Source organism: Impatiens glandulifera, chromosome 5, assembly GCF_907164915.1.
Source record: "Impatiens glandulifera chromosome 5, dImpGla2.1, whole genome shotgun sequence".
NCBI lineage: Eukaryota > Viridiplantae > Streptophyta > Magnoliopsida > Ericales > Balsaminaceae > Impatiens > Impatiens glandulifera.
This window is the reverse complement of record NC_061866.1, coordinates 14,126,310-14,187,257: the sequence shown is the minus strand read 5'-3', so window position 1 is coordinate 14,187,257 and position 60,948 is coordinate 14,126,310. Positions and strand designations below refer to the sequence as shown.

General features: G+C 31.9%; 4 protein-coding genes across 4 annotated transcripts; 1 reads left to right on the top strand and 3 right to left on the bottom strand.

The window, feature by feature from the left end:
• The first annotated feature begins 17,956 nt into the window (after positions 1 to 17,956).
• Positions 17,957 to 20,303, top strand: LOC124940104 (ribonuclease 3-like protein 2). The gene is made up of 4 exons (XM_047480588.1): positions 17,957 to 18,310; positions 18,393 to 18,545; positions 18,640 to 19,016; positions 19,957 to 20,303. Exons 1-4 carry the CDS (start codon positions 17,999 to 18,001, stop codon positions 20,129 to 20,131), a joined length of 1,017 nt encoding a protein of 338 aa, XP_047336544.1. The 5' UTR covers positions 17,957 to 17,998; the 3' UTR covers positions 20,132 to 20,303.
• Positions 20,304 to 24,072: 3,769 nt separating this feature from the next.
• LOC124939042 (benzyl alcohol O-benzoyltransferase-like) lies at positions 24,073 to 25,472 on the bottom strand. The gene is made up of 2 exons (XM_047479558.1): positions 24,512 to 25,472; positions 24,073 to 24,440 (listed from the first exon to the last, which is right to left on the bottom strand). Exons 1-2 carry the CDS (start codon positions 25,470 to 25,472, stop codon positions 24,073 to 24,075), a joined length of 1,329 nt encoding a protein of 442 aa, XP_047335514.1.
• A 10,769-nt stretch (positions 25,473 to 36,241) lies between these two features.
• LOC124939041 (stigma-specific STIG1-like protein 3) lies at positions 36,242 to 36,715 on the bottom strand. Its single transcript, XM_047479557.1, has one exon. The coding sequence runs from the start codon at positions 36,713 to 36,715 to the stop codon at positions 36,242 to 36,244; it is 474 nt and encodes a 157-aa protein (XP_047335513.1).
• Positions 36,716 to 55,241: 18,526 nt separating this feature from the next.
• Positions 55,242 to 55,910, bottom strand: LOC124939040 (RNA-binding protein cabeza-like). The gene has a single exon (XM_047479556.1). It carries the CDS (start codon positions 55,908 to 55,910, stop codon positions 55,242 to 55,244), a length of 669 nt encoding a protein of 222 aa, XP_047335512.1.
• Positions 55,911 to 60,948: the final 5,038 nt, after the last annotated feature.

The following is a 60,948-nucleotide window of genomic DNA, read 5'->3' as shown; positions in this document are numbered from 1 at the left end:
TTCATGGGCTATGGAGATGGAGTCAAGGGATATAGAATCTGGTCATCTTCTGAAGGTAGAGTAATCCTCAGCAGGGATGTCACCTTTAATGAGAAGTTTATACTTAACTCTTCTATCAAGCCATCACTTTCTGGAGAAAATAATAATACTGAGAAACAGGTGGAGCTTGAGGTGGCTCCAGTTCAAGGGACAACTGACATGACACACGATACTGATAAGCCATCTAAGGAAGTTTATCAATTTGGAGCACCTGAAAGTCAATCTGACATTGCAACACGACCTAGAAGGCAAATTAAAGCTCCTGACAGGTTAATTCATTCAATCGAGGGAAGAAAGATCTCAACTGGTCCTGGAAGTAGGACAACCAATCCCTCTATAAATGATACTGAAGAAATGGTAAGTTATGCACTTCAGGTAGCTGAAGATGTCATACATAACGAGCCATCTTCTTCCAATGAAGCTGTTAATGGTGCTGATTCTACGCAATGAATTGCTTTCATGTGTGAGGAGATGGAATCACTTCACAAGAATAATACATGGGAGCTGGTTACTTTACCTAAGGGAAGAAGAGTCATTGGGTGTAAATGGATTTTCAAAAGGAAAGATGGAACCTCTAGTGCTGAAGGGACCAAATATAAAGCACGATTAGTTGCAAAGAGATTCAGTCAAAAGGAAGGCATAGACTACAATGTGATATTCTCACTTGTAGTCCGACACACTTCTATCAGGGTACTACTAGCTATAGTAGCACATCAGGATCTGGAACTCGAGCAATTAGACGTGAAGACGACTTTCTTACACGGTGAGATTGAGGAGGATATACTATTGAGTCAGCCTGAAGGATTTCTTGTTCCTGGTAAGGAAACACATGTTTGTAGTCTGAAGAAGTCTTTATATGGACTTAAACAGTCTCCTCGACAGTGGTATAAGCGGTTTGACAATTTCATGATTGAACATGGTTTCAATAGGAGTGCATATGATTGTTGTGTCTATCACAACAAAATCAGTGATGGTTCTTTGATTTATTTACTCCTGTATGTAGACGACATGTTAATCGCAGCCAAGAAGATGTCGGAGATTCAAAAGCTGAAAGACCTTCTCAGTTCCGAGTTTGATATGAAAGACCTAGGTGGAGCACGAAAAATTTTGGGCATGGAAATAGTAAGAGATCGAGTTCAAAAGAAGCTATTTCTTTCACAGAAGAGTTATATTTTGAAAATGTTGTCTCGTTTTGGGATGAGTACAGCAAAGGCTCTCAATACTCCTGCAGCTGTTACTAATCATTTGTCTGCATTCGCACTCAGTCTAAAGCTGAGAAGTTATATATGTCTAATGTACCGTATGCTAGTGCGGTTGGTAGTTTAATGTATGTCATGGTATGCACTAGACTTGATATTGCGTATTCAGTTAGTGTTGTTAGCAGGTTTATGTCTCGACCTGGTAAGGAACACTGGCAAACGGTAAAGCGAATATTTCGCTATCTGAGAGGCACATCCGATGTTGGTCTCATTTATGGGAGTAATAATCAGTGTCTCGTAACTGGTTATTCAGACTCAGATTATGCTGCAGATATCGATGGTAGAAGATCAATGACTGGTTATGTTTACACCCTTGGTGACTCTTTGGTTAGTTGGAAGGCAACATTACAGTCGACCGTGACGTTGTCCACTACCGAGGCTGAGTATATGGCGCTAACTGAAGCAGCCAATGAGGGTATATGGTTGAAAGGATTAATCAATGACCTTGGTATCCATCATGATCAGACAATTGTTTTTTGTGATAGCTTAAGTGCTATTTGTTTGGCCAAAGATCAAGTGCATCATGATAGAACCAAACATATTGATGTTCGTTATCATTTTCTTCGTATTGAGAAGAGAATCAAAGTGAAGAAGATCAGCACACATCATAATCTTGCTGACATGTTCACGAAGTTGGTTCCACTTAACAAATTCACCCATTGTTTGGACCTGCTAAATGTTGACAGTTGGAAGTAGTTTGATCAGGCTCTTCTTGTTGGGTGATACTAAGGCAAGGTGGAGATTTGTAACGATCTGCCTTTAGTATAGGAATTAATATCACATTTAATTATACAGTTATGCAAAATTAAGTTAGTATTTACGTTTCTTGTTTTCAACATTTTTATAGTCGTAGTTTATTTCTTTTGCTGTAATCTGTTTGATCTTTATCTTTGACAATAAAATATCTCTCTTCATCTGTTTTTCACATTTCATTGTTCATCACTTTCTTGCATTCCGCACAACAGCTAGCTACATTTCTTTATTTGTTTATTGATTTATCATATAAATAATTTTGGTTACATGGTTGAGACATGTAGAAAGTGTTACTTGAATAAAATATCAATCTCAATTGTATATGTATGTTTCTTTCCTTTATCACTCATCTATTTTAGGATTTTTATTCAAAACAATATTTCTATTCAAACTTGAAAGTTGGGTGAAAGTCATGATTAACTGCTTGACATCTTTTTTTTTGAACAATATCATAATTAATACATTTTTCTTCTAAGGTATTATTTTTTCAAATGTGAAAGAGACAAATGATTTGCATGATGCCAACAATTTTTGTAATATGTGAGCCTACATAATTTTCATATATATTTTATCGTTACAATGAAGGAAAGCAAGACCATTATATCATTTTCCAATTTTCCAATTTAGATGGTACAATGATTAGAACCCGGATGGTACGTTATCTCTATTATTTTATATTGTTTAAGACAATTTGGAATTATTTTTCATTTCTAAAATAAAAAAGTATTGTTGTTCAAATGTTGATGTCTAACCATGAAAAATGTCTAAACATGGTTAAAATGGAGTTAAAATGGAGAGTCACTATCTTAGACTACTTATAGAATAACTCGTACAAGTTTACGATCTGCCTATTTTATGGTCCTCAATTCGTGTCGAGGAGCAAGTGGTGATGAACTTCCAATACTTAACACATGGTCATATCATGTCTTGTGTTCGAATAACATTTGGTCACTCTAAGCAAATGATGTCTCGATACATTTCAATGGTGATATATTTCAATGGTACGTACTTAAGTTTCTTGATTGACTAAATGCTGCTGAGATACTACCTATTGTTCAAAATATTGTACATAAAAAAATTACAACACCATTATAGTTCTTTTTTTATATATACTTCAATTTGTTGTAACAAACTAGTTAATTTATGTTATCATGTGTATAGGGTTACATTTGTTATAGATAGTACTCATGTACAAGTCTATATAGAAACATAAATTTGTATTGTTGGCACACAATAATTAAGGTATTAGCGTTATGTACCCACAGTCTCTTGTCACTTATTTTGTGTTTGGTGCATAAGGATCAATACACGACTTAATTGTGCTTGATATAGCACAATAAACTCCTTAATATCATTTTCTATATCCACTTTCGGGTACATGAACAAAACATATGCATGGTCAATTGAAAACTATTACTATTGATAATTAATTAATAATTTATTATAGGGAAACATTATCTTGTAAATTCGAAGTATTCAAACCAAATTTAGTATATAATCCTGTATTTTCGAATAAATTATCATCCTCATTTTGTAGGCCAACCTTTTATATCTATGAGAAAAGAAATGTTCAACATGAATCACTTTCCCATAGATGAATAATAAAAATAAAATTAAGAATTTGAAAAAATAAGTGACGTCTCAAAATGGAGGATCATTACGTGAATTTAATCTTAAAAAATAACTTAGAATAATTCAAGAAACTGAAAATTTACATAATTTTATTCGAAAAAATAATATAGAAGCCACGTGATATAATAATTCTTGACATGCTAATATGATAATAGTAGACGGTGATATTTAACCACCCTAAATGTTTTACTACTTAATTAATGAATTATATTTTAGATGAGAAAAATTCATCAATGTATTAAACATGATCATTTTAGGTCGGTTGATGAGAATTAAGTGTAAAAAGATTTGTTGAAATATGTTTTTTCTTATAATTATATATTTGAATTTTAAATGTTATATTATATAATGTAGTATTTAATAAGACTTTAAAGAATGACTTGCTTTTAAAATTAGAAGATTTGTAAAAAAACAAAATAGAGAGAGTCAAATGTGTAAAGTCACACCCTCAAATAGTTATTGGAGACTTATTTTCGATGTGACTTCTACTATGGAGGAATGCTTGTTTTTGGTGAGAAGACGGGGTCATGCGACATAATTAGTTGATGGACAACATCATGTGAGTTGTAGGGTAAAGCGACGCAGAACATTGTGAGATGGTTGGGAGAGTCAAAGGGTCACACTGGTCATCGACTTTCTGAGCACCCCAAAGGGCGCCTCACACATTCGAGTCTTAGGAGGCTATGCGTTATACTGTTGGTGGTAGAGGGAGGGCTCTAGAAAGGGGTCAATACTCGACTAGACTCTATTTCCAAAACCAAAGGAGGGAGAGGTCTTCTGTTGACACACAACTTATTCAACAAACTCGACCTAGAGTGGTGCAACCAAAATCTCGTGCGGACAAAGCTCAAACCTTTCCAACAATGATAGGCGTTGGAAGGCAGACTGTTTGGATAGACTAAAAAAATACGATTCATGTCAGATCCAAATCTTTTGAATTTCAAATGTTGGAGGCGCGCCCCAAATTTGTAGATTTCTCGGAAATAAAGAACGAAAAAATAGTGATTGAGGTAACTCGATCTAATTAAAGCTATTATTTCGGGCTCTTTAGACGTTTGCTTGAAACCAATGGCGTCTCGAGATCAGACCTAATAAAGGAGTCTTTCTGTAATACTTCAATTCTTGAGGAAGATATATTGCTCTATAAAACGAATTTAAAAACAACATTTATCTTGCCAATTGATAAGTGTATTAGACCGTTAGTCGATAAAGAAATCTAACGACTCACATTCTTTTGCACCCAATCACATCATAAGACACCTCATAGATACGGAGGGTACATGGATTCAATTATTTAGAATATCAACAAATATGTAGAATCATGATCTTCTTAGTCGGACCAGTAATGATTTTAGAGGATTTATTGAGCTCGATGAGAACACCTAGTTATTGCAGAAGACTAATTGGATTAGAATGATGATGCATAACTTTAATTCACATATTTGTTACTCGGAATGCATATGTGTTGATAATGGAAAACATGTGTATAAGGTGATGGTGGTCTGAACGTCCTATTGTCGTGCCTCCTTCATCGAGAATAAACACATCAAATTTGCTTGTGTTGGAGCCATCAAGTTCGTAAAGGCAAACAAGAGAGTCGGTGATAACTTCATTTACGTTGATCGGAATTCGGATTTGTATGGCTAATCTCGCAGATGTTAAAAGACTAATAATTGAGATAAAAAATTCGAAGAGATTTGATATGGACAGGAGGGATGTCGTGTAGGCTGAGGAGGGATTAAATGAATCAATAGATTTTCGTGAGGCTAAGATCGAGTATATGTCTTCATAACCCTCGGGTTGTGATGCCTCCCTAAATGTTGATAAAGGGGTGTACGGGTAAGTGATTAATAAGGACCAAGAAGAGTACCCCATTTTACTTTGTGGAGTTTGATGTGAATGTAACTTCATATGACTTTTCTATAGTCACGAGATCGTGTAAAATATTATAAGTGGTGGAGTATCAAAAGTTGAGGTCATCAACCTCATCCTATTTTGGATTTGTTGTCTGACTAGAAAGAAATTGATTAGGTAAAAAATGGATGTTAGTCACTTGTGGAAGACATAATCCAAATCATTCCTATTAGAACCCTTTATCCTGAAATTAAAAACCATGAATTATTAGTTTTCATTCACGATGTGTTCGATGAGGAATTTTTGGATTTTGAGCCAGATAATGATTTCAATAAGAAGATGTTAATGGAATTCTCGACATATATTAATATGATGTTGGATGAAAACAAACCCCCTTGAGGGAGATCCTTGAGACTAAAGTGTGGCCAAATGTGCGCGGCATTCCACCCCTTATGTATACTTCTCCAAAATTCTTTCTCGTCGAACAACTACCAACGTTGTTAGTTGAAAAAGCTAAATGATCTATCACATGATTATATGCAAGAAGGAAAACGTGTCTTGAAGCCCGAGAAAAAGTTATTCTTATTATATTTCATCAAATGAAATGAAATATTATTATTTGAAATATTTATAAAATCAATGATGATGTGAAAAGAGACATAATTAAGTCGGGAATCCTTGATTGTGACATATATCTATCTATATATATATATATAATGATGCTTAATTTTGAAAGTGTCTGGATTGCCGGGTTAAGAGCGGTGGTTAATTTGGATATATATGTGAGAGGAAATGGATACTTGAGTCGGATTCTGGGTTGACCCGCCCTTACACTTAAAACGGTTAAAAATAAAATTAAAAATGCTATAAATATGTTTCGAACTCGCAACCTAACTAAATAAATACAACTCATTAACCAACTAGGCTAATAACACTTTACATTTTCAATTCGACACCAAATATGATGAACGCGGGATGTTGTAACAATATAAGTTCAACTTTTTAACTAACTAATCTCTCTATATATAATGATGCTTAATTTTAAAAGTGTTCGGATTGCCGGGTCGAGAGTTGTAGTTAATTTGGATATATATGTGATAGTAAATGGATACTTGGGTCGGATTCTGGGTTGACCCGCCCATAAACTTAAAACGGTTAAAAATAAAATTAAAAATGTTATAAGTATGTTTCGAACTCGCAACCTACCAAAATAAGTACAACTCATTAACCAACAAGGCTAATAACACTTTATGTTTACAATTCAACACCAAATTTGATGAACGTGGGATGTTGTAACAATATAAGTTTAACTTTTTAAATAACTAATCTATATATATAATGATGCTTAATTTTGAAAGTGTCCGGATTGCCGGGTCGAGAGCTGTGGTTAATTTGGATATATTTGTGAGAGTAAATGGATACTTGGGTCGGATTCTGGGTTGACCCGCCCATAAACTTAAAACGATAAAATTAAAATTAAAAATGCTATAGGTATGTTTGAACTCGCAACCTAACAAAATAAGTACAACTCTTTAACCAACTAGGCTAATAACATTTTATATTTTTAATTCAACACCAAATTTGATGAACGCGGGATGTTGTAACAACATAATTTCAACTTTTTAACTAACTAATCTCTATATATATAATGATGCTTAATTTTAAAAGTGTTCGGATTGCTGGGTCGAGAGTTGTAGTTAATTTGGATATATATGTGAGAGTAAATGGATACTTGGGTCGGATTCTGGGTTGACCCGCCCATAAACTTAAAACGTTTAAAAATAAAATTAAAAATGTTATAAGTATGTTTCGAACTCGCAACCTACCAAAATAAATACAACTCATTAACCAACAAGGCTAATAACACTTTATGTTTTTAATTCAACACCAAATTTGATGAACGCGGGATGTTGTAACAATATAAGTTCAACTTTTTAAATAACTAATCTATATATAATGATGCTTAATTTTGAAAGTGTCTGGATTGCCGGGTCGAGAGCTGTGGTTAATTTGGATATATTTGTGAGAGTAAATGGATACTTGGGTCAGATTCTGGGTTGACCCGCCCATAAACTTAAAATGATAATAAAATTAAAAATGCTATAGGTATGTTTTGAACTCGCAACCTAACAAAATAAGTACAACTATTTAACCAACTAGGCTAATAATACTTTATATTTTTAATTCAACACCAAATTTAATGAACGCGGGATGTTGTTGTAACAACATAATTTCAACTTTTTAACTAACTAATCTCTCTATATATATAATAATACTTAATTTTGAAAGTTTCCGGATTACCGGGTCGAAAACTGTGGTTAATTTGGATATATATGTGAGATTAAATTGATATTTGGGTCGGATTCTAGGTTGACCCGCCCATAAACTTAAAACGATTAAAAATAAAATTAAAAATGTTATAGATATGTTTCAAACTCGCAACCTAACTAAACAAGTACAACTCATTAACCAACTAGGCTAATAACACTTTGTATTTTTAATTCAACACCAAATTTGATGAACGCGGGATGTTGTAACAATATAAGTTCAACTTTTTAACTAAATAATCTCTATATATATATATATATATAATGATGCTTAATTTTGAAAGTGTTCAGATTGTCGAGTCGAGAGTTATGGTTAATTTGGATATATATGTGAGAGTAATGGTTATTTGGGTCAGATTCTGGGTTGAACCGCCAAAAAACTTAAAACGGTTAAAAATAAAATTAAATATGCTATTGGTATGTTTCGAACTCGCAACCTAACAAAAAGTTAAAATTAAAAATGCTATAGGTATGTTTCGAACTCGCAACCTAACAAAATAAATACAACTCTTTAATCAACTAAGCTAATAACACTTTAAATTATTAATTCAACAATAAATTTGATGAACGCGGGATATTGTAACAATATAAGTTCAACTTTTAAATAACTAATATATATATATATAATGATGCTTAATTTTGAATGTGTCCGGATTGCTGGGTCGAGAGTTGTGGTTAATTTGGATATATATGTGAGAGTAAATTGATACTTGGGTCGGAATCTGGGTTGACCCGCCCATAAACTTAAAACGATAAAAATAAAAATAAAAATGCTATAGGTATGTTTTGAACTCGCAACCTAACAAAACAAGTACAACTCTTTAACCAACTAGGTTAATAACACTTTATATTTTTTAATTCAACACCAAATTTGATGAACGCGGGATGTTACAACAATATTAGTTCAACTTCTTAACTAACTAATCTATATATATATATATATAATGATGCTTAATTTTGAAAGTGTCAGGATTACCGGGTCGAGAGTTGTGGTTAATTTGGATATATATATATGTGAGAGTAAATGGATACTTGGGTCGAATTATAGGTTGAACCGCCCATAAATTTAAAACGGTTAAAAATAAAAATAAAAAATACTATAGGTATGTTTCAAACTCGCAACCTAACTAAACAAGTACAACTCATTAACCAACTAGGCTAATAACACTTGATATTTTTAATTCAACACCAAATTTGATGAACGCGGGATGTTGTAACAATATAAGTTCAACTTTTTAACTAACTAATTTATATATATAATGATGCTTAATTTTGAAAGTGTCCGGATTGTCGGGTCGAGAGTTGTTGTTAATTTTGATATATATGTGAGAGTAAATGGATACTGGGTCGGATTCTGGGTTGACCCGCCCATAAACTTAAAACGGTTAAAAATAAAATTAAAAATGCTATAGGTATGTTTCGAACTCGCAACCTACCAAAACAAATACAAATCATTAACCAACAAGACTAATAACACTTTGTGTTTTTAATTCAACACCAAATTTGATGAACACGAGATGTTGTAACAATATAAGTTCAACTTTTTAAATAACTAATCTATATATATAATGATGCTTAATTTTGAAAGTGTCTGGATTGCCGGGTCGAGAGCTGTGGTTAATTTGGATATATATGTGAGAGTAAATGGATATTTGGGTCGGATTTTGGGTTGACCCACCCATAAATTTAAAACGGTTAAAAATAAAAATAAAAATGTTATATGTATGTTTCAAATTCGCAACCTAACAAAACAAGTACAACTCTTTAACCAACTAGGCTAATAACACTTTAGACTTTTAATTCAACACCAAATTTGATGAACGCGGGACGTTGTAACAATATATTTTTATCCGTATGCATAGCACGGGGTCTTTCTAGTTATTTTAGTGAAACTAAAATTCGAAATATGAATCGATCAATTATAAAAGATTTATGTAATTGACTTGTGTGGTTGTGAAACCTTTGATTCTTTAGGGATATTTGATTAGATTTTATGATTTTATGAAAAAAAAGTTATATTATAGTAAGTCATTGTCGTATATGTCTTAAGGAAGTTGAATGAATTACTGTTACTATTTTTTTTAAACAAAAATTTGATTTATTTTTAATTTATATAAAATAAAAATTAAACAATTTTTTTTATATAAGTAAATATGTATTTAATATTATAAATAATTAACCACAGCTCTCGACCCGGCAATCCGGACATTTTAAAATTTAAGCATCATTATATATATATAGATTAGTTAGTTAAAAATTTGAACTTTTATTATTAAAATATCTCGCGTTCATCAAATTTAGTGTTAAATCTTAAATATAAAGTGTTGTTAGCCTAGTTGGTTAAGGGTTGTACTTGTTTTGTTAGGTTGCAAGTTCGAAACCTACAAATAACATTTTTAAATTTATTTTTAACCGTTTTAATTAAGTTTATGGGCGGGTCAACCCACAATCCGAATCAAGTATCCATTTACTCTATCATAAATATCCAAATTAACCACAACTCTCGACCCGGCAATCCGAACACTTTAAAAATTAAGTATCATTATATATATATATAGATTTTGTTAGGTTGCAAATTCGAAACCTACAAATAACATTTTTAAATTTATTTTTAACCGTTTTAATTAAGTTTATGGGCGGGTCAACCCACAATCCGACTCAAGTATCCATTTACTCTAACATAAATATTCAAATTAACCACAACTCTCGACCCGACAATCCGAACACTTTAAAAATTAAGTATCATTATATATATATATAGATTAGTTAGTTAAAAATTTGAACTTTTATTATTAAAATGTCTCGCGTTCATCAAATTTGGTGTTGAATCTTAAATATAAAGAGTTGTTAGCCTAGTTAGTTAAGGGGTTGTACTTGTTTTGTTAGGTTGCAAGTTCGAAACCTATAAATAACATTTTTAAATTTATTTTTAACCGTTTTAAGTTTATGGGCGGGTCAACCCACAATCCGACCCAAGTATCTATTTACTCTCACTTAAATATCCAAATTAACCACAGCTCTCGACCCGGCAATCCGGACACTTTAAAAATTAAGCATCATTATATATATAGAGATTAGTTAGTTAAAAATTTGAACTTTTATTATTAAAATGTCTCGCGTTCATCAAATTTAGTGTTAAATCTTAAATATAAAGTGTTGTTAGCCTAGTTGGTTAAGGGATTGTACTTGTTTTGTTAGGTTGCAAGTTCGAAACCTACAAATAACATTTTTAAATTTATTTTTAACCGTTTTAATTAAGTTTATGGGCGGGTCAACCCACAATCCGACTCAAGTATCCATTTACTCTAACATAAATATCCAAATTAACCACAGCTCTCGACCCGACAATCCGAACACTTTAAAAATTAAGTATCATTATATATATATATATAGATTAGTTAGTTAAAAAGTTGACTTTTATTATTAAAATGTCTCGCGTTCATCAAATTTGGTGTTGAATCTTAAATATAAAGAGTTGTTAGCCTAGTTGGTTAAGGGGTTGTACTTGTTTTGTTAGGTTGCAAGTTCGAAACCTATAAATAACATTTTTAAATTTATTTTTAACCGTTTTAAGTTTATGGGCGGGTCAACCCACAATCCGACCCAAGTATCCATTTACTCTCACATAAATATCCAAATTAACCACAGCTCTCGACCCGGCAATCCGGACACTTTAAAAATTAAGCATCATTATATATATAGAGATTAGTTAGTTAAAAATTTGAACTTTTATTATTAAAATGTCTCGCGTTCATCAAATTTAGTGTTAAATCTTAAATATAAAATGTTGTTAGCCTAGTTGGTTAAGGGATTGTACTTATTTTGTTAGGTTGCAACTTCGAAACCTACAAATAACATTTTTAAATTTATTTTTAACCGTTTTAATTAAGTTTATGGGCGGGTCAACCCACAATCCGACTCAAGTATCCATTTACTCTAACATAAATATCCAAATTAACCACAGCTCTCGACCCGACAATCCGAACACTTTAAAAATTAAGTATCATTATATATATATAGATTAGTTAGTTAAAAAGTTGACTTTTATTATTAAAATGTCTCGCGTTCATCAAATTTGGTGTTGAATCTTAAATATAAAGAGTTGTTAGCCTAGTTGGTTAAGGGCTTGTACTTGTTTTGTTAGGTTGCAAGTTCGAAACCTATAAATAACATTTTTAAATTTATTTTTAACCGTTTTAAGTTTATGGGCGGGTCAACCCACAATCCGACCCAAGTATCCATTTACTCTCACATAAATATCCAAATTAACCACAACTCTCGACCCTGCAATCCGGACACTTTAAAAATTAAGCATCATTATATATATAGAGATTAGTTAGTTAAAAATTTGAACTTTATTATTAAAATGTCTCGCGTTCATCAAATTTAGTGTTAAATCTTAAATATAAAGTGTTGTTAGCCTAGTTGGTTAAGGGATTGTACTTGTTTTGTTAGGTTGCAAGTTTGAAACCTACAAATAACATTTTTAAATTTATTTTTAACCGTTTTAATTAAGTTTATGGGCGGGTCAACCCACAATCCGACTCAAGTATCCATTTACTCTAACATAAATATCCAAATTAACCACAGCTCTCGACCCGACAATCCGAACACTTTAAAAATTAAGTATCATTATATATATATATATAGATTAGTTAGTTAAAAAGTTGACTTTTATTATTAAAATGTCTCGCGTTCATCAAATTTGGTGTTGAATCTTAAATATAAAGAGTTGTTAGCCTAGTTGGTTAAGGGGTTGTACTTGTTTTGTTAGGTTGCAAGTTCGAAACCTATAAATAACATTTTTAAATTTATTTTTAACCGTTTTAAGTTTATGGGCGGGTCAACCCACAATCCGACCCAAGTATCCATTTACTCTCACATAAATATCCAAATTAACCACAGCTCTCGACCCGGCAATCCGGACACTTTAAAAATTAAGCATCATTATATATATAGAGATTAGTTAGTTAAAAATTTGAACTTTTATTATTAAAATGTCTCGCGTTCATCAAATTTAGTGTTAAATCTTAAATATAAAATGTTGTTAGCCTAGTTGGTTAAGGGATTGTACTTATTTTGTTAGGTTGCAACTTCGAAACCTACAAATAACATTTTTAAATTTATTTTTAACCGTTTTAATTAAGTTTATGGGCGGGTCAACCCACAATCCGACTCAAGTATCCATTTACTCTAACATAAATATCCAAATTAACCACAGCTCTCGACCCGACAATCCGAACACTTTAAAAATTAAGTATCATTATATATATATATAGATTAGTTAGTTAAAAAGTTGACTTTTATTATTAAAATGTCTCGCGTTCATCAAATTTGGTGTTGAATCTTAAATATAAAGAGTTGTTAGCCTAGTTGGTTAAGGGCTTGTACTTGTTTTGTTAGGTTGCAAGTTCGAAACCTATAAATAACATTTTTAAATTTATTTTTAACCGTTTTAAGTTTATGGGCGGGTCAACCCACAATCCGACCCAAGTATCCATTTACTCTCACATAAATATCCAAATTAACCACAACTCTCGACCCTGCAATCCGGACACTTTAAAAATTAAGCATCATTATATATATAGAGATTAGTTAGTTAAAAATTTGAACTTTTATTATTAAAATGTCTCGCGTTCATCAAATTTAGTGTTAAATCTTAAATATAAAGTGTTGTTAGCCTAGTTGGTTAAGGGATTGTACTTGTTTTGTTAGGTTGCAAGTTTGAAACCTACAAATAACATTTTTAAATTTATTTTTAACCGTTTTAATTAAGTTTATGGGCGGGTCAACCCACAATCCGACTCAAGTATCCATTTACTCTAACATAAATATCCAAATTAACCACAACTCTCGACCCGACAATCCGAACACTTTAAAAATTAAGTATCATTATATATATATATAGATTAGTTAGTTAAAAAGTTGACTTTTATTATTAAAATGTCTCGCGTTCATCAAATTTGGTGTTGAATTTTAAATATAAAGAGTTGTTAGCCTAGTTGGTTAAGGGGTTGTACTTGTTTTGTTAGGTTGCAAGTTCGAAACCTATAAATAACATTTTTAAATTTATTTTTAACCGTTTTAAGTTTATGGGCGGGTCAACCCACAATCCGACCCAAGTATCCATTTACTCTCACATAAATATCCAAATTAACCACAACTCTCGACCCGACAATCCGGACATTTTAAAAATTAAGCATCATTATATATATATAGATTTGGTGTTGAATCTTAAATATAAAGAGTTGTTAGCCTAGTTGGTTAAGGGGTTGTACTTGTTTTGTTAGGTTGCAAGTTTGAAACCTATAAATAACATTTTTAAATTTATTTTTAACCGTTTTAAGTTTATGGGCGGGTCAACCCACAATCCGACCCAAGTATCCATTTACTCTTACATAAATATCTAAATTAACCACAACTCTCGACCCGACAATCCGAACATTTAAAAAATTAAGCATCATTATATATATAGATTAGTTAGTTAAAAATTTGAACTTTTATTATTAAAATGTCTCGCGTTCATCAAATTTAGTGTTAAATCTTAAATATAAAGTGTTGTTAGCCTAGTTGGTTAAGGGGTTGTACTTGATTTGTTAGGTTGCAAGTTCGAAACCTACTAATAACATTTTTAAATTTATTTTTAACCGTTTTAATTAAATTTATGGGCGGGTCAACCCACAATCCGACTCAAGTATCCATTTACTCTAACATAAATATCCAAATTAACCACAGCTCTCGACCCGGCAATTCGAACACTTTAAAAATTAAGTATCATTATATATATATAGATTAGTTAGTTAAAAATTTAAACTTTTATTATTAAAATGTCTCGCGTTCATCAAATTTGGTGTTGAATCTTAAATATAAAGAGTTGTTAGCCTAGTTGGTTAAGGTGTTGTACTTTTTTTGTTAGGTTGCAAGTTCGAAACCTATAAATAACATTTTTAAATTTATTTTTAACAGTTTTAAGTTTATGGGCGGGTCAACCCACAATCCGACCCAAGTATCCATTTACTCTCACATAAATATCCAAATTAACCACAGCTCTCGACCCGGCAATCCGGACATTTTAAAAATTAAGCATCATTATATATATATAGATTTGGTGTTGAATCTTAAATATAAAGAGTTGTTAGCCTAGTTGGTTACCCTAAACCCTAAATTATAATAATATTTATTCAATGTTTAAAATTATTAAAATAAAAATATAACGCTATCATTACACATTTTATTCACTTCGATAAAACAACTTATATTCTCACATTTTCATCACATATTTTTTCCGAATGAATATCATTTCGTGACTATACACTTTCACTTTGTCAATCAAATATTTGATTCATATTTTTTTAATAATTAACATCGTAACCTCACACTTTGATCAATTCAATATTTGATTCATATTTTTTAACCACTTTCAAATGATACCGGTCTATTATCCCTTGACAAACCACATATCAATCACATTTGGTTAAACGTTGTACTTGTTTTGTTAGGTTGCAAGTTCGAAACCTACAAATAACATTTTTAAATTTATTTTTAACCGTTTTAAGTTTATGGGCGGGTCAACCCACAATCCGACCCAAATATCCATTTACTCTCACATAAATATCAAAATTAACCACAGCTCTCGACCCGGCAATCCGGACATTTTAAAAATTAAGCATCATTATATATATAGAGATTAGTTAGTTAAAAATTTGAACTTTTATTATTAAAATGTCTCGCGTTCATCAAATTTAGTGTTAAATCTTAAATATAAAGTGTTGTTAGCCTAGTTGGTTAAGATGCTGTACTTGTTTTGTTAGGTTGCAAGTTCGAAACCTATAAATAACATTTTTAAATTTATTTTTAACCGTTTTAATTAAGTTTATGGGCGGGTCAACCCACAATCCGACTCAAGTATCCATTTACTCTAACATAAATATCCAAATTAACCACAGCTCTCGACCCGGCAATCCGAACACTTTAAAAATTAAGTATCATTATATATATATAGATTTGGTGTTGAATCTTAAATATAAAGTGTTGTTAGCCTAGTTGGTTACCTTAAACCCTAAATTATAATAAGATTTATTCAATGTTTAAAATTATTAAAATAAAAATATAACGCTATCATTACACATTTTATTCACTTCGATAAAACAACTTATTTTCTCACATTTTCATCACATATTTTTTCCGAATGAATATCATTTCGTGACTATACACTTTCACTTTGTCAATCAAATATTTGATTCATATTTTTTAATAATTAACATCGTAACCTCACACTTTGATCAATTCAATATTTGATTCATATTTTTTAACCACTTTCAAATGATACCAGTCTATTATCCCTTGACAAACCACATATCAATCACATTTGGTTAAACGTTGTACTTGTTTTGTTAGGTTGCAAGTTCGAAACGTACAAATAACATTTTTAAATTTATTTTTAACCGTTTTAAGTTTATGGGCGGGTCAACCCACAATCCGACCCAAATATCCATTTACTCTCACATAAATATCCAAATTAACCACAGCTCTCGACCCAGCAATCCGGACATTTTAAAAATTAAGCATCATTATATATATATAGATTTTAAATTTGAATGATTATTTAATTAACTATAAATTAATTTTAAAACATTAAATAAAATATAAATTTAATAATTTAATAAATAATATTATTAATTAAATAGTAAGATTTAAAATAAATATATTATAAAGATACCGATAAACAAGATCAGAGAAGAGATAGAGAGAGAGTCAGGCAGTGACGTGCCGCCGAAGAGGAAAATAAATTGCTTTTCCTTTTCAAAAGAAACCTCACCCTATTTTTATAATTATTATTAATTTAACTGTGAAATTACTTATTTAATCTTTACAAAATATAAATTTTAAATAAAAGAGTAAATTATAAGTTAAATAAAAAATACTTTCAGTAGTTTAATATATAAAATAATTAATTAAAAGGATGAAATGATGATAAAATTTTGAATAAAATATTAAAAAGCTAAAAATCAAACAAGCTCCAAGAGAGTCAACAGTCAACGTGTGAAAGGGAAAATTAAAGTACTCTTCCAAGAAACCCTGTTCCGAGTGCACTTAGCGTTTGTTTGATTTGGATTTATTTTTAGATTTGATTGAGTTTTATTTTAACTATTAAATTACTCATCTTATTAATTAAAATATTAAAATATTATTATCTTATTTTTATAAAATATAAATTTCTAAAAAAAATTTAGTATTTAATAATTTTTTTCGATTATGAATGTATTTGAAGTGATGGTAAGGAGAGTAAAATAAAATGCTATTCCTTCTCTTAATAAACCTATTTTTTTATAACTTTATTTTTATAATATTATTTTAACTATTAAATTATTAATTTTATAAACTAAAATAGTAGAATATAATTATCTTTAGAAAATAAAAATTATAATAATTTTAAAAAAATGATAAAGACACTTTTTTTTTTCTATAAAAAAAAGTGTTCTCTATAGTAATTTCTGTTTTCTCTATTGCAAACTCGTTTGGAGACAGAGACGAATCTATGTAGGGGTTTGGGTGGGCTCAAGCTCACCCCGAAAAAAATAAAGAATTTTTTTTTTACGCTAGAAATATGACATTACCCTTAATCTTTTAAAAAAAATTAATATAATTTGTTATTTTTTTATCTAATTATTAAAAAAATGGTAAAATTTTATTTTTATATACTTGTTTTTTTTTTTAAATTTTCGGTTATTATTTTAAGTTCATCATAAATTTTTTTCAAGTCCACCCCAGTTCAAAATCCTGGATTCGTCCCTGCCTGGAGACAATATCGAAGACGATCGAAAGAACAATTTTGTTATAGTGTGGTCATGTAATTGATATGAGTTGGGAAAGTTGCGAGGGAGAAAACGGAAACAATGAAGAGAGAAAAAGAAAACACTATTAACTTTTTTTTTTTTTTATTATTATTATTTTTTTTTTTACAAAATCCCAAAAAAAGAAAAATACTTAGAAGCTTCTAGTTAAATTAAAATAAAATAGTAACGGTACATAAATTACAATTCTCTTTATATATATATACCTTCCTTTTGAAATCTCTTCTTTTTCTTCTTTATCGTTCTTCTCAAATCTCATCCCCTGTTTTTGAATTCTTCCATGGACGATTCAATTAGGTCAGTTGAGAAGATTCTGAATTACGTATTCAAGAATAAGAAGTTACTAGAAGATGCTCTCACTCACTCTTCTTACACAGTTTCTGATTCCTATCAGCGTCTAGAGTTCCTCGGCGACGCCGCCCTTGGTCTCGCCATCACCAATTTCTTTTTCATAAACTATCCTGAACTTGATCAGGGCAAGCTTTCTTTCATCAGATCTGCAAACATTAGTACAGAGAAGCTTGCCCGTGTTTCCGTTCGACACAATCTTTATCGATATGTTCGACATAATGATGCATCTCTCAATCAAAAGGTATATGCTTTAGATTCAAATCATGTACCCATTGATTGTATAATAACAACAATTGATGTTTAATTGTTCTTGCAAGTTTCAGGTTAGGGATTTTGTACTTGCTGTAGATGAAGAAGATGATTTTGTTGTGTACGGTGGATTGGTGAAGGCTCCTAAGGTTTTGGCTGATATTGTTGAATCTGTGGCTGCTGCTGTTTATGTTGATTTAGGGTTTGATTTGCAGGCCCTTTGGATGGTAATTGTTCTTGTAAATTATTGTCATTGAAATTAGGTTACATAAAAACAGTGTGAATTCTCATCTTTATGTTCATAAATATGACATGTTTTAGGTATTCAGAGACATAATGGAGCCACTTTTCACATATGATATAATCCAGAATCAACCTCAACCTGTGATGCAACTGTTAGAACTCTGTCAAAAAGATAGAAAGCAATTGGAATTTAGGAACTCTAACGAAGATGGAAAGATCATTGTTAGTGTTTATATTAATGACATTTTTGTTGCCTCTAGTTCTTCCTTGCAAAGGGACACTGCAAAACTTCATGCTGCAGAGATAGCTCTTGAGAATTTAGGAGGCTATTCAAGATGCAGTGACAACGAATTAAATTCTTACAGAACAATTGATGGTACAAATGAGATTGCAGGTGCAAAGCAAATACTAATCGAGCTTTGTTCAAAGAAAAGGTGGCACAAGCCCGTTTACTGGTAGAACAACTTATACTCAGTTTTGTTAATCTTTTATTTTAACACATTAAGGGTAATTGAAGTAGTAAGAGTCTTGAACTAGCTGAAGTCTTAGATTTGATTCATATTAAGAATACCTTGATTCATAAACGAGCTCTGTTGAAAGATAGAACAGCTTATACTTAGTTTTGTTAATCTTTTATTTGAACACATTTAAGGGTAATTGAAGTAGTCAGAATCTTGAATTAGCTGATGTCTTAGATTTGATTCATATTAAGAGTACCTTGATTCATAAACGATCTTTGTTCAAAGATAGAACAACTTATACTTAGTTTTGTTAATCTTGTATGTTAACACATTAAGGGTAATTGAAGTAGTAAGAATCTTGAATTAGCTGAAGTTTTAGATTTGGTTCATATTAAGAATACCTTGATTCATAAACGAGATTTGTTCATAGAAAAGGATCAACCTATACTTAGTTTTGTTAATTTTTTATTTTAACACATTAAGGGTAATTGAAGTAGTAAGAATCTTGAATTAGCTGAAGTCTTAGATTTGATTCATATTAAGAATACCTTGATTCATAAACGAGCTTTGTTCAAAGATAGGCCAACTTATACTTAGTTTTGTTAATCTTTTAGCTTAACACATTAAGGGTAATTGAAGTAGTAAGAATCTTGAATTAGCTGAAGTCTTCGATTTGATTCATATTAAGAATACCTTGATTAATAAGCGAGCTTTGTTCAAAGATAGAACAACTTATACTTAGTTTTGTTAATCTTTTATTTTAACACATTAAGGGTAAGTGAAGTAGTAAGATAAGAATCTTGAATTAGCTGAAGTCTTAGATTTCATTCATATTAAGAATACCTTGATTGAACTTGAGAAGGACACAAATATGTGTAAAGATAAGTTTTAGTTGTGAAAATTTCATTTTATATTCTGTTTCATGCACACGCAGTGTTGACGAGGAGATAAGGCCTTCAAAGGGGAAAAGGTATAGGTGTAATGTTCGGATTAATATCCGAGATAAGTTGGTTTCCAGGATCGGGGAAGAGAAGACTAGAATAAAAGATGCCGAAAACTCTGCAGCTTCTTTGATGATTCAGAGTTTACATGAAAATAAATATATATGATGCTTCTTTTATCTGACATATGTAGTATTGTGAGACATAAGTGTGTCGATTTAGCATTGCGGTTATTACCATATGTGGAATGTTTGTATTAGTCTGATTGAGATTGTAATTTTGTTAACTTTGGATTTCAACGAATGTATCAAACTTGGGATGCAATAAACCTTTTAACTCAGACAGCTTATAAAAAAAGAAAAGAACTAGTCCAAATCCCTATAAGTCAAATACAATCACTTAACCCGGGGAATAAGAATTTTAATGACATTTTGCACAGGTGTGTCACAACAGTATCTAAGGTACCAAAATGTTTCATGTAATCGAAAATATTTCACTCAAGTCCCAACTACAAAGATTCTATAAGAAAAAAATACAATAACATATAGAGAAGAGTGGAAATAGCTAGGAAAAAACTTATCCAAAGTCGCTTACTGAGTAGAGATGAAATTGAATCCCAACAAATAGATGAGTAAGATGCCTTACCACTCTCCGCGAATTAAGCTCTAAGGAGGAAAACTTTGTGAAGCAGAAGTCGATGCATCGAAGGCCAAAGAGAGATCCACATAGAAGTCATTGAATACTTCCAAAGGATCATCATCGGTACAAGGAAAACCCCGATTGAAATTTCTTTACTCTTCACCGAATAACTCGGAAAAGAGTCACCACAGACTAAAGGCGTGCCCTTATTAAGTCGCTATTATTGGAGGAGCAGTTTCTAAACGGCGGTAGGCGGTGGTGGAGCGGTAAGTGACTGCCTACTGTCTCGGGTGCCTAGGCGGTGCCTAAGCGGTTGAATATAAATATAATAAAGTTGTTCTATAATTATCATTTTACTAAAAAGTCAAATTAATATTCTCTAATATAGTAACATTTAACAAAAATAAGTATGTAGACGAGCTGGAGAAGAGATAGATGATCTAAAAGATGTAGATGATTAAGGAGGTGAGGTGAATGAGATAAAAAAAGAAAAGAAGAAGATAAATGAATTGGAATGTAAAGAGTCATTTCAAAATTTAAATAAATAGTGGGTGATAAAGAGTTTTTTTTATTAAATATATATACATATATTAATATTAGTAATTAATTAATTAAAAATAATAATTAATTAAATAATCTGACCACCTCATGTATAGGCGGAGCGGTGTTGGACCGCCTACCACCTAGGCGCCGCCTAGACGGTCGCCTCGACCGCCATTTAGAACACTGTGGAGGAGATAAAAAAGACGGTTTGTCATGAAGGCGAATAAAAGTCCGGGACTATGAATTTAACTTACATTTTGTAAGAAAAATTGTTGGTTGGGTTGTGGGTGCACACATATGCAATGGAGTTAAGGATTTTTTCAAAAAATGAAACATGTTCATACAATGGAACGTCACGTTCTCAACCTGATACTCAAGAGTTTTATACCTGAGAAAATCTCGGACTTTCGCAATGGAGTTTTAACCCTATTTAATATTATAACTTTTATATAAAATATTTTTTTAGAATATTTGAGAACGTATTAAAACAATAATTATTAGTATTGAACAAACAACATTTATCCGAGATCTATTTCATATTAAAATCAATATGACGTAACCATCGTCTTATTGATTATATAATATTTTCTTAATTTTATTTTAATCAAATATGAGCGATACGGTACAATACTTTATACTGATTATCAATATTTTCCAGTTATTTTTGTAATACAAAACTAAGTACAAAATAAATAAAATATCAATTATCCCTCAAAGTCTCCTTCAAATATTTTAAGGATTTCACATAACATCCTTCTTATTTATGGGCTTTTAATGATACGGTAAAAAAAATATTTTCAACTAAGGTAGTTTTTAAGATTGATATTGAAAAACTTTTGACTATATTAAACGAGATACCATCTCTAAATTCTTTATTATTTTTGAGTTTTTCATTATTTTTATTGAATGGGTAAAATGCAATTTGTAAGAACACTCCATTATATGGTTAATGTGAATGAGATTCATAAGGGATTTTTCAAAAGTGAAAGTTATGTTAGACAAAACCCTCAATCTCTACATATATTTTTGTCCTTGTCATATAACTTTTTATTGCATTTATAAAATAAAATTGGAAAGTCACACTTACTTCTATCATCCTAATTGCAAATATATGAACGTTACAAATATATGTATGTTTTTTGTAGATGAAATTTTTATCGTGGACTCCGTCAAGATCAAAACTGTCAAAATTGAGAGTTTGCGTAGAATCGTTACTAGTTGTAAACTCGTAAAATCTAGAGTTTACGTGAAATCGTAAACGTTTAATTTAAAAAAATATTAGTTATATATTTTTATTATTTATACATATAAATAAGTATTTTGTAATTAGCTAATTTTAAGAAATTATATATTTTAACATAAAATTAATTAAAAAATAATAATAGGTAAATAACACTATAAAAATTATGTTTACAAAATTAATTATATTAATTAATTAATTTAAATAAATAATAACTTTAATTTTTAATTTAATTAATATAAATTTGTTTTTTTTTTAAATAAAATCGTATAGAATCGTAAAATCGAAATTATTTATAAACTCGTAAACTCGTAAAATCTTATTATCGTAAATTTAAAATCGTAAGAGTTTACCTATTTAAGAGTTTACATAAAATCAGACTTGTTAACCACGATTTATAGTCTTAGAGGTCTATATAAATGAGGAACGCATATTATGGTGAATTAAAAGAGATATTAAAGCTAGAATTTACGACACAGACATTGCAGAGGGAAGTTTACGAGTCCGCTGTCTTGGTGTGCCTTTTTCATTGAGACAATCATAGATCTTCCATTGCAGATCACTTATTAAAAAATAAAATACTCACTACTCGAATGAGCGACAAAATTGAGTTAGTCATAAGCGTCGTCACGAGAATCATTGGGTATTGGTGTCAACACTTTATCTTACTAAGATGATTATAAAAAGAGTTGGGACCAAATTATGAGTTATTTCATATGAGAAAGTTTAGCCGTGGTGACAAAAATTCAAATGGATAGACGTTAATAAGCCAAAAGAAGATTATGAAATTGGCCTAAAAAACTGTATAGAATGAAACAAAAGTCTTAACATAAAGAATTTCTAGACTATTACCCCTAAACAAAATGTTGTATGGGTTCATTCGAGATTAATGGAGGGGAAATCCAACGTATGGACAAACCGAGAATAACCGAACCACATCTACAAAATGTCAGCATCATGATGCAGCTGCTTCAAAGCCAACGTGATGCTCATATCTTGACGAAATGTCATGATCGTTGAAAAAGATCATTAATACGAGAGTGCTTGAAAATTGATTGAATATATATTTAAAGATGGACGAGATACTCTGTTTTGACACGAATCTTGGTTAGATGTCAATCCATTTGCCTCACGTAAAAATAAAAAAAAAGTATGCAAACGATCTAGTATAAGAGATATCCATGATGAAGATTGATGCGAGTTATGAAGAGTGGAAGAAGGAAGATGCATTCTCACACATGTGCAAACCTTTGTCCTTTGTATTGGGAGGTGCGATACTCAAAAGAGGACGAGAAATGTAATAATCTTTAGAGCTATAGTATACCAAATTCTGTCACAAAGAAATGTAATAATCTTTTTCAAATGTTAGACGGATAAATAAATAAATTTGACGAGATATTCAAACCAATGTGTACGTACAACATCACGCACACGTGAACTCATATCAATGTCTTATTATTGATTATACCGACATAAAATAAAGTCACTCATTATAAAGCGAGATAATTAGATTTATTTTATGTATAATGTATTGTTTTTAATATTCAATTGTAATTGCTTAATTCCATTTCAAAATTATGAACAAATAATATATTTTCATGGATACATTTAGTTTTGAACAAAAGTATTATAACACAAATGAATTCAATCAATAAAACATACAACAACAAACTTATTAACCCAATATTCATATGGAACTCTTTGAGTTGAAACAATAATGATGTTGATGAGAAGCATGTTTTAGTAAGCTTAAGAGCTCCTCCTCAAATACCTTCATGGCAAGCTCTGAGAGCATTATTGGCACCACTATTCCATCCTCCCCTCTTTCATTCTTAGTGGGTATGAACATACTGTCCCACTCACGGCACTTGAGTCCTCCGCCATAGCGAGGTTTCCCCCAACCAATGTCGATTTCGGAGAACCCGGAATGCCTCAAGTCTGAAACAAAATAGTTGTTCTTAGTAGTGATGTAAGGCCGCCCTTTCTGGACAATCGATCTCAAGTATTCATCAGTAACCTCCTTTTTTGCCTTCATAACCAAATTTACGGCATAACCTATATCATAGACGGATTCATATGAATGTTTAGTATGTAATAGGCTTGCCACTACATAGATGTGTCCTTACCTAGAGGGTTCCTACATAGCTTCCCCGCAATTGACAACGCGGACGGGGTTACGGCTGCATTGCCATAGTAACCGGAAGGAAATTGAGGTTGAAACTTTTTGCGGGCGTTCATTAAAATAACCACCCGCACTTCAACATCCGGGTGAATCCCGAGAGCGATGGTGCGACATCTCCATAGGCAGGCCGTAATCAAGTCGAACGTAGTGCATGCATGCAGTTCTCTAGGGACAAGTTTCCTCAAAGCTTCCACTTCCGTGCGTAGAAAAAAGAAAGAGCGTATAACACCCATATTGTCCTTATCCATGGAAACAAGTGGGGATTCATGGTGCGACGTTACTCGAGGTGGATCTCTAGCGTTTAGAAGCTCCCTCTTCCATACGGGCATTATGGAGAGTTCTTGGCCTCGTGCTAGCTCCCCGACAGCGATCAAGAACTGCCCCAATCCTGAGGCATCGCATAGGAGATGGTTAAGGCGGATTGCGAAGACAAATCCCCCACACTTGAGGCGTGTTAATTGAATTAACAACAAGGGACAACCAATGATATTGTCAGAGCCAGGGACATTATAAAGAAGCTCCTTAGAGTTAGGAAAAGGAGGTTGAACAATGTTGCCTAATTGTTGGAGGGTGATGTTGGCATCCGCCTCAATGAATAAGATTCCTTCACCGGTGCAATCAACGAAAGGCTTGTGTCCCAAGCCTTCCCTTAACCGACCGGCTAATGGATAGTAATAAACAAGGGCCTTAGCAAGGGCTTCCCTCATGACCATAGCTGGATCTCTATGGCTCATGGTTCCATCCTCAAGCCGGGCATAGAAGAATATGTTTTCTATTTGAAATCGAAGACCTTTATGGTTATCGAAGTCGGAAAGACACAATTGGACACAAGGAGTGCTTTTAGATGGAGCCACTAGCTTTGCTTCTTGTCTTCTCACCGTGAACATTAAATTATCGGTGGCCATTTTTGAGGGTTTGTATCAAAAAATGGAGAGTATATCAACTTGAGAAACAAGAATTGGCATAATCTTGCTTTAAAACAGATTACCATTTTAATAAGGAAAAAAAGTCAACACATCCCGACTCAAATACTCCACTTAATACAAATAAGGCTCGATACATTGCTTGACTCTTGATATGTTCAAAAATGTAAATACATAACAGATTTAACTGTCTAAATTATATCCTATGTTTAAGGTTCTTCTTCTCTAAATGATATGCTATGTTTAACGGCTATCTATATGGTTTATCTATCTTTTAACATTTTTAGAAGTAAAGTATATCATTTTATATTATTTGTGACACATGCATGTGGGTACATCGTACACCAACCAGGGCCGGCTTACCTTGGGCCAATTCCACGTGCCATTCAAAATAAAAAAAATTTAAAAAATAAAATAAAACACTAACAAAATTTGATCAATATATGTTAACCTATCACTTAACCAATTAAACTCTATTTTTTTTTTTAAAATTAATACAAACTTCTTATATTTATTTAATATAACATAAAATATACTATTAAATTATGAATGAATAAAATTTTTCACTTTAGACACCACAATCCTCAAGTTTGATAGTGTAACCAACCCAACAAAAAAAACAAAGTAAAAGAAAAAAAAATAATTACTAGGCACAAAAAAAAATAGTAACCTAAAATGTAAAAGATAATAACATTTTGGGGTGCCTGTAAGGCAATTTTATTTTCCACATCTTTTATTAAAAACATATAATAGTTTTATATTTATATTAATAAAATTAATCAAAGTATAAGTATATGAACATTATTATTAGTTTAAACTACAAAATACCACAATTAACATATATAGGTCTCATCCACCCAAAAATCTAATCTTTTAGTATCTCACACTTCGAGCAATTAACCAACATATTCATTGTTACCCGCAATTGAAATATATATATATATATATATATCATATTACAGTCTTTCTCATTTCACTTCAAAAATCTTCCGCTTATCGATTTCTTACTATCTCTCACTTCGAGTAACCAACATATCTATTGTTACTTGCAGACGAACTATATATCATATTACAGACATTCTCATTTTATCAAAAAATCTCCTACTTATCGACCTCTTAATATCCCTCACTTCAAATAACCAATATATCTCGATTGTTACACGCAACCGAGCTAATATATATATATATATAATATATATATATATTACATACCTACTCATTACACCCAAAATCTCCTCCTTATGGATCTCTTACTATCTCTCACTTCGAGTAATCAACATAATCATTGTTACTTGTAATCGAACTATATATAATATTATAGACCTTCTCATTTCGTCCAATCAACTTATTCATTACTTCCCAATCGAACTATTATTTAAAACATTTTCCACCAAAACTATTTTATCATTACAAACCTTTCCTCTTATCATTCACAGTTCAACCAACCAATATATCCCATGTTCCCCAACCGAATTATTATTTTGGGCATCTTACACTAATACAAATCACTTATTTCCCAACATATCCCCAACTATCATTTCGAATATTTTGCACCACAACCATCTCATATCATTATAAACTTTTCCTTTTACCATCCCCACTTCAACCAACTACTATAACCATAAATTTCCCAACTACTTTATAGACATTCTCCCTCTAGTCAATCAACATTAATCAAACTATCATTTTGAGCATTTTGTACACAACTATCTCATCAGGTTACATACCTTCTCACTTCGGTCAACTAGTATATCGATCATTTGTTCCCCAATTGAACCTAATGAGATTCAAACTCGTAATCTCAATTATGAATTTTGAACACTTAATTATTACACCACCTAAGATTATTGATTTATTTTTATAATTTTATATATGAATGTATAATTAATATGACTAACAATAAAAGTTAAATAAATTACTTAACTTATATTAAAAAATATTATTTTCAATATTCAATCCCTATCAGTATCACCTCATATTATTTGAATATAAAGATAAACAAATAATCAAACAAATAAATTTATTTGTATATAAATATATTATAAATTAATTTTTAAATAAGTTATTATTATTAACTAGCATGTATCCCGTGCATTTTGTCACAGCCCAATCTTCTTGGCCCAGGAAGAGGAGGCTTAAGGAGAATGTCACGGCCCAATCCTCCTGGCCCAAGAAGAGGAGGAAGCTTGAGCCCTTTTAAGCCCAACCCAAGGAAGATTCTAGATTGGAAGGAAGGTCCTTGATTAGCGCACATAATGGAGAGTTAAAAGGAATTCCTTGATTAGTGGATCACTAATTAATATATAAAAGGAATGTCCTTAATTAGGAATGTCCTTGATTGATAATTATAAGGAATCCCTAAATTAGTGCACAATCAATGTAACAGCTAGAATTAGTCCTATAAATACCTGTGAGGTATTACATTGTAAATCACCAAGTATTCGAGTAATATACTACTATTCTTTGTAAGAGTTACTCTCTCTAGAATTCTTGTGTCAATTCTATTAAACGCCGAGTGTTGCGTCGAGTAAGGCTGACTAGTTACTCGTTCTTGAGAAGATCGTAACTAGTGCCGCACGGATCGTCAGTGAAAAGACTGAGCCCGTGACAATTGGTATCAGAGCTGAAATGACGAGGAGATCGGAAGAAACTTCAAAGGTCGTGGACGAAGTAGAGAATCTTCCCCACGGGACCGGAGAAGATGGTAGGAACTCTCGCAAAGTTCAGGTGGGAGGAACCAAAGCTACCAAAGAAAGAGAAAGATCAAGAGATGCTATCGTTGACATTATCGCCAGGTTGGAGAAGGTAGAACTCACCGTGGCGTACGGACAAGATAATGACGGGGACCTAGAGGAACGCATTGCCAAGCTTGAGAAGGAGAGAGACGAGCTCCGAGGAGGAATGCAAGGTGCCCTGAATGAAGGCTTGTCCAAGTGTCAAGAGCAAGCTCAGATCGTGGAGCAGACCCTCCTTGGTGAAATCAGGACCTTGACTGAGAAACTCGAGGTAATGATTTCTAAGTTACAAACTACCGAAGAGGATGTAGCGTTACTCAAGAAGGCGGTTGCGCAAGAGTGCGGACGCGCGCCTGTAGGAGTCCCCAATCCGATAAGGATAGACATTCCAAGGCCTAAAGCGTATTTAGGCGAGAGGAATGCGAAGGAGATCGACAACTTCTTATGGAGTCTGGACCAGTACTTCAAAGCACTCGGCCTAGTAGAAGAGGCGAGGAAGATTGATACTGCCACGACATACCTGGAAGACACCGCAATGCTGTGGTGGAGGCGAAGAGTAGCGACATTGAAAAAGGTACGTGTTCTATCAATACCTGGGGTGAATTCAAGGAGGAACTCAAGAGACAGTTCTATCCTGAAAACGCTATTCGAGAAGCAAGGGCCAAGTTGCGGCGACTCTCACAAAGAGGGAGTATCAAGGAGTATGTCAAGGAGTTTATCGCTACTCTCCTTGAGATCCCTAACTACTCAGACGACGAAGCCTTGTTTGCCTTCACTGATGGTCTACAAATGTGGGCGAAGTTGGAATTGGAACGACGTAGTGTCCAAGATCTAAGCTCCGCAATTGCCGTGGCTGAATCTCTTGTCGAGATGAGAAGGCAAGAGAAACCAAAGTCGACCTATGAGAGGAATGACAATGGGGAAAATGGTGGAGACCATATCTATAACAATGAAGACCCGGTTAAGTTTACCAAATCCAATGGTAAAGGAGATCGTGACGAGAAACATGGAGAGAAACCCCGGATAAAGTGTTTCTTTTGCGAAGGGCCGCACAAAGCAAGAGAGTGCCCTGTGAAGAATAAACTATCAGAATTGATGGAGGAGCAAGAACGCCTTCACGATGAAGCTCGCTTGGGGTCGTTAAACCTAATCAGTGCCGTTACAGCAAAATTTGATAAGTCAAAGTCCGCGAAGAAAGGACGACTATTTGTGGAAACTAGAGTAAGAAACCACATGGTTAAAGCTTTGTTGGATACGGGAGCCAACAACAATTTTCTAGAGGTAAAGGAGGCGGGAAGACTGGGGATTAAGTACACTAAAGAGAAAGGGTGGCTTAAAGCAGTCAACTCGGCACCAAGTGCGACTTATGGAGTTGCTCGTAATGTGAAGATCAACTTGGGGGAGTGGACCGACCTTCTGGATTTCTCCATTATCGACATGGATGACTACAAAATGGTTCTCGGCATAGAATTCCTTGACAGGGTAAATGCCATCCTACTCCCTTCTGCCAATATGATGTACATTCTAGAGCAGGGTAATACTCGCACAATACCTTTAACAAGAGAGGGCAAGAGAGAAACTAGGCACCTATCTGCCATGCAACTCTCAAAAGGTGCGGAGGACACCTACTCATCATCTTTTGTCGCTGGGAAAGAAGATGAGAAAATTGCGTCTAAAGAGAAGATACATCCAGAAGTTACAATTGTACTAGAGAAAGGTCACGATGTAATGCCCGCTGGAGTATCAGAGAAACTCCACCATAAGAGAGAGGTGGATATCAGAGAAGAGTTAGTCAAGTGTACTAAACCATCGGCGACGGTTCTTTATCGCATTAAACCTTCCAAATTGGAGGAATTGAAGAGGCAACCAGAGGAGTTTCCATTCACGAAAGGGAAGTGCGAAATAGCCAAGACCGCCAAAAGAATGAAGAAATGGGAGGAAAAGAAGAGAAGACACTTGGAGTTCGGAGGAAACCGAGTGATAGTAAAACTTCTCCTCCATCAAGAGAGACAATTTTCCAAAATTCATAAGGGGCTTGTGAGGCAATACGAAGGCCCTTTCTTAGAGAAGAAACGGGTTAGAAAGCCAGCACGTCGCTCAAAACTTTTATCTCATGTGGAGATATCATCAGGGCTTACAAGGAGGAAGCGACGAGGTCGTCGCCAGATTGAGTGGGGGAGAATGTCACAGCCCAATCTTCTTGGCCCAGGAAGAGGAGGCTTAAGGAGAATGTCACGGCCCAATCCTCCTGGCCCAAGAAGAGGAGGAAGCTTGAGCCCTTTTAAGCCCAACCCAAGGAAGATTCTAGATTGGAAGGAAGGTCCTTGATTAGCGCACATAATGGAGAGTTAAAAGGAATTCCTTGATTAGTGGATCACTAATTAATATATAAAAGGAATGTCCTTAATTAGGAATGTCCTTGATTGATAATTATAAGGAATCCCTAAATTAGTGCACAATCAATGTAACAGCTAGAATTAGTCCTATAAATACCTGTGAGGTATTACATTGTAAATCACCAAGTATTCGAGTAATATACTACTATTCTTTGTAAGAGTTACTCTCTCTAGAATTCTTGTGTCAATTCTATTAAACGCCGAGTGTTGCGTCGAGTAAGGCTGACTAGTTACTCGTTCTTGAGAAGATCGTAACTAGTGCCGCACGGATCGTCAGTGAAAAGACTGAGCCCGTGACAATTTGCACGAGTAATAATATAAACAATCGTGAAAAAAATATTACGGTAAAATTTTTATGGGTGGGTAAACCCACAATCCGACCCAAGTATCCATTTACTCTCTCACATATATCCAAATTAAGCACAGCTCTCGACCCGGCAATCTGGACACTTTAAAAATTAAGCATCATTATATATATATATATATATATATATATATATATATATATATAGATTAGTTAGTTAAAAAGTTGAACTTATATTGTTAAAATGTCACGCGTTTATCAAATTTTGGGTTGAATTTAAAATACAAAGTGTTATTAGCCTAGTTGGTTAACATGTTGTACTTGTTTTGTTATGTTGCAAATTTGAACCATACCTATAGCATTTTTAATTTTATTTCTAACAGTTTTAAGTTTATGGGCGGGTCAACCCACAATTCGACCCAAGTATCCATTTACTCTCACATATATCCAAATTAACCACAGCTCTCGACCCGGCAATCCGGACACTTTAAAAATTAAGCATCATTATATATATATATAGATTAGTTAGTTAAAAAGTTGAACTTATATTGTTAAAATGTCACACGTTTATCAAATTTTGGGTTGAATTTAAAATATAAAATGTTATTAGTCCAGTTGGTTAAAAGGTTGTAATTGTTTTGTTAGGTTGCAAGTTCGAATCATACCTATAGTATTTTTAATTTTATTTTTAACCGTTTTAAGTTGATGGGCAGGTCAACCCACAATCCGACCCAAGTATCCATTACTCTCACATATATCCAAATTAACCACAGCTCTCGACTCGACAATCCGAACACTTTAAAAATTAAGCATCATTATATATATATATATATAGATTAAGAGAGAGAAAAAAAAGACTTTTGGTCTAACTTATACCCATACCTATTAATTTATGGTTGATTTTATATTTAAATGAATAACCCCATTTATTTTGTCTAACAAAAAATATCCAATCAAATCGCGATCCGTAAATCCTTATAATCCAAAATTAAACGTTATTATATATATATAATTATGAGAAAAAAAGATATGATAAGAATATATATATATAATTTAAAATTATATAAACGAATTTAAAATATTTAAATTTGTTAAAATATTGAAATTATACTGTTAGAAATGTCACAAATTCATTAATGTTAAATTTAAAATACAAAGTATTATTAGCTTATTAAGTAAACATGTAGAACTAATTTAAATTTAACCATTTTAAATTTATGGGCATGTCAATTCACGACTTGATTCGACCAAAATATACATTTACTTTCACATACATATTTAAATTAAGCACAACTCTCAATTCGGCAATTTATACACATTGAAATTAAACATATAAAATATGAATATTTGAATATTAACTTTTAATACCCAATTCTTTGCACAATAGAAAGTTTAAATCATGATAAGCAGATGTTAGACTATTAGAGAGAAAAATAAAATTATTATGGTTTTATGACTAGTGAAAGATACACGTAGAGGTACTAGAGATATTTAATGAAATGATATTTAATTGAATGAAGGTATAATAATAATTTATTTAAAATGGTTAATATTTGTAAACTAGCAAAATTGAGAATTTATTTAGAATGATATGAGATTATTTAAAAAATATATTATTATTATTTATAATTAATTAAATCAATAATATTAAATAAAAATACTAAAAAAATATCTATTAAAAATTAATTAATTTAAATAAGTAATAATTTATGACGTTTACTAATATTCGTTTCGAAGAGTCGGTGAAGTCAATCATGGAATTCTCGAGCACCTATGAACTCGATGATTTTTTTTTCATTTATGTTTTTAGTTGTGTTTAAACTATTTTTTGATATACATAGACCATACTACACAAATAAAAAGTAATAATTTATTTTTTTTTATTTGTAAATATAAATTCACATACAAAATTTTATAAAATTGTAAATCAAAATAATTTATAATTCATAATAATTACAAATTTCAAATTATAAGAATTTGTTTAATTTAAATTTTTGTATATAAATTAAACTTGTTCATATTAAAGACGAGAATTGAGACTCACTCCTGAGAAGAAATCTAGAAGGACAGAGGATACTTAATCATATAAGTAACATATAACTACAAGACATACCAGATATTAATGAATGAAAAACTGAGGACAATGGGAAACTAGTATCGAAGAAAATATGGGAGGTAACCCGGAAAAAAGCGTAGAAAGTAGAATGGGCTCCTCTTGTATAATCAACGAAGATTATCCTTAGACACCAATTCATCCTATGGCTCGCCTTCTGGGAAAGACTCAGCACTCGTGATCGTATCAGTAAGTATATGAGCATCCCGGACACGAGTTGTCTTCTATGTAGAGGAAATAAATAAATCATAGATCACATATTCGGGAGCTGCTGTATTGCTTCAGAGCTTTGGGACAAATTCTATAAAAGTCTAGAGCTGATCAGTTTCCCGACCGAATGTAATGAAATCAAAGATGCAGCACTACTCAAAGGCAAGAGAAATAGATTTGCAACAAGCGTGTTCAAGTGCGGCTTTGGAGCAGTGGTGTATAACATTTAGCAAGAACGAAATGCAAGGGTATATGTCAAAACCCGTAGGAGCGTTGAAGAGTTATGGAAAGATATTGTATTGGATTGCAGCGCCCTCGCGGGAACGTGGACAAGAATTCCAAGCACGGAGTAGAACTGTAATATCTGTAGAACTAATATTTATCGTTTTTTAAACTCACTAGAATTAAAAGCATTGTAATCAAATAATTCATTTACATTTTTAATTTTTAGTTTTTATTCAAAATGTTACGACTTTAAAATCATTTTAGGCCTGTCTAGAATGATCTCTTAAACTCGTGGTTTTTTTACTATTTTTGAAATTTTTTAATGAAATAACGCTAGGTGGTTTAAAATAAAAAATTTGTTCATTAATTAGGTCTTGTTATTACTTCAACTGATCATTTAAAAACATTGCATGTGGCATCTCACATGATATTTGTTTTTAAATATTTATTATAAATGATATGCTTTTATTGACTATAGCCAATCATCTGACAAGGACGAAAAATAAGTATAGTCAAATGTTAAGTAATTGTTTCTTTTATTTATAAGAATACTTAATTATATCTAAAACCTAAAAAAAATCTTTTAAATTTTATTTTCAGCTAATAGATGATCAATTTTTTATACTCTTAACAATAAGTACTATTGTTTATATGTATTTCATTAAATATTTATGGGGATGTGTACAACTTGTAAGTTTTTTTTTCTTCTTTTAAATATAATTGTAACACACAATAATCGTAAAGTAAATTTTAGGTGTCTACAATAATAGATTTTGGGCAGCCGAAAAACAAGGATCTACCCGAATGAAAGTTAGTTGTTTTCGGTTGAGTAAGATGACATCTTTTTAGTTGTAAATTACGAGTAATGTTTAGAATAGACTCAATGATACAAATTTATTGCAGCAAAAGAAGGACTACCAACTCACTAAAAGGTGACTACATTTTGCTTGGCATTGTAGTAAAGGTACTATTAAATGTGCAATATACACAAACATGTTATTTGTCAAACAATGTATAAATAAGACTTAAATTTGGATCACGTGTTCTGTACTCTGCTCAATGATCTGCCTTTCTTAAATTTGGATCAAAAGGTTATCATTTATTATTAGCTTAAGAATTAAAATAACATTTATTTATTTATATATAGTCTCCACTTTCTTTCTTTTTTTTATAATTATATTTGTTTTAACATTCAAATTAAACAATAATATATATATATATATATATATATATATATATATATATATATAAACTCAGAAAAACACTCACACAAATACATCAAACTAATGTATTACTTGAATATGTACTGTATTCATTAAAAAAAAAAAAACTTATCATTTTCAATAAGTTATAGAATTTATCTATAAATAGTTGATAATATATATAATTATATATTTACATTTTTATGGAGATTTTTAACTTAATGATTATATTAATAATATTTATATATATATATATAGAGAAATGTTTAGGTGAGGAAATTTGGTGAGGGAATGACTTGTCATAATCTTATTAGCTGAAAAAATCAAATAATTTCTCTTTTTTCTCCCTTTCCTCCCGTTTTTATATTTTTCTACCAAGGAAGGTGATGTCAAGTAATTCCCTCACCAAATTCTCTCTATATCACTCCTCATATATATATATATATATATATATATATATATTGCAATGTGATTATATTGAGAATTTTAATATTAAATTAATTAAAAAAACCCTTAGAAAGTTACGACAATAATATAATGTTACTTGAGCTAGGTTAAGTTAATTTTCTTTTAAGTAATATATTATTTCTTTAGAAAATGAATGAAATTAAATTATATATAATAACAATTAGGTTATTTAGGCACTAATACTTTGGCATCATTACAGTCACAATTAATTTTAAAAATTGAGGGACATCAATTTTTGATCATTTTCTTAAATTGTCAAAATAAAAAATATAATTAATGTTGTTTTCATTTGGTATAAGAGATTTGATTAAATGGATCATTTAAAAAAAGATTAAAAAAAATAGTTGAAAATTGGTTAGAAAAGTAGTTTTGAAAAATGATTAATTTTGTTTTTTCACAAAATAGAAAAAAAATCTTCTAGTAAATAAGCTCAAAATAACTTCAATACTATGACATACATTTCTAAATGATAATTTTAATAGTAAAAAAGTGTGAGTAATAGACATAAATACAATATAGTGACATCTATGAATGCCAAGAATAAATAATTCTAATGGATGTAAAGATCAAGAACATAATATAATTAAAAACTAGCCAATATTTAATTTGACAAGCTTTGCAATTATGTTGAATCACATGATTATATTACTATTTATTTTACAATTAAGAACACGTGAATATTACATTAATAATTGGAACAATTTTTTTTAATCAAAATTAAAAAAACTATTTCATAATCCTCTAAAACATATAGTTTTATTGAATGTGAAAAAAACAATGTTACATTGATGTAGCTCTCTCCAACCTCTAACATAAAGAAGAAAATATTGCATCCATCCTCAAATAAAAAATAGTAATAAATACAAAACAACTTAATTAATAGATACATATATTATGATATAAATATATAGTTCAAATTTAAAATATGAATTACACAATTACCCACCTTCATGAGATCCATATCTCATAGATATTAAATCATTTAAGTATGAAATCAAACCACCAAATTAATTATGGCCTTTTATTTGCAATTTAGCTTTATAAATTATAACCGGTTGTATATTAAAGAATAGACAATGTGTCCATAAGTATTTTCCTTTAAGCATAATCACACATTCCATAAATACAAAACAAACCGTCAGTGCATCTATTGTTGCATTCTCCACAATGTCTCTTATCGAATGCCAAGTACACGCATTGACCTCGGCAACAAGCTTCTGTATAATCGCATCGTTTGTTACATGCCCCACAATTATCGTCGTCATATTGTAGATCGACACATTTGTTCTTACAACAAGTTGAGTTGTAGAAGTCTCCCGAATCGTCTTCTAGCAAGCAAAAGTGTTTGTTCTTCTTGCAGTTGTCGCCTGCTGGATGGTGTTTCCTCGATTTTTCCTTTTTCTTTTCAGCAAGGAAACGGCTAGGCTTGATGAAATTAGTCAAGACTTTGTTAGTGTTGATATTGGGTGATATTATTTTTGCTTCTTCTATCTTGGATATGGTTTTCATGGCAAGGGTGATGGAGAAAGCCATTGATATGGCAATTAAGAGGATTATCTTGAGCACGTTCATGGCTATCATGCATGAAATGTTATGGTTAGAAAGGGAAGAGATTGAGATTATGAAAGGGGGGAGTTAACCATTTGATGAGAAAAGGATTCATTTATAAGAGGGAGTTGACCCGGAAAATGTGTTAAAAGGCAAAGGTGGTCTGCTTTTTTGGAATTTCTTGTTGTTACTTGGAGAATGGATAAGGGAAATATGGGATTTCATCTACACTTTACCTTTTTTTATGCAAGAGGAAAATGGGGATTTTTTACTAACCAAAATATTTGTAACATTTTTAGAGGATGAAACCAATCCATACATTTAGGGATGTCACAAATTTATAGTGAAAATCCCAATAAAACTTAAATACAATTTATCATTGGAATTGGATAATAAAAATAAATTTAGGAGATCAAGAAATATAAGGATATAGTAAACAACTTAAATTCTTTTTTGGCATTCATCTTTTGTTCAACCTAATAAGGTCCAAAACGTAGAACCTATATAGGTCTTGTTCGGTTGTGGGTTTTTTAAAAATCCAAGAGAAAGAAAAATTAGATGATGAGTGATGATTTTGAGAAAGTAATGATTATTTTTGGTAAAAAGACTTAAAGGGTATTGATATATATAAATAAAATTAAAAATAATAATTTAAAATAAAATGTATTTTTGTATTTTGGTTAATGATATGAGTGATTTGATTGGTGACTGAGAAGTGATTAATTGGAAAATAGATTTTGTGTGAGTTTTTTAAATAACCCAAGGAGAACAATGCCATATTTTTGGTTCGATTTCTTGGGCATGGTTCTTTGAAATGGTTCGTGATTTTTGTTATCTTAGGAACTTATATTTATAAACATAGTGTCAACAATAATCAATTATTTTAATTAGTTTAAATAATTTAAAACAATTTAGATTATTATTATGCCCTATAAATAATTTTCCATGACAATCCATATATATTTGTTTATTTGAATCACAATTCAAATTTGTTTTGAATAACATTTTTAATTATTTATTTTTAATGTAGGATGTTAGTAGCATAATATCCATCTCCTCCATGATATTCATTTTAACTTAAGACGTTTTAAATGAGAATCGAACCCTTGATCTTTGATATCTTAGGAACACGTTTTTGTAAAACGTTAATTTTTTTTTTAAAACATTGGGTACATTTTCTCTTTTGAAGTGCGATTAATTTTCGCGGGTTAAACACATAATCCGAAAACACACTTAACCATTTAACCAAGCGCAACACTTGTCGTCTGACGGGCTTGAACCCAAAACCTCAGAGAGACGAAGAATATTCACATTTTGTTGTCGCTAAGCTAGAAGAGAAGATAATTAAACCAGTGTTATCTTTAAGTTCTAGTTTTATTCTATTTCTATTCCATGACTCTAGTTTCAATATAAATTTAATGGTTACTTAACATTGATATCTAGTCGAACATTTCATCGAGCTATGTTGATTTTCATGTCACTCTATAACCTATCATATTTGGTTACAATGTGTGGTCATTATTTATGTGATACATTAACTATATTTTTTTTTATTCTCAAATGAATTTACAAATTTAATATAATTAAAACAAATACAATTCATGAATTTCATAGTAAAAAATTAGCAAGAGGCCTTCCAAATATATTAAACCTCTCATGTGTTCATATGTATTTAACACTCTTGATTATCCTTAATTTTTAATTTAATAATAATCTCTTCCTTAAAAAAAATAAAAAAATTCCGTATCATGCAAGTTTTTGCCTAGTTCCATTAATTAATTGTTTTAAAATTTTAGAAATAATAATATGGTAATCCTGAAATTTAATATAATAATAATTTCTTTTAAAATGATATTTACATTAGAAACGTCCAGCAAAATGAGCAACTAAATTTCAGTTTTAAATATTTGGATTAAAAAACATTGACAACAGATATCTGCTGGAGAAAGCAAAGGTGGATACTGATCTAGCTAGGGATATAAGTTATTAAGGAAATTAATTATACATAATATTTAAATTAATTGTGTGAATTTGAATTAAATTATAACTGGTTAGGTTATTAGATTATTCGAAAAATATCATATATTGTTAAAGAAATAAAGAAGTTTTAATAAAGAAATAAAATGTCAACCCTTAGCCGCCTAAGCAATACTGTATATACAATACACGTGTAAACCTAGTTCATGGTACCTTATAATTAAATTAATAAATTATTTCATACTTAAAGATATTCAGTTATAAGTAAGTTAAATTATACTTCTCATAAGTTGTTTAAAAAAAATGTCGGCATTTTAATTAGTTAATTGTTTTTTTTGGCAATAATTTAATTTGTTATTTATTTTCCTTCATTCACATATTTGGTTTGGTTAAATATAGTGTAGAGAACTGATTTTGTGACTTATTAAACATTATAGCAATAAACGTCTCAAAATAATGTTTTCTTTTGTAAAATTATTTGATGTAGATTTTGTGACTTATTAAACATTATAGCAATAACCGTCTCAAAATAATGTTCTCAAAATAATGTTTTCTTTTGTAAAATTATTTGATGTAGATTTTGTGACTTATTAAACATTATAGCAATAACCGTCTCAAAATAATGTTCTCAAAATAATGTTTTCTTTTGTAAAATTATTTGATGTAGATTTTGTGACTTATTAAACATTATAGCAATAACCGCCTCAAAATAATGTTTTCTTTTGTAAAATTATTTGATGTAGATTTTGTGACTTATTAAACATTATAGTAATAACCGTCTCAAAATAATGTTCTCAAAATAATGTTTTCTTTTGTAAAATTATTTGATGTAGATTTTGTGACTTATTAAACATTATAGCAATAACCGTCTCAAAATAATGTTTTCTTTTGTAAAATTATTTGATGTATTGACTTAATTCTTTTAATAATATGTGAGCCTAAATTCTTGGATTCGAGCACGTTAGATGACAAATTATGTGTCTTGGTTAAATGATTAAGTGTGTTTGCGGGTTACCTACTTAATTTTTTGTCCCATTTTATCCACTTTTCTAGCCTAGCGGCAAAACGAGTTGGATACTAACCTTAAGTTTCCGAGTTCGAACTCGTCAGATGACAAATTTTGCGCCTAATTAAATGGTTAAATGTGTTTGCGGACTATATATTTAAAAGTTAAATTTTAAAAGTTAAATTTGTTATGGAATCCAATGAAAAATTTAACATAGAATATAAAGAAACTCTTCTCTCGAAGTTAACAAGCCAATAATGATCAGGGCACACCAATCCCAAAATGATCCCAAACCAAAAAGTCAAATTTCTTTCTCTTTCACACTTTTTATTTATTTTATTTTTAATTTTCTTTTTCCTTTCTTAGTTTTCTTCTCAATTCTCGATTAACTAATGATCAAATGAGTTCTTAACTACATTATTATATATGAACAGAAACATGAGGACCAAAACAACACTATTGAACAAACAAAAACATATTGGATTTGGATCATTAAGGGAGGAATTGGATCATTAACCAGCTTCAAAGTTGATAAAAAGTGAAAAACAAAAGAATGAATTTTTGTTTCATCGCCTTGTTTGGTTCTTAATTTTATCGTTTATCTCATATTCTTTTATAAATATGAATAAAATTAAAAAAAAGAGAAATAATAAATATTATCGTAATTTTCTTTTACTAGTAAGTTGGTATTTTTTATTCTAAGTATTTTGACTTAATCTATACGCATGCTAGGAATGGGTAAGTCCAATTGAGGTAATCGATGATCGGGTTCAAGTATTTTGAATCGGGTCTAGGGTCGGGGTTAGAGATGAGTAGTAGAGAAGACACCTTATCGGGCTCAAGGATGAGAAGTAAGTGAAACACAAATTCGAACTCCGATATATACCCGACTATTATATAATATAATATTATTTATATATATAAGTATTAATATGACATTTGACATCCTCATTATTACATATATCATAATAATTACATCATTTATTTTTCTCTTATCCACTCTAGTAAGTACTAAAATTTTACCTACCTAATTTATAAAATTTTATTTATAAAATTAAAAATAATAATTTTAATTATTTTTGAATAATGAAATCAAAATAATTAACCTCAATACAAAAATCTAATAATACAATTAATTGAATTACTTATTGTAATAATTGAATATTAAAATAATTAAAGATTATGATCAAATAAATAAATAAAATAATTTGGAATTAATATTGTACTCATTTTTATCTCAAATTAATTTTAGAAAAATCAAAAGGATTAAAATAAATAATTTAGGATGAATATTGTATACATTTTATCTTAAATAAATTATTTATTTAACCCAAAAATATACAAAATAAAATAAAATAAACGGACAAAATTCTCACTAGTGTATGAGTCCTTTGTACCTCTCTATATAAGTGCTTAAGCCCTTCTTACGTAATTGAGTAGTAATTGAGTATAGAAATAAAATCGATCGTCTTGCTTATTTGTTTGATCATTGAATTGAGTGTGGTGTGTGGTGAATCCACCGTTGCTCTATCAAAGATAACATGCAATCAGAAATGAATATATAAAGTGTGTAGCGAGAGAACAAGCAAGGGATTGATAAATAAATGTCATATTTATTTTAAATATTTTGAATATTTTAAAATAAAATCAATAGAGTGAAAGAAAAATCAATTTCAAATAAACTAGGTTTTAAAATAAAAATTAAATATGTAATCCTGTGTGGCCGAAATTCAAAATAATCGATGCAACATTAACCAAAGCCATCGAATGAGCGTTGTATTTTCATTCAACGCCCAGAAACAACCCATGCCACTAGGGATGTAAATGAACCGAGCTGCTCGCGAGCTATTCAAGTCTCGGCTCGACAAAAAGCTCGTTCGAGCTCGTTCGTTAGTCTTAACGAGCCGAGCTCAAGCTCGTTTAAAAGCTCGAAAATTTAAACGAGCCGAGATTGAACTTCTCGATATTCGGCTCGTAAACTCACGAACATGTTCGTTTATAGGCTCGCTTCGTTTATAGGCTCACGAACACGTTCGATTATAATATTGTTTAAATATAATTTGTAAATTATTAAAAAAAAATAGTAATATATAAATATATATTATAATAATTAATATTATTACATGATTATATTTATACTAATATAATAATAACCTATAAACGAACATTTTCAATTTATAAACGAACTTTAAACGAGCTCTAAACGAGCTTTTTAAACGAGCTTTCTAAACGAACTTTAAACGAGCCGAGCACGAGCGGCTCGTGAGTTCAAATAAATTCATACGAGCCGAGCTCGAGCTCGATTATAAAAGCTAGAAACGAGCTCGAGCCCGAATATATACTAGACGAGCCGAGCTCGAGCATGATACTGTTCGGCTCGGCTCGGCTCATTTACATCCCTACTTGCCACCCGCTGCAACGGAAAAAGCGCGCCTCTGCAAAGTACACGATTACTTAACGCGTGCTCTAGCGCTGTTTGCTGAAACACGACAGAACTCCCGAAACATGACGAAATGCGAATGAAACGCTATTGGAACGCTCCATGTCCGCGTTTTCGCCCGAAACGACCTCGTTTCGCCCTAATTTGTCGTCTTTCTCACGATCGTCAGGAGGATAAGAACAGTAGCCATCTTTGATTTCTCAAAGATGGAACTCAGTCATTTATGGATGGTTTGAATACATTCAAAAAGTGAAATAATAACCTTACTTTGGTGATCATTTCACCTACATCTATGATCTTAATCACGACCAATATCGGCATCTGACCGCAAGAACAGTCAAAGACCATTGATGACTTTTAACTATTTGAGACCAACTTGACCCTCAAACTGACATTAGGAGGCTATAAATAGCCTCCATTGGTAATTCTGAATCCCAGAAAATACATCTCATGCCTCAAATTTGAATTTACTATAAATCATCCATTCAAGCGAAAAACTTTTAGATTTTTCAAAATCCTGTTCCAGACCTTAAATCTCTGATATAGGCATCACAAAAGCTTCCATAAGGTGTAAGTAATGATCTACAATCCTTGGTATGTTTCCAATCATTCTTTAATCCAATCTTCCAATTTTAAATTGAAATTTTTATATTTCAGTTTTCACAATTTTGTATATTGTATAGTTGTTGAATTTCTTGATTGGAAAATGATTATAGGATCATTTTCAAGCTTTCTGTGAAAGCATTGATCGATTAATCGATCTTAAATAAAAAACAAATTTTAATTTAGAAAAATTAAAAAATTGGTTTTTCTGTTCTTAGGCCACTAGTAAAAAATTGAGTTTTACCGACAGATATTACCGAAGGTTTTATAAAACTCTCCTAAATGATACCGAGAGGAAAAAAACTTTCTTTAATAAAAATAGATTCCAAGAGGGGTGTAAAACCTTCGGTTTTACTAATTAGTACCGAAAGTTCTTTGAAGAACTTTTGGTTTTGACCTTCCCAAAAAAATCAAAATAATTCTAAGTGTTGGAAGTGGGGTAATTGCGAAGGTTATTCAAAAACTTTCGGTTTTACCTTTTTGAAATTTTTAATTGCAAAGGTTTTCCAAAAAACTTTCGGTTTTGACACATCCAAAAAAATGAAAAATATTCTAAGTGTAAGAATGATTAATTGCGAAGGTTATTCAAAGAACCTTCGGTTTTTACCTTTCCTAAAATTGTTAAAACTAAAGATTTTAAAATAAACCTTCAGTTTTGACTCATCCCAAAAAAATTTAATTTTCTTGATGCTTATTTCCTAAGGTTTATTGGAAAACCTTCGGTTTTAAGTAGGGGTTAAAACCGAAAGTTATACAAAGAACTTTCGGTAAGGACCTTTATAATAAAAAAACCCTATCATTTCTCTTCTTATTTCCGCCTCTCTTTTCCCCCTATCTCTCTCTCTTCCTCCCGCACTACCGCCCACTCCTCTTCTCCTTTCTCTTCTCCTTTCTCCCGGCTAATCCTCAAGAACACCGTCTCAAAAAGATTTCCAACATGTTTCTAATGATGTTGGGCAACTATTTGGATCATGTTTGATCAAAATCTAAAATTTCAAAATAAATGAAAATTTTGAGTTCTTGAATTGGTCCAAATGAACAACAGTGTTCATGTTTTGGTATCAATTAATCATATAAAGTATAAAGAAGCTACTGGCAAGCTCTTTACTAGGGATGACAATGGGGCGGTTCGGGGCGGGGAATGCATTTACTATCCCCGTCTCGTTTTAATTTCGGAGATTTTTTTAATACCATCCCCGCCCCGTTCGGTTTTTTTCAGTTTCGGGGAACCCGCGGGGCACCGTTGATAATTTTTTTAAAAATAAATAAATAAAAATTACACAATAAAATTATATAAACGAAATTTTTAATATAATATATATTATAATATATTAAAATTTTATATTACTTTAAAGAAATAACCTTATTATTCTTATAAAATATAGTGAATATATAAATATATGGGTGATTTATTATATTTAATTATTTTTATGGTGTTCGGGGCAGAATCGGGGTGAACTCGGGGCGGGAGACATAAATACCATCCCCATTCGGTTTCGGAGGAAAACCGTCCCAAATGGGGCAATTTGGTTCGGTTTTTGCGGGGCAGTTTCAAATTGTCATCCTTACTCTTTACACTTCGTTATGGCTTAAAAACAAAAAACTCGATTTTGGCCCCTAAAACTATTTTGATAAAAACGAAAATCATTCAGGTTGAATTGAACCTTGAGATAATGTTCATAATATTTTTGGGAGCTATGTGAAGCTACTCAGAATCCAAGCCTATATCAAAGTTGAAAAACTTGCAATTTTGATGTTATTGAAGACTGACAAGTCCGACTAGGACTAAGAGGTCCAACCAAAAATTTTTACATCTAACATAGAAATTGAACCTAGGACTAAGGAGTCTCGCACCCGATTGAGAAATTCTGAACCCAAGACAGAGGCGTCCAACCGAAAATTCTAACTAAAGACCGAGAGACCATAACACCCTGACCGCGAATCCTAAGTAGGACCAATGGAGACCTAACCTAGGACTGAGGGTTTTTTAGCTCGACCGATGAAAACGAACCCAAGACCGAGGACACCGACCCTAAAGCCTGTTTGGTTTCAATTTTAAAATTCCAAAATTAGTTTTATAATTTTGGAACCACAAATCATTTTCTACAAATCCCAGAATAATAGAAAATGATTTCAAAATATTTTTGATATTTCCCTACAAAAAATATTTTGATAAAGGCTAATTTGAGATTTGTTTTTTAACTTTAATACCTTTTAAACCGATGTTCATCATCGTCATCAGCAACAAGTACCAACATTTAAATATTATTGTTACAATTTTTAAATACGCAAAAAATATGTGCATGTCTAGGACCGGAAGAATAATTGGTTAAATAAAATATTAAACCACCAGTTTTCAAAAGTCAAGACTTTATAAAGTAGAGACCGTTTTTAAAACGGGTACGGAGAATGAAGTGCGAAAGCTCTTTTTCGGAGTATCACCAAACTTTAAATTAAAACAAAACTCTAGTGAAAAATACGTTTATACAAGTACACCTTTTATTAATTTTAAAAATCAATTGGCAACTCTTTTTTAAATAAATAATCTTTTAAATTAAATATTTTTAATTAATTTAAACACCGATTTTCAAAAAGATTAAATTTTAATTTTGATTATAGCAAATCTAAAAATTATTTAAACTTAACTCAAATTATTTATTTTTATAATTAATTTCAAAATTATCATAAATTATTTAAAATCTTTTAAAATAATATTTTAAGTAAAAAAATATTTCTTAGCACGCAAATTGATGTTCAAATTTCACGGTTACAACCCTCCACTCTTACACGGACTTCATTTGTTACCCACATTTCACTTCAATTTTTTTTTTCTATTAAAAAAATATTTTTTTTCTTTTATCACTCTTAATCTTTAACCCAACATATATAATATTATTTCTCTCTCTATTTTTTTAATTTCAATCCTTACTATTTTTTATTTCAACATTTCCTATATATTTTATTTTTAAGTATAGATACAACAAGATTGTTATGTTTTTCGAAATCTACCATATATGTACATATATAAATTATAAATAATGTTTCTATTTTTTTTATTTTGATATTACTACTTTAAAATTATTTATTATTTAGTTAATCTTTAATATTTACTTTGTAACTTTTTTAGTAAAATATATCAATTTATACTTTAATCGGGTAATGTGATATTCGTCGTGATAAGTACCCGATGAATCAGGGATGATGATAGAAATAAAGATACCCGTTAGGTTTAGGGTCGGAATCATGTAGTAGAACAAAAATGAGATATGGGGATAAGTACATCACTACCTGACTTGTAGTACCCATTGCCATCAGATTGTTCTATAGACTATGATAGATCTAGGGGAGAAATAAATTATGAAATAAAATGTAAATATGAGTTATGAAATAATCAAAGATTAGTTTAGAAGAGACCTTTGTAAAAGGTAAAAACATAATCGAAGTTCTTTCCCAAGCTTAACAAAATCATCGAACCAAAATTAGAATTATTCTAGGGTCAGTATTATTTTTTTTCTCAATTTCTTATAGAAAATAAATCGAGTAACAATTCTTATAAAATCAAACCTTTTTAAAATTAGTCATATTTTTGGTTCATCAACTAATTTTATGAGACAATTTCCAATGATTTGTTAAATCTTTGTATTAATCTTCAAGATTCGAGAAAAGTTAAGAAGCATTTTCACACTGTGGACATCAGTAACGTTGGAGAACATATCGTTTATAAAATCGTGCATATAACATTCTTCATTAACTATATTATTCATCTCTGTTCTCGGATCGTTGAATTCTGGCACGACATCCTCCGACTGATCATCATCATCAAAGTCATCGGCATCGTCATCGACATCATCATTAACCACGTGAGTAATACGTCTCTTTTCTCCATGATAATACAAGTACTCATAATGAGCATTTATTCCATAAATGATGAGGTGAGTCTTCACATTGTCTATTTCCATAAACGGCATGTTCAAGCATTTCACGCAGGAACATTTCACTGTTTGTCGGGATGTACTCTTAACAGCAAACTCGAGGAATTTGTCAACACCTTTCTCATAATCTGGATGATCTCGACGTAAGGTCATCCAACTTTTATCGGGTATTTCCATCTTTCTAATAAGATGGAAAATAACCCGCATTATTATTTACATAAATTAGGCTTCCATTTATCTTACATAATTCTAACCTAAATCCATACATCTAACCAAAATATAAGTTAAATCAACATCAATCAAAACAAATATTCATAAATCTAACCCAATATCCATTAATCTAACCAAAATATAACCTAATTCTAACTCAATATCAACCAAAATTTTACATTAATCAAACCTAATCAAACATCAATCAAACCATAAAATCCAATTCCAACCTAAAATCAAATCTAACCCAACACTATTTCAATCATACACAATTCAAACAGCTCAATTCATACCTAAAATCCAATTATAACATAATATCAAATCTAATCCAAAACTATTTCAATCATACATAATTCAAACAATTCAATTAATACCTAAAATCAAATCAATTCCAACACTATTTCAATCATACACAATTCAAACAATTCAATTCATTTATAAAATCCAATTCAAATCTAAAATCAAATCTAATCCAACACTATTTCAATCATACACAATTCAAACAATTCAATTCATACCTAATATAATTCATTCATACATAAACCAAATCTAACCTAAAATCAAATATAATTCAACATAATTCAATTCATAATTCAATTCAAATATAATCCTAACATAATAATATAATTAAAATATTATAAAACCTTAAAAATTGACCTTTTTTTTGCAGCTTTAGGCGGCGACGGTGGAGAGGCGCGGCGACGGTGGAGGAGGCGGCTGAGGGTGGAGGAAGCTCGACGATCTTGAATAGACGGAGGGTTGGTGCCGATCTGGGTCTTCAGACGACGGTGGATGAGGGAAACAGATCTGGAACTTCAGACGTGGGCGGTGTCGTCTTCAATCCGCGGAGGCGTGAACGACGACGTCTTCTATCAGCGGAGGCGTGAGCGGCAGCGTCTTCAATCGTCGGATGGCAGCAGGCGGGCAGCGGCGGCACGATAGTTATCGGGGAGAGAGAAAGGTGAATCGCAATCGGGCAGAAATAAGAAGAGAAAAAGGGTTTTGTTTTTTTTAAAAGGTCAAAACCCGAAAGTTATATAAAAAGTTTCGGTTTTGATCATTTGATTAATTCCGAACGTTTTCATATAACTTTCAGTTTTGATCTTTTATAATTCCGAGAGATTTGGACATATCTCTCGATTTTGACAGATGCACATTTTATTTTAAATATACAAAACCGAGAGATTTATGTATATCTCTCGGTTTTGATAATTATTTCCGAAAGTTATACCATTAACTTTCGGTATTACCACTTCACAAATTGGTATATTAATTGGTTTTTCATATTCTAATGACTTTGAACAACATTAATTTAACACATTTTATATCCTTAAAAAATTACACAATCCACATGATCAAACTTTATACGCATTCATATGATCATCAAACACAAACATACATATATACACTTCTTTATATAATCAAACACAATCATAAACATTTTAACATTAAACACAATCTTAATTTATAAAAAACAACACACACTTGATTAGATTAATTAGGAGTCTAGATTAGTAGGTGAAAAACTAATTAGTTTAACAAATTATGAAGTGCTAAAACCGAAAGTTAATGGTATAACTTTCGGTTTTGATGGTTATTTCCGAAAGTTATACCATTAACTTTCGGTATTACCACTTCATAAATTTTTAAATTAATTGGTTTTTCACCTTTTAATAATCTTGAACAACATTATTTTAACACATTTGATATCCTTAAAACATTTACACAATCCCAATACATCATTACAATCAAACTTTACACACAACCTTTCAAACACAAACATACATATATATACTTCTTTATATTATCAAACACAATCATATATATTTATAACATTAAACATAATATTCATTCTTAAAAAATAACATAATTGATGTGATTAAAGAGTTTAGACAAAAAATAGCAAAAAACCAATTATAGTTGGGAATGAATACCAAAAGTTAATTAATTAACTTTCGGTACCTATATTCAAGACCGAGAGATTATCAAATATCTCTCGGTCCTGACCTTAAACAGTATATTGGTCAAAGCGAAAGTTATCAATAAAACTTTCGCAATTACCCCTCACCAACACTTAGAAAAATTTCTAATTTTTTTGGAGAAGGGTCAAAATCAAAAGTTTTCAATAAAACTTTCGCAATTACCACTCCCCAACACTTAGAAAAAATTCCAATTTTTTTGGGGAATGGTTAAAAACGAAAGTTTTCAATAAAACTTTCGCAATTACCCCTCCCAACATTTAGAAAAATTTCCAATATTTTTGGGAAATGGTCAAAAGCAAAAGTTTTGCATAAAACTTTCGCAAATACCCCTCCCCAACACTTAGAAAAATTTCCATCTTTTTTGGGGAATGGTCAAAAGCGAAAGTTTTCAATAAAACTTTCACAATTACCCCTCCCCAACACTTAGAAAAATTTCACGAAACCAGCATCTGGACCTGCAAAATTCACGAAGGTATGAGCTGGTCTCTAAAAAAGATTCTTAAACTAAGAAGCGATATTGCAGATCTTTATGACATCCGACTAGGGGACGGAAAAGGCACTCTATTCTGGCACGACCCTTGGTTTGAAAACCAGCCCATCATCGACAAGGAGCAGTTTCAAAATACTCGTATCAGAAGGGACTGCGCAAAAGCGAAAATCAGAGACATCAAATACGGGAATTGGAACTTGCTCTTGAGAAGAATTCCAGAAGGAAAGAGGATACTTGATCATATAAGTAACATACAACTACACGACAGACCGGATATTCATGAATGGAAAGCTGAGGACAATGGGAAGCTGGTATTGAAGAAAATATGGGAGGTAATCCGGGAAAAAGCGCAGAAAGTAGAATGGGCTCCTCTTGTATGGTCAACGAAGATTATCCCTCGACACCAGTTCATCCTATGGCTCGCCTTCTGGGAAAGACTCAACACACGTGATCGTATCAGTAAGTATATGAGCATCCCGGACGCGAGCTGTCTTCTATGCATAGGAAATGAAGAAACCATAGATCACCTATTCGGGAGCTGTTGTATTGCTTCGGAGCTTTGGGACAGATTCTATAAAAGCCTGGAGCTGATCAGTTTCCCGAGCGAATGGAATGAAATCAAAGAAGCGGCACTACTCAAAGCCAAGGGAAATAGATTTGCAACAAGCGTGTTCAAGTGCGGCTTTGGAGCAGTGGTGTATAACATTTGGCAAGAACGGAATGCAAGGGTATATGACAGAACCCGTAGGAGCATTGACGAGTTATGGAAAGATATTGTATCGGATTGCAGCGCCCTCGCGGGAACGTGGAGAGGAATTCCAAGCACGGAGCAGAACTGGAATATCTGCAGGAACTGGAATTTACCGTTTTTTAAACTCACTAGAATTAAAAGCATTGTAAACAGATAATTCAATTACGTTTTTAGCTTTTATTCAGAATGTTACGACTTCAAAATCATTCTAGGCCTGTCTAGAATGATCTCTTAAACTCGTGGTTTTTTTTCCCGTTTTTGGGAATTTTTAATGAAATGACGCTAAGTCGTTTTCCCGAAAAAAAAAAAAAAAAAAACACTTAGAAAAATTTCCATTTTTTTGGGGGAATGGTTAAAAGAGAAGGTTTTCAATAAAACTTTCGCAATTACCCCTTCCCAACACTTAAAAAAATTTCCATTTTTTTGGGGGAAGGGTTAAAAGCAAAAGTTTTCCATAAAACTTTCGCAAATATCCCTCCCCAACACTTAGAAAAATGTCCATGTTTTTTGAGGAAGGGTTAAAAGCGAGAGTTTTTTTAATAAACTTTCGCAATTAACCCTTTCCAACACTTAGAAAAAATTTCAATTTTTTTTGGGGAAGGGTCAAAACGAGAGTTTTTCAATAAACTTTCGCAATTACTAATTAAAACCGAGGGTTCTTTGAATAACTTTCGCAATTATTTTTTCCCGAATTTTGACAAATGTATAAATCAAACATGTTCTATAATTTTCTCAAATAACCAATTAATAAAGGAAACAAAATTCATAAACCACATTAATAAATCAAAAGATAATAATAATTCATAATTCTAAAAACAAAACACACCAAATATGTCATCAGTCGAACGAAAAGATTACACATAATTAATCAAATATTAAAATCTACTAATTAGTAGATGAGGGGGAGGAGGGGGTGGTTGATTATGCCTCTTAAAATAATCAACTTGTTGTTCGAGATTCTCTAGTGTTTGCTTCATTTGAGCACTCTCCGCTTTCAGTTCAATAACCAATAGAGTTCTTTCTGCGTCCCTCAATCGGATTTGCTCCAATTCCAACGAAATTTGTCTCGCCTCTTCCTCAGCTTTTAATGCTACTATCAAATTCTTGTATTGCCGGGACAGTTTCTCTAGTGTACGCCGAAGATTTTTCCATGAATCACTCATCATGAATGCATTTCATATTAATCAAACCAAATAAATATAATATAAATTAAATCAAACACAATAACCTAAATCCAAATTATATCATACATTTAACAAAAATATATAGATTTAACAAAAAAAAATATAATCTAAACTAACCTAAATCATATCTAAAACTAATTAATAACAAATAAATTAAATTACCTAGAATTGGCGGCGGGAAAGGAGAAGAGAATAAGAAGAGAGGAAGAAGAGAATGAGAAGAAAAGGAGAAGAAGAAAAGGAGTAGGCGGCGGCGCGGGCGGAAGAGAGAGAGGGGAAAAAGAGAGGCGGAAATAAGAAGAGAAGGGTTAAGGTTTTGTATTTATAAAGGTCATTACCGAAAATTCTTTGTATAACTTTCGGTTTTGACCCTCCTTAAAACCGAAGGTTTTCCAATAGACCTTCAGAAATAAGCTTCACGAAATTTTTTGTTTTTAATTTTTTGGGATGAGTCAAAACCGAAGGTTTATTGGAAACCTTCACAATTAACAATTTCAGGAAATGTAAAACCCGAAGGTTCTTTGAATAACCTTCGCAATTAATCATTCTCAAACTTAGAATATTTTTTCATTTTTTTGGGACGAGTCAAAACCGAAGGTTTATTGGAAAACCTTCGCAATTAACAATTTTAGGAAATGTAAAACCCGAAGGTTCTTTGAATAACCTTTGCAATTAATCATTCTCAAACTTACAATATTTTTTCATTATTTTGGGATGAGTCAAAACCGAAGATTTATTAGAAAACCTTCGCAATTAACAATTTCAGGAAATATAAAACCCGAAGGTTTTTTGAATAACCTTCCCAATTAATCATTCTCAAACTTAGAATATTTTTTCATTTTGTTGGGATGAGTCAAAACTGAAGGTTTATTGGAAAACCTTCGCAATTAAAAATTTCAGAAAGGTAAAACCGAAAGTTTTTTGAATAACTTTCACAATTAACCCACTTCCAACACTTAGAATTATTTTGGTTTTTTTGGGAAGGTCAAAACTGAAAGTTCTTTATAGAACTTTCGGTACTAATTAGTAAAACCGAAAGTTTTATACCCCTTTCGGAATCTATTTTTATTAACGAAAGTTTTTTTTCCTCTCGGGATCATTTAGGAGAGTTTTATAAAACCTTCGGTAATATCTGTCGGTAGAGGTCAATTTTTTACCAGTAGTGTATGACGTTACCATATTTCTCTATTTATAATTTTAATCATTATATATATATATACAATATTAGCAGTTACTTAAAATTTTGTTTTATTTTTATATTTTAATTATGAAGAACTAGCATGACACTACACAATCACGGTCTTCCGTTCTCATTTAAAACATTTCTAGCGAGATCGAACTCGTGACATGTTGGTCTAACCTAGTAAGATCTGAAACGGACTTATCATAAAAATGAATTTTGAAATGATATTTTTTTCCAGAAGATTATCATGTGGTTGGTCGACTTTTTCCAATAGATCACCCTAATTGGATTAACAGTTCTTTTTTTGGAAAAACGACTTAGCGTCAAAATTTCTCAAAAATGGGAAAAAAACACGAGTTTAAGAGATCATTCTAGACAGGCCTAGAATGATTTTGAAGTCGTAACATTCTAAGTAAAGTTAAAAAGCTAAAAACGTAAATGAATTATCTGATTACAATGTTTTCAATTCTAGTGAGTTTATAAAATGGTAAATTCCAGTTCCTACAGATATTCCAGTTCTGCTCCGTGCTTGGAATTCTTGTCCACGTTCCCACGAGGGCGCTGCAATCCGATACAATATCTTTCCATAACTCTTCAATGCTCCTGCGGGTTCTGTCATATACCCTTGTATTCCGTTCTTGCCAAATGTTATACACCACTACTCCAAAGCCGCACTTGAACACGGTTGTTGCAAATCTATTTCCCTTGACTTTGAGTAGTGTTGCATCTTTGATTTCATTCCATTCGCTCGGGAAACTGATCAGCTCTAGGTTTTTATAGAATTTGTCCCAAAGCTCTGAAGAAATACAACAACTCCCGAATAGGTAATCTATGATTTCTTCATTTCCTCTACATAGAAGATAGTTCGTGTCTGGGATGCTCATATACTTGCTGATACGATCACGAGTGTTGAGTCTTTCCCAGAAGGCAAGCCATATGATGAACTAGTGTCTAGGGATAATCTTCGTTGACCATACAAGAGGAGTCCATTCTACTTTCTGTGCTTTTTCCCAAGTTACCTCCCATATTTTCTTCGATACCAGCTTCCCATTGTCCTCAGCTTTCCATTCATGAATATCCGGTCTGTCGTGTAGTTGTATGTTACTTATATGATCAAGTTTCCTTTGTCCTTCTGGATTTCTTCTCAAGAGTGAGTCCCAATTTCCGTCTTTAATGTCTCTGATTTTCGCTTTTGTGCAGTCCCTTCTGATGCGGGTATTTTGAAACTCCTCCTTGTGGATGATAGGCTGGTTTTCGAACCAGGGGTCGTGCCAGAATAAAGTGCCTTTCCCGTCCCCTAGCCGGATATAATAAAGATCTACAATATCGATTCTTAGTTTAAGAATCTTTTTTAGAGACCAGCTCATACCTTCATGAATTTTGTAGGTCCAGATGTTGGTTTCGTATTTTATAAACCTCGTATGCACCCATTTGATCCATAGTGACTCCTGATTGCGCTCTAAAGCCCACAAATGCTTGAAGGTGAGAGCCTTGTTCCACTCGATACAGTTTTTCAAGTCGATGTCTCCCTCGTCCTTCGGTTTGTAGAGAGCGGTCCATTTGACTTTTTTTCCTCCTCTTCCGTTACTGCCCCAGATAAAGTTCCTCATCAGTGTATCGAGCTCCTTCATTACCTTCTTCGGAATGACCATTGTTGCGCCTAGTAGCCAACTATGCTCATGACCACTATTTTGATAAGTTCGATCTTCCATGCATAAGAAAGTTTTTTCGCTGCCCAGCCAGATATCGTGTTTTTTACCTTTTCAATCAGTGGCTTGTAGTGTGAGATCTCGATCTGCTTCGCGGTTAACGGAATCCCTAAGTACCTTACGGGAAAACTTCCTTCCTTGATACCCATGATGTTGAATATGTCCTGCTTTGTTTCGTCATTTACGCCTCCATAAAATGCCACACTTTTGCTTTCATTAATAGTTAAACCTGTAACCTCAGAAAAGAACGTTAGTGCAGCCCTAAACGTTTGTGCCCATGATGAATTAACAGTTCTTTCAATTATTTATAAAAAAAAAACAATCATAATAAATTAAATTTGGAGATTGGATAGAGGATAAATTTGGAGATATATACTTAATTGAAAACACCCAATTATTTAAATGAAAAATAATTTATAAAGAATAAGAAATGTTATAACTTATATACAAAGAGCAATAAACCTGAATATTTGAAATTTTTGTGAACAAATCAATTGAAATTGTTTTAATTGTTAGAGGATGTTTGAAAATGTGTAACTTGTAAGAATATTTAAATATTGAACTTCTTTTTAATTATTAGAAAAGTGAGACCATAGTTTAATCAAAATCTATGAAAAAAACAATTTAATAAAACATAAAATATTACTAAATAATTTTTTCTTTTTCATATTAGTTGTAATCGTAAAGTTTCTATTGATTAATGAAAAACTATTCTAAAATATATAAAAAATAATGTTATGATTAGTTTTTAAGAAATATTAATTTTATATTAATAATAATTTACTCATACAAAGTTTAAAATTTTGTGACCATTTTCAAAAATATATTTAAATATAGACACCAAACATACTGCTAAAGAGTAAAATGGACATAATTGTTTTGCACAATATTTATAAGCTTAGTAGATAATGGGATGTCAATAACTAAAAAGTGCTTGCAGTGAACTCTTTTCAAATTGAAAATACATTAGATCATGATAAATATATCAATGTAACTTGTTTAATTTGTACTAACAAATTAAACAAAGATACAATTTAATTATTAATACTCAATATATTAATAGATTTTATAGGAGTTTCCAAACTATGAATATCCCCAACCACCTCCGCCGCGACCACCACCACTTCCGACGCCACCACCTCCGCAATAGTAATCATCATACCCGGAACTACCATCATTGTCATCTTTGTTATTTCCTTTAGAACTATTATCATCATTGTCTTTATCATTCCACGTTGAACTGCCACCTTTGTTATTGCCCTTGGAACTATTATCATCATTGTCTTTGTCATTCCCCTTTGAACCGCCACCATTGGATGATCCTCCATTATGGCTCTCATCTCTATGTATTCCTTCATGGAGGCGGTTGTACCCATTATCAAATCCTATTCCACCACCCATCCCACCGCCCATTCCCCAGCCAATATATTTGCCGCCTAATTGGTTGGGCCTAATTCCTCCCAAGTCACCACTTTTGTGGTAACTTGTTCCCTCTGATTCTTTTTCATTACTATAACCACCAACTAGAACTCGACCCACATGATCACCACCTTCAACCTCAACGGAGAAATGTGAGATTTTCTTGCCTTGAGACTCATCGACACTTTTCGTCAGCTTCGTTTTTCTATCCACAACCTTTGCAGTAGTAATAGCACTACAACAAACTAGGGCACCAAAGAGAGCTCGAGCTAGCATGATGATCAATAGTTGTACAACCGCAATTCGGTCAACATTGCTTGATTTTGTCGCCATTTCAATTTGTTAAATATTGAATTGAGTTGTAATGAGAAGAATGTTAGTAAGACCTCTATGGGTTTTATAGTGATGAATGTCTCTATATTGCTCTAAATATATTTAATTTGCCAATTATGAATTACAACCACCCTAGTAAATGTTTTGCATGAGAAAGGAGATTTGGAGAGTTCCCAATTCTCAAAGCTAATTACCATCAGCATCACTCCAAGTCATTATTTCTAGTCACCTAAAGTGATCAGTAGGCACTTGTAAATGCAACAAGGCGGTCTAAAACAGCTCCCTTCAATAGTAGTTAACTATTTATGTATGCTACTTAACTAGCACGAGGAATAAGAATGACAATGAGACGGATTGAGAATGCGTTAACTATTCATGTCTCACTCTATTTTGGTGATTTTTTTACAACTATTCTTGTCCCGTTCGGTTTCAGAAATTATGGAACCGTTATACCATATTCTTTAAATTAAAAATTCAAAAAAAAATTATATAAATTTTTTTTAAAATATTGTATATTATAATACCTATAAAATTTATATTAATATAAAAAATAAGCTTAAAACTCCTATAAAATATAAAAAATAAATAAAATTAGAATTGATATTTTATATTTAATTGTGTTTATTAATTAGTGTTCAGATGAGATAAAGACGGTGGATCTGTGACGGAAAGAGTGGCTGGATGAGACACACAAATATGATCGACCGTATCAATACTAATTAAAAAATATGCATTTACATTTTACTGGATTTGATAGTGTTCATCACATCAAAAAAAAAAAAATTAATTTATAACTTCACACTAAAAAAAGGATATTTTGTAAATCTATTTTTCAATTTAAATAATAACATAAACAAAATATTAGTAACTTTTTTTCTTATAAAATTTATAATATTTCTTTAAGTGAAAAGACGCAAAGTAAAAATGTTAAAAAAAAAAGATTGACAAACTTTGCAATATCTATATAGACATATTCATATTCTGCAAGAATCTTTATATTAATTATTTATTTTACAACTCATTCTTCTTTAAATTTATTGAAAAAATTATTAATAATTCTATCATATGTTTTACAATTTAATTTGTACCCTTATTATTTTCTTATTATTTTATTGTGTGCGACTAATTTTACAATTTTGTTTGTAATTTAGACTTAAATATACTTTTAATATTTATTATAACTCATTTTGTAATTTATTTTTGTAATAATATGTACTTAAATACATTTTTTCAATCACATGTAAAATATGTATAATTATCGAGAATTGTTATCGGGAATATAAATATTATCGAGAACAAAAGGTTACTCTCGTGGATAGTTATTATTATACCGAGAGCAAAAGGTTGTCATTAGTGATAATTATTATTAGCGATACCAATTGGATACAACTCTTGGCAATATTCATTTAATATTATTAACGAGAGCACCCGACAACGCCCTTGATAAAAGTATTCTCATTTTGCCCTAATTTCGTGGTCATCTCTTTCTTCATCCTCTCTTCATCCTCTCGGCCGCTCATTCTCTCCCCGTCGCCGGCTCTCTCGGCCAATTGGACACTAGAAGAGCGCCAAATATTGACAATTGTCAATAACACCACTTTCAGTCTCTCTTTCTCCTAGGTTCGGGATTCATAGTTCTTTGTTACTACCTTTTCAAGGACCTCCGCAAGTTTTCCTTCAAACTTGTCATCTTACTAGCCATTTTTTGTAAGCTTAATTTACTTTCTCTCCATCTCTTTTTTTATTGTGTTTCACTGAATGCTACCTTTGCTCGATTGCATTGTTCACATTAAAAAATTTGTAAGAACTAGATAGATGCATTCCATGTGTTGATTCAGATCTTGATCAAAACCACATACTCTTTAACGTCGGCTAGTATGAGAGTAATTTTATGATAATAAAATTGCTTATGTGTACCGATTGTACACTAATCTAGCTATTTATAAGAATTTAAACTAGGATGATTCATAATTATGTTTTCCCTCATACCGAGTTTGTCAGTATCTAAGATTGTGCTGAAAGACTTTGAGATTTTCATGTTGTATACATATTGGAGACCATAGATGAACATGCAGAAAACTAGTTATTGGAATAGTGTAGATTATTTTTCCTTATGTACAATAAGAGGATATCCTTAATAATTATTTTGTCAAAAGAAGGTTAGGGACTTCTATGATTGTCCTGATCATATGTGATGTGTATTGCAATGCACCTTAGACATCAATTGGATGTTGAGTCATTTTCACGATAAAATTTAGATGCTTTTACGTCAAGATCATCCACAATATATGAAAGACGTTGAGCAATTCCTAAACTTTTCTCTATACACTACTGGAAGGGAAAAGATTGTGTATCCTTGCATTAAATGTGCAAATCGACACTATGAGAGTGTTAGTGTTGTGAAGACACGACTTATTATACACAGTATAAGAATGTACTACGATTTTTGGTGTTTTCACGATGAAAGGAGGTCCACAAATGATATTGTTGATGTTGTTGATAATGATGATGATGACGAATCAAATAATGAAGATGATGTTAACGAGAATAATATAGAAGAGGAGAATACAGTGTTTATCCAAAAAAAAACTGTTAATAGTGGTGATGACCGATATATGAATGATATTCTCAATAATTTGTATCTCAACATTCAACACTCTAGTTTTAAAAATCTAGTTGACGATGATAAAAATTTTTACAAATTGTTGGATGATTCAAATCAACATTTGTATGAAGGTTCTCGAATTTCAAAGGCTTCCACATTATTGAGATAGATGGCTCACCCGATCATGTAGATCTGACATTTCCGGAGGTTGAGATGACGACGACATCATCCACCCAGCCAGGTATATATATATGTTATAATTCTTTGAATACATAAAAATCCAATTACTAATGTTGTCTAATACTTTTTGCATGATCTATATCAAAGAGAAATGGTTGGGGGAAAAGAAGAACATTGCCCTCTCAAAATTGACCCTATGTCAGAAAACAACAATACAATTCTTTCCAAGTGGGAAGGCGTGTTGCGACAACGGCACAATATGGTGCAGACATATTGGGATCATGGTTTGGGAGTCTACTATGATATCACATCGTCTGCTTATTGGTCAGACTTGAGCTCCACCGACATAAAGGATCTTTGGAAGTCGGTAACGGTAAATTTTTAATATCTTATTTTATTAACTTTCATACTCTGATACATAATAATATTTAATGAATAACTTAATCTCGTGCCTTAGCATAATCGTTTTAAGACAGTGATGTAACCTATCGAACATTATCGACAACAAATAATGAAACATCTTTTTTTTGGGAAAACGACTTAGCGTCATTTCATTAAAAATTCCCAAAAACGGGAAAAAAAACCACGAGTTTAAGAGATCATTCTAGACAGGCCTAGAATGATTTTGAAGTCGTAACATTCTGAATAAAAGCTAAAAACGTAAATGAATTATCTGTTTACAATGCTTTTAATTCTAGTGAGTTTAAAAAACGGTAAATTCCAGTTCCTGCAGATATTCCAGTTCTGCTCCGTGCTTGGAATTCCTCTCCACGTTCCCGCGAGGGCGCTGCAATCCGATACAATATCTTTCCATAACTCGTCAATGCTCCTGCGGGTTCTGTCATATACCCTTGCATTCCGTTCTTGCCAAATGTTATACACCACTGCTCCAAAGCCGCACTTGAACACGCTTGTTGCAAATCTATTTCCCTTGGCTTTGAGTAGTGCCGCTTCTTTGATTTCATTCCATTCGCTCGGGAAACTGATCAGCTCCAGGCTTTTATAGAATCTGTCCCAAAGCTCCGAAGCAATACAACAGCTCCCGAATAGGTGATCTATGGTTTCTTCATTTCCTATGCATAGAAGACAGCTCGCGTCCGGGATGCTCATATACTTACTGATACGATCACGTGTGTTGAGTCTTTCCCAGAAGGCGAGCCATAGGATGAACTGGTGTCGAGGGATAATCTTCGTTGACCATACAAGAGGAGCCCATTCTACTTTCTGCGCTTTTTCCCGGATTACCTCCCATATTTTCTTCAATACCAGCTTCCCATTGTCCTCAGCTTTCCATTCATGAATATCCGGTCTGTCGTGTAGTTGTATGTTACTTATATGATCAAGTATCCTCTTTCCTTCTGGAATTCTTCTCAAGAGCAAGTTCCAATTCCCGTATTTGATGTCTCTGATTTTCGCTTTTGCGCAGTCCCTTCTAATACGAGTATTTTGAAACTGCTCCTTGTCGATGATGGGCTGGTTTTCAAACCAAGGGTCGTGCCAGAATAGAGTGCCTTTCCCGTCCCCTAGTCGGATGTCATAAAGATCTGCAATATCGCTTCTTAGTTTAAGAATCTTTTTTAGAGACCAGCTCATACCTTCGTGAATTTTGCAGGTCCAGATGCTGGTTTCGTGTTTCATAAATCTCGTATGCACCCATTTGATCCATAGTGACTCCTGATTGCGCTCCAAAGCCCACAGATGCTTGAAGGTTAGAGCCTTGTTCCACTCGATACAGTTCTTTAAGTTGATGCCTCCCTCGTCCTTCGGTTTGCAGAGAGCGGTCCATTTGACTTTCTTTCCTCCTCTTCCACTATTTCCCCAGATAAAGTTTCTCATCAGTGTGTCGAGTTCCTTCATTACCTTCTTCGGAATGACCATTTGCTGCGCCCAATAGCCAACTATGCCCATAACCACGGTTTTGATAAGTTCGATCCTCCCTGCATAAGAAAGTTTTTTCGCTGCCCAGCCAGATATCGTGTTTTTTACCTTTTCAATCAGCGGCTTGCAGTGTGAGATCTCGATCTGTTTTGCAGTTAACGGAATTCCTAAGTACCTTATGGGAAATCTGCCTTCCTTGATGCCCATGATGTTGAAGATGTCCTGTTTTGTTTCGTCCTTCACGCCTCCATAAAATGCCACACTTTTGCTTTCATTAATAGTTAAACCTGTTACCTCAGAAAAGAACGTTAGTGCAGCCCTAATAGTTTTAATGGAATCAACGTCCGCGTGCGCTAGAATGAACAAATCGTCAGC

Coding starts and splice junctions, on each gene's coding strand:
- LOC124940104 (XM_047480588.1), top strand. CDS start 17,999: ATGGACGATTCAATTAGGTCAGTTGAGAAGATTCTGAATTACGTATTC. Junction 18,311..18,392: donor ATGCATCTCTCAATCAAAAG/GTATATGCTTTA, acceptor TGCAAGTTTCAG/GTTAGGGATTTTGTACTTGC. Junction 19,017..19,956: donor TGGCACAAGCCCGTTTACTG/GTAGAACAACTT, acceptor ATGCACACGCAG/TGTTGACGAGGAGATAAGGC.
- LOC124939042 (XM_047479558.1), bottom strand. CDS start 25,472: ATGGCCACCGATAATTTAATGTTCACGGTGAGAAGACAAGAAGCAAAG. Junction 24,441..24,511: donor GCTATGTAGGAACCCTCTAG/GTAAGGACACAT, acceptor TCTATGATATAG/GTTATGCCGTAAATTTGGTT.
- LOC124939041 (XM_047479557.1), bottom strand. CDS start 36,715: ATGAACGTGCTCAAGATAATCCTCTTAATTGCCATATCAATGGCTTTC.
- LOC124939040 (XM_047479556.1), bottom strand. CDS start 55,910: ATGGCGACAAAATCAAGCAATGTTGACCGAATTGCGGTTGTACAACTA.